Genomic DNA, 71,753 nt, shown 5'->3' on the forward strand with positions numbered 1-71,753 from the left:
CAGAGTATTCAACTAGTAGTATGAGACTGAAAAATAATAACCTAGGACAACGTGCTCACTTTGGGTGGCATTTTACTGTGGGCATTCCTACAGGAGCTGCAAAATCTAATATACAATGAAAAGCTTTTGGCAGCTTTCACATCATCTGAACTCCCAGTAAACATAAACTAATGGAACTGAGCCTTACTTAAGTCTCTCTTGCAATACAAGGAGAGCTACAGAATTTTCCTGGTTAACAAATGTTTGAATTTACACATACTTCAGTACTTTACTGTGTTGGACACATGCATGAAAAGCTGCACAGTAAGCTGCAGAATTTTATCTGCTTTACCACAGTTCTGTTTTAATCCTTCCCATATTATTTTCCATTGTATAAATGGAAAATAAATGAAGTTAATGTTCTGATTTTATTTTGAAGACTAAGACCTACATGCTATAGTTTTGAATTATGATTTACTGCCCTTTTTTCCCTCTACAGCAGAGGTTTAATTTTGTTTCATTTACCTCATGTGCTTTGAAATATCCCAGAGATGTGAAGCTTCAGTTGCAATAAAAATATTTCTGCTGCATAATGTAATAAAAAAGGCGACATAAAAAATTAAATAGGTACCTTTCATTTTTGGATCTGTAGATATAGGGCTTTCTTGCTTGCACCTTCCAGGAGAATAACCCTTCTTACTTTTATTCTGGAGAACACTTTGGCACTGAGCAGTTTAAGCTGATTTCATAGAATCATAGAATGTTTTGGATTGGAAGGGACCAAGAAGACCCTCTTGTTCCAACCTCCTCTCCCATCGGGCAGGGACACCTTCCACTAGATCAGGTTTCTCAGGGCCCCATCCAACCTGGCCTTTAACACTTCCAGATGATGGGGTACCCACAGTCCTCTGGGCAGCCCTCTCCAGTGCCTCACCATCTCACAGTGAAGAATTTCCTCTGAATATCTGATCTAAACCTGCCTCTTTCAGTTTAATGCCATTACTGTGTCCTGTCACTCCGTGCCCTCTGTAAACAGTCCCTCTCCTGCTCTCTTATACCCTTTGGCTGGAAGGCACCAGAGCCTTCTCTCCTCCAGGCTGAACAACCACAGCTTCCTCAGCCTGTTACCATAACAGGGATGCTCCAGCGCTCTGATCATCTTCATCTCTGGGCCCGCTTCAAAAGGTCCACTTGCTTCTTGTCTTGGTAGGCCCAGAGCTGGATGCAGCACTCCAAGTGGGGTCTCATGAGAGCAGAGTAGAGGGGGAAAATCCCCTCTCTCAACCTGGTAAGTATGAATGCTGGTCACCATTCCCTGGTACTTACTGGCTATACTAAGACAGGTGGCCAACTGTTTTGCAAGACAAATTTTCCCTCTTGCCAAAATCTGTGCTGTGATACTATGCATAATTCAGGGAAATGCATTTTATTGGACTGTGGAAGCTGAGAAGCACGTAACAACATGCTTTGTGCTTACTTATGTTAAAGTTCAGCTTTGGAACCACCCAGATGACCACTTTTACATCCCAAGTACCTGCAGTGCACAGACCAGTGTTGGAACAGCTAAGTCCTGGCACACAGAGAAGAGTCAAAGTTTTACCTTCACTACTGAGTTGGCATCACCCAAGATTTCCTGCCATAACCATACTGCAATCTGCAGCTATCAGCACACTTCTCTTACTGTTGATGTATTCAACAGATCGTAGTTGATGGTTTAATAGTATTTAATTAAGCTCAGCCCAGTTAAAGCCCAGCTGAGCTTTGGCAGCCTCTCCCGTCATTGAAAATCAAATTTTTTATTGTGAGCAGGGGAATCAGGGAAAAATTATCCCTCTTGCTCCACCCTCTGGTACTTGGCAACAGGGGACTTCCCAAAACTGCTGCCCAATCTGAACTGTCTGTATTAGAAAAATGCTTTTCACATTACAGACACGGCATATTTTTTAAACATCTCTGATGAATCACAGCCATCTGTGTATGTAGGTGCATATTCACAGAGATGCTCTAACACACACAGACATGTGTGTGCATGTTTATATATAAATATACACACATATTTAGCTGTTAACACAATGGAACAGAAGTGTCTCTCTGAAAGTGATTATTTATTCCCAGACAAAGAGCTTCCTGCAAGAAGATGAGACGTATTAGCCTTCAATACTTTTGAACTTCTCCCACTGGAACAGGCTTAAATCCCTTTTACATATTGGGTAGAATAAGAAATTTGTTGTCACTGTTTTGAACAATAAAAAGTGGTTGCAAGAAGCTATGTGTGTTCCTGGTGGATCTGTAAGCTCTTTGAAAAGAATTTACACATCTTTTCCAGCAAAGTTCCAGATCCTAATACTACCCTGGGGGGATTAAGATGTTCAGAGTTTGCATCAATTTCTGCAGAGATCCCAGGGAAAACAGATTTGCTCATCCTGGCTGTAAATTTTTAAGTGAGAGGTTGAGCTGCTGCTCTGCGCTGTGCATGGGTCAACAGAACCCCTCAGATTTGCAACCTGTAAAATAATCTGTAAACTTTTAAATTGAGATTAGACAGAGGGCTTGAGCACATGTCAATTTAAAGTACATAAACATTTCCTCTAGCTTACATCTGTAAAGATGAGGGAGAATAAGAACAGTGTCAATTTAGGAATACATGTGAGGAAAGATCACTCTCTGGAAATGCATATTTACTAAATATGGTGAACTCATCATAAATACTTCAGCTCAACAAATATTTGCTGAATCTTCTAATACAGAGGCCAAAGAAAGCATTCTCAAATGTAAATCTGACTCTACTTAGATATAAAATCAGATGATTTGAAAACTGATGGCAAAGCTATAAAACACTATAAAACTCATCAGATGTCAGTGGAAAAGAGATAATTTTTGCCAGCTGACCTCTTCACCAGTTTCTCACACCTGGGAATTGTTTTAACCTTTTACATATTCACTTGTTCCTATATACATTTATATATTTTGGGACCTGTGGAGTAATCTGTTTCTTTAATCTTGAGAACCCAAGCCTGCAGATATCACATCTGGAAGCTGTATGTGATCCTGGATGTTGAGGGTTCCTGTGTTTTGACAGGTTCTGGCACCTGCCAGAAGTGAGGGTGTTCTGCCCAGTTAGTAAGAACTGATCAAAAGCAGAAACTGAGTTGGGCTCTTACAACCCTTCCACATGAAAAGTGAAGAGTAAGGCAGTGGCAAAGGTCCCCTCAGCATCACCAAATCCTCCCAAGGCAGTCACAGCACTTATCCTTCCTTCCCACTAGTGGCATTTCCAACACCACCGCTCCTGCACCCAGTGTGGTTCCGCTCACTATCAACACCTTCCCATGCATTCACAAGGAGTGGGTGGGTGGGTGAGGTGGAGTAACAGGGTTCTCTCTCACAGTGTAGACCAGGAAATAGCTGGCAATTTAGCACAGATGAGTAACTCAGTAGTTTATTTAAACAGAACACACTGGAGCTGAGATAAATAATTTTTTTCTGTATTTTTAGTTCTATAACAGATAACACAAAACGATGTAAACATTTAAAAAATGCAAAAATTGTGCAAAATTACTTCTGTGATAATACAAGACAAATGCTGGCAACCAGCAGCATTTTAAAAACAACAACAGGAAACAGATCAGGCAAAGCACTAATTTATATAGCATGGTAGAAATGCAACTACTCTACAGGCTTTTCCATGCAAGACAGGAGAAAGATCAGTTCCATACAGTTAAACCTATGAAAGGTAACTAAACCACAGCATTTGAAAAGGAGCCTTTATACCAGCTTCCAGACAAAATGAAAATATAATTTGATTTCATGCTGAGCATATAGCACTTTTAGTATTTGTCTTGGCTTGCTGTTTGGGTTTTTTTTCTTTGTTTGTTTGTTTGTTTTTGTATTATGTATTAAAACTATGTTGACAGTCACCATTCAAGAAAAAACAAAACAAAACAAAAGTTGTCATAGTAGTAGGACAAATTCCAGTTTAGAAAAATGAAGAGAAATACAGCTATTGCAATATGAACCTAAAAAAAAAAAAGTTTAGTGAAAGGCACAAAGTCCCATTGTATCAATCCCTTCAGAAAAAAATATTTGCAGATGTATGTCCAAAATAAGCGTTAAACTACAGTTCTGTAACATTTGAGTTTAGGAGCTAGTGCGACATTTGATTCTTATTTTCCAGGGAACACAATAATAGTCACCCCAAAGCAGTGATTATGAGGCAACAATCTTACATATGTGTATATATTTGTATCTGCACATTGCAGTAGGTCACTGAAGTCACACGGCAACAAAACTCCTCAAAGGGCAACTACAGGTTTTCTAAGAACTCCTGAAGAATGGGGAACTAAACTTAAAAAAATATTTTACACAGCAGTTTCATATGTGAAAAGTCATCAAAAATTACAATGAGAACTAATGAAGCTTGACTCAAATCCAGCCTTTAAATTATTTCTGTAGGAATAAAATTGTTTATTCTCCAGTCATTTGACTTGATAAAGAAAACTAATTTGGGATTTTTTTACTGATGAATCAAACTGGCCCAGGCACTGTAACAAAGAATTAAATAGTTTATCTTTAAAAACCTGACTAGAAACAACAAAATAATTTGGAAGAATGATTAACTGTGTAAGCAAGTAGCAGGACATTTATTATGTAATTCAAAAACTAAACAATTTAGTTTAATTTCCATATGCATTAGAGGCTTATTAACCTGAACTGTCTGAAGAAGTTGATGATACATGGATTCATTTGACTGTATTTAACCCTCAAATTTTCATCCAAAACCAGCTACCAATGGCAAACAGCAAAATACACAAAGTTCAGAGATTCTGAAGTATGTTACTGCCCTCTTGGGAACCTGAATGGGGGAAAACACAGAAAAAGTTCAGAGCATAGAAGAAAACAAAAGACAACTGAGAACTCTATGGCTAATATGAAGGAAAAAATATTGCTGTATTCCCACATCTGCATCTGCATTCCGTTTACAAAGCTGGGGTTCAGGGCATTCCGATTAAATGTCTGAATTTTTATACAGAAGAAGAAAGAATTCTCTCCATCATAAATATGTGGTATTTTGCACAGATTTATCCTTTTAGATCTGGGCATTTTAGGATTAAAGTCCTCAAAATACCACTGTCAGTTGTGGTGTTGGAAGTAGGAACTTCTGTTGCAGAAGTCTATTCACACCTTCTTAACCTTTGGCTGAGGTCAGGCAGCCAAACCACATTCTTAGCTCTACAAGAAAGTAAGAGATGGAATCTTAAAATACCATTCTTTAGCATTTGTAAATGGTCAACCATGCAATAAATTAAGTCCCAACTTGAAACAATCCCATAGCAATGGAAAATGGATAGGATAACAGAAAAAAATATTACAATAGCAACTCTTTTTGGGGGTATGTCTTAAGTACTTAGACACCAACAACCTACTGATGCACGCAGTTCAAAGGTTATTTCTGCTACTAGATTTGATAAGGGTATTTTCCACCATCATAAAAGAAATTGCTTTTACATTTAAAGATTGAATATTCTCAGAATAATTTTTTTAATGAAACACATATTTTCACTACATAGGAAAGATAATATTTTAGCCTGCCATTTCACATGATGAAAACATTTGAAAGACAGCTTTGTTGAAATTTCTGTAGAATAGCCTTCAAATTATAACATAAATTCCTAAATGTTGGCTTAAAGGATGCACTATTTAGAAGAAACAGTCTGACAGATCTCAGCCCAAAACTGCTGAGAATTTTTTATATAATTCCAGTTGTGTGGACCTCCTACCTTACTCTTATATTCACACAACATCCTTACAGTAATAGCAGGTTTCACTTTCAGGTGAAATTCTGCTACTGTTACTGTCTGTGATGAATTTATAGCTTCTCATTTGCTAAATGAGATTTGGTAACTGAAATCAAAGGTCAGTATCTCACTATAATACAGGAACAGAACAGGAAGAGTTTTGCAGATCAGTGGCAAAAGCTTGGAAGCTTCAGTGCTGCCATTTTTAATGTCTGTTCTTCCACCAACATTTGCAATACTTCAAATACTTGTTTTAAAACATCTTTCTGTAGTAGTATACACCATCCTTTGGAAGCTCTGATCTTCTGATTTACCTTAGGAAAAAAATTTGCTTTTCACAGTAGTTTTTGACCTTGAAAATTATAGGGTGACTTCCATTAATAAAGAACTAAACATGAAGACTCTTAGTATTAGAATCAAATATTCAGCTTCTTAAAATGTTAAATACTTCTCTCACGTTGCTTTATTAACACACTCCAAGAAAACAAAGAAAAAAATTAGGATTTTGCTGTGATTTCCTGGACAAGTCAAGAGGCTGACTTGTCAAAGTGGAACTTGGCACATAAGTCATGAAAACTAAACATTATTGCAAGATAATTGTAAAAAAATGTTTTTTTTTGTCATGAATTATAAAACAAAGTCCTTCCTGCTGACTACATCACTGAATTCCAATGTAAGAACTTCTCACACATAAATCTTGCTACACAGTAAATTTGAAAACTCACAAGTAATTCTCAAGTGTTCAAATGAAAACATGCACTCTGAATGCATGTGTAGTAATACATAATGAAGGAATTTAGAGCCCAGCTTTTCAGAATCAAAACTGTAGGCAAGAATCCAACAGCAGAAGTTGTTTTAGCTCCAGTTTTGTTTACAAATCATCAACACCAATGAAGAACCCTTACCAGTGGGATTCTGGGAAATCTTATTTTAAACATTGGATGGAAGACATTGTTTTCTCTGCAGGGTTTAAAGCGTTATCTACCATGATCAACTTGATGCTGTGGCATTTAACTCATAAATAAGAAAAAAAATCAGAGTTAAAAAAAGTAAAAGTTCTGACCATTTGCAGAGACACCACTTCTGCTCATTAGTCCTCAGTCAAAGCACAGACTTTGGACCTATGGATATATATGCTGATTACTAGAACAGAACAGCTCTGAAGAAGGACCATGCCTGAACTGCCTGGCTCAAAGCAGGAGAGATGAAACGCTAAACCCAGGGACAGAATATGCTGAATACCAAAGTGTGAAGGCTAGAGATGAAAACTTCTATCCATACCAGACTTTCTTTAGGAAAAGCAGACACCTGATATACTTGTTCACTGGAGGAAATATATCCCAGTAAGGAAAGGAAGAACATAAAGTGAATCTCTCAGACAAAATGCACACTTGGCTACTTGTTTTCACTTCCATTGAAGCTAAAAGCCAGGTTAAAAGACGTACAGTTTATATTTTGATTCTTTATTGCTCTCTTTTTCTACTTGCTTTGTATCATATACTTCTTTTTTGGTGCTGTTCTGTCTGTGTGACCATCTTGCTTACATCAATATTTTCACCTGAATAAATAAACTCCTATTTATCTCTGAAACAGTTAACTGTACAGGCTACTCTTTCCTGCACGTTTTACTGCTGATCACCTGTGATAGACATTCAGTCCTTAAACCTGGTGAGCTTCTTATACTGTATCCTAATGCTGCATTCTTGATATTCAAAGGAATGCTCAAAGGACAAGCTTGTTTTATCCTGCAAGACTATTATTGACAACCACCCACAATGTGGGTTGAAATACGTTGTCACAAAACTAAATTTACTCCATTTTCATGACAGACAATTTTGTCCTGTGGTTAGATCTCAGCAACAGATCTCTTGTAATGATATCAAATCATATACGCAGCTCCACGTTAATGGTTTTTGGTTTTACCTTTAGCTCAGATTCAAGTGAAACTTTGAAGCCCAAACAACAGGCTTATTTTAGTCTGATAGAAAAATGAGACAATCAAAGTACAAATTTATGTCAAAATCTAAGTTCTAGTACATACAAAATGCCTTTTTTTAACATCATGTGTCACAAAGAAAAGCACAATGTTTTATTTTCTAGTGTCCTTTGCATCAGTTACCTCATCAATTTTCTCTAGAAGCCATTTATTTTTAGTAAAGTGATTACTTTGTAGGCAGCTGATATCATCATCATCATCCAAAAGAGCAGGAACTATTACAGATGTGATATTATTTAAATAAAAGAAAATATTTTAAATTTGGAATAAACATACCCAGATGTAGTGTTTTCTTTCAATACTCCAGAACATCTTAAGTAGAAGTTTTACTTCTTTTGGCTCTCTTTAACTTTGAATAACCTCCTTCTTTCTGCTTACAAAAACAAGACAAACAGAAAAGGGCAAAAACCAATAAAACAAATGAAGTGGGAACAGTAAGCTACAAATTCAACTAAAAAAAGTTGCTTCTCAGTGAAATGCCTACTTGAATAAGAAGTAATTAATAAAAATTTCTGTTTTGCAATATAAATAATTTTAAGTATGTTTATAAGTACAGTGGATATATAATTAGGACCACAGCTACTTTGAAAATACCCTTTACATGCTGATAACCATGACTTTCAAAACCAGCTATCATTTCTGATGATCAGTAATGACAAAGGCTTACTCTTCAGAGATGTGTTTAGCAGTGTCCCCTGTTAGCACCATTATATTTTAATCCGGGGACAGGAGGAATCAGCCCAATAAGCATCAGAGAGTCCATCCCTACCCCGATTAACAGACAAGTCTCTTTCCTATTCCTGACACACCAATGAAACTTCCTGAGAGCTGTACATCCAACTCTCGAGTCCAGCAGTGGCAGCACTGCAGTGGCAATGTGGCAGTGAGAACTTGCTGTGTCCTGGCACTTCCCAAAAGCAGCTTGCAGGGCTCAGGAAGGCACCTGTGCTACTCGGAGCTTGCCTGGAGAGTGAGGAATGCATGGGGCACTTGTGACTCCTGGCAGTGCCCCTTCCCCATTCCAGCAGTGCTGCCAGACCAGCTACAAGCTCTCCATGCTCACAAGCCCTGGTGTGGCTGAATCATTCCCAGTGGCAGGTAAAGGAATTCATTAATTCATATTGTGGTGGAAGTCCCCCCTCAATATCCAGACCCCTAGGCCTGTTATTCTTATAAACAGCTATTTTCAATTTCTGGTTTCCTTCTCTTTGTGAGAGTGACTCTACTGCTGTAGCACTGCAGTGCTGGGCCTGGAACTAGTGACTCAGTTGTGGCCCTGTGGAAGGGCCTTTCCCAGCTGCAGTTGGATGGGGCCAGCTCAGAGCAGCTGGGCTGGCGCTTCCCACACAAACTCCTCTCTTCCCTGCTGCAGCTCGAGCTCTGGGGTATGAGCATGTTCCTGCAGCAGGCCCCTGGGGCTGCTGCACTGGCCTTTTCTGATCTGCACAGAGAGCACAGACTGTGTTCTTTTAATTACAGTTAAACATCCAGAATTGTCTTGTATTTGGCTTTAAAAGCATAACAACAACAAAAAAGTAATTTCTACAGAATGTTGTTAAATTCAAGTCCTTGAGGTGAAAAACTCACAGAGCCACTGAAAATACCTAGAGTTATGCTGGGCAGGACAGAACTTTTCTGCAGAATCAGAAAATCTGCTTCAAAAACAGTAACATCATTAAATATTTCAGTAGCATCTTTTGCTGCAGAGAAACATTCAACATGAACTCTTCAAGTGACAGTATCATACCTGATGGTTACTATTAATTTTATCCTGGTTAAGGTTAATTTTATCCAGGGGGGTCAGTAAGGTTTCTTAGCCTGCCCATTTTAATTGGAACATACTAAAAATTTTTAAGTATCTTTTTTATCTCTTAATTCAGGTCCTTCTGGACTGGATTAAGGAGTGCATGTGTGTGTGGGGGGAGTGAGGGGGTTTACTTGTCTTCTTCTGGCACAACCTTTCTTTACAGATGCTTCCATGTTGCTCTCCATGTCTGGCAAAGTTGGTTTTGAGGTCAGTGTTTCACATGTCAGATACTTGTTCCCTGCAATCATCTTAAAGTATAGAAGTTTATACCTTCATTAGAAAAACACCCCACAACATTTTGAACAAGACCTGAACTTTTAAAATTACCTGCTTTTTTGGAAGGTGCCATCATCACACAAGGCTGAGATAACCCACCAAGTTACATTGTATGGATGAAAAGCATGATAAGACCAAGACATTTCATCCATGTACCTAATATATGGAATATCATCCTCATAAAAATTGCACTGAAATCAGCTCAACTATTAATTTAATTGCAATGCAGGGAGAAATACAGAAAAATTAGGTGGTAAAGTACTTCTAGCTGTCACATAATCATAACTTTTACTCAAAACAGAGCTAACTTCAAAGATAGATCACCTTGCTTTGGGCCCCATTCAGTCAAGTTCTGAAAATCTTGAAGGCTAACAAACCCAAAAACCTCTCTCTGCAAATTGTTCTAGTAGCTGACTAGCTGTTCTAACACTGAAGATTTTTTTCCTCATGGCCAGTGGGATTTTGTTCCTGTTGCAACTTGTGCTTTTTGTGAAATTGTAATTAAACATGTTTTTGCAAAACTTCCATGCTTGTCTAACTGCACAATGCCTTACACACAACTGTTGTCAGTGCTACACAATTGATGAGGTTTGAGATTTCCTTCCAGGAGGAAGGAATTATTCCATTAATATGGATTTATATGGAGACTGAACACCAAAAAAAATGTCACCATGTTAACCTCACACAGACCTGGATAAAATGTCTAAAACAAAGGAAGACTAATTGCCACACCACAGAAGTCCCAGATTAAAGAAGTGTTAATTTCACAAAACACAGTAAATCATCTTCCCTTTCAGAAAAAAAAAAAAAAAAACCAAAAAAAAACCCAAAAAAACAGCAGTGGCTGAAAACATTAAGTTATATGGTAGAATTTTAGAAAACTATCTTGAGAATGATGGTAGAACATGATGAAAGTCATGCTCCTTATTGCTTAACGTTGTTTTTGAATTTGTGAGAAGCAGTGAGAATGAGACCTGTTCTTTACTGTACCTGTTCAAAGTTAGGTTTGGAATGATGACTGGTTGTCTCAGCAGTACAGTCCTTAGAGTGGCATGCTGCTTTGTTTGCTTCACTTTTGGCCATGCACACTGTATCTTTGAAGACAGATTCATGAATATTTAACCCAGCTCCTTTATTTGATCTCTTTGTTTGTTGCAGTGGCAAACTGGAATTTGTCATTTCATTGTCTAATTTACAAATTTGCAAATGCACTTCCTTTGACTGGTGTTGTTTGTCAAAAAATTGAGTAGTATTTTGACTTGCAAACTTTTCCCCCCTTCTTGCACTGGAAGCAGGAGATTCATGTGTATTCAGACATGGACTGGTGCTGGACTTCTGAAGCACTGGCCCAACATGCTTAAGAAAGAGCAGAGAATTTGCCTTTTTGTGATTGACTTCACTTGGATTCCCACCTGAAGCAGAGTTTTCAGAAAAATCAGAGTTAGTAATTTGTCCACTAGACTGGGTTTTCCATCGGAATATGGGTGTACCATGTTTTGGGTGTGTCTTTGTGTTCTTTACCTGAAGGGCGCTGCTGTCAGCAGGAGTTTTGACTGGCACGTCTTGAATGTGTTTGAAAACCTGAGTTATGCTGGATTTGTGCACAGAGAGCATAGAAGATGAAACACCCACACTTTTTATTGGTGAATGCCATTCAGCATTTTCCCTTTTCTTCCTATCTGTTTGACTTGTGATCTTTCCATTCATTTGCATCAACTTTCCTTTGAAAATTGGTATAATTTTGCTGACTTTTGGGGGCGTGGATTCAAAGGCTGAGTTTACAGGTGGTGCTAAAGACTTTGCCGTTGGTAACTTTGGCACGCCAGGTATTTGCTTATTGCTCATTGACTTCTCTGTTGCTTCAATGCTAACGCCTCCTGTAGTCTTGCTCGAAAAACTGTGTGTTCCTGGCTCTTGGATCAAACACTCCATCCAGTGGCTATTTTCCGTACTGCACGGTGAAGGAATTCCAGGCAAAGTCGGTTTTCTTGGAGGAGCCTGCGTTAGAGATACTACACACACCATCTCACCGTCCAATTTTGTATGCTTAGGTTTTATTTCCTGCAACACACCAAGAGCTGCTAAATTGAATAAACTGGATTTAACGGTCTAATAGTGCCACCTAATGCATCGCTATATGATATCATCTTAATACACATCACAATACATAAGCATACAATTTTGTGTTTTGGATTAGAATGACTGTATTTTAAAACAATATTTAGTTGTCACTATAAATTAAGGGGTTTATTTAATCCTCTGAATTCTTTGTTTACAAAATACGCTAGAATATTGTATTTCTCAGAAGGAAAGACTTAATTATCTTGGTTTAGTGCCTTCCAGCTGGATAATGTCTATCCCTTTTGAAGGGTTCTGCAGAGGGTTTGACTGACAGGGTTCCTCATCCCTTAAGACTTCTAAGAACTTCTGTATTCTGAGCAAAAGACAGTTTGGATGTCTATAAAAACTGCAGATGACACAGAGGACCCATTCTAGCTTTGATCACTGGAGAGACATAAACAAGAACTGCTTTCTGAAAGAGGATTATAGTATTTTAGAAACTCTCCAACTTCTGTCACTATTCTTTGTTCAGAATTAATTACTTCATTTCTTCTTTCACACATTACTACCAAAAAAATTTGAGCCTCAGCCTTTGTCACAACCTCAAATTATAGGAGTTTTGATTACTTGCCTCCTTTCTATCACCAGACATGGAGTAAATCTTTACATCTTGAGTGTTTTAAAATGCTTATGTCCACATAGTCCTCTTTTTAAATAAATTGTACTACTATTACTACTGCTAGTAATAACAATAACAGAATCATGAATGGTTTGGGTTGGAAGGGAACTAACAGATCATCTAGTCCCAGCCACACTGCCATGGGCATGGACAACTTTCACCAGACCAGGTTGCTCAAAGCCCCAGCCAGCCTGGCCTCGAACATTTCCGGGGATGGGGAATCCACATCTTTGGGCAGCCTGTTCCAGTGCCTGACCATGCTCACAGCAAAAATCTCTTCCTAATATCTAATCTAAATCTACTCTTTGTCAGTTTAAAGCCATTCCTCCTTGTCCTGTCATTACATGTCCTTGAAATACTAACAATAGTAATAATGTTACTGTTGTTATTGTTGTTGTTATTACTGTTTTTATTATTATGGAGGAGATTTGAGAAAGTCCTGGATCTCAAACTGTAAAAAAAATCTATAGAACTGCAAATACTAATAGCAAATAATTAACATCAAGTCCATTTTTAATGTATTTATAATGTTAATAACTTCACAATGGCAAATACTATAGCTTGCACATTAATTTAAAGTTCTAGGATTGATAGTTGGTTGTGAAAAGCATAGTTTTGTGCTCTTACTATGCTCTGAATATGATGAAGATCACTTCATACAATGAAAAAGTATGTGCCATTAATATGTTTATAAAAAAAGTCTTACATGCACTGAAGGCCTGGAGAGTTCTTTTGTAGCATAAAGTGCTTTACTTGTCATCTTTACTGGAAATCCACACAGCTGTGAAAAATTGCTCTTCATGTCAGAAAGAAAAGAGTTCACTACACTTTCTGCATCTGTTCTGGGGAAATACTGCACTGGCTGACTTCGGATGCAACTTAAAGGGTACCTGAGTAAGTGTTCAGGGATACATAACAAGTTTCTTTACATTTCTATAATTACTAATCATCCTTGTTGAGAAGAAAACATGAGTTTGTCTAAATGTTTTTTTAAAAGGTGAACAAAAGCACTGAATTCCTTATGGGCCTGAACTTCATAAAATTAAAGGACTTCAGCACATCTATACCACACTAACCTACTAGAGCAAAGATTACTCAATATAAGTAACCTTTAGTCTAGTCTTTCCTGGCAGGAAAATTCTCTTTAAAAGGAATCTTTGTTGGCCACATTTTTATACAATTTTACTTTCTTCTACACCACTTTCTTTTACATCACATTTAAAGTGGCATTATCACATTTATGGAAGCTGTGAAGGAAATTGTTCTATTTGTCTTCCTATTATTCAATACTGGGACAGAGACTTGACTGAATATTTTGTTTCAGTTTGTCTAGTAAAACACTTCTCTACTGACTACTATGAAATTATGAAAGGAATGTGGCATACTCAAAAATGAAAAGCAGAGCTTTGCTAGAAGTTTAGGAGAGGAAATGTAATAAATATATTCTAAAAGGATACGTAAAGAACCTTTCCCCTATTGGTTTGAAGTAAACACTCAAGTATATTTTTGTCTCTTCGAGATCCTCAGGAAGAATATATCCATACTTGGATAAACCAAATACAAACAGGTATTACAAGGACAAACTCAACAGGCACAAAAAAGGGAGGGAGAAATGAAAGCAGTATATGTGTTTCTTACCAGACTCTTCCAGTGCATCTGAAAATCCTTATATGAACGGAAAGGAGATTCTGGAGGAATTATGTGGCTGATGTTGATGATCTGACCCATTTTCATGCTGTGCACAGGTAAAGAAGGGATGCTTAGAAAGGGTGTAATAAAATCTAGTTGAAAATATACTGGTCTATTGGGGAAAAAAAAATCCTATTTTTGGCATTTGAAGTATTTAGAGATTATTTTTATGTTTTGAGGACTAATACCTTTAGCTCATAAATTTATAATATAACAATAGCAATATTTCCTGAAGTATGGTAGAGAACATGACAACTACAAGTGCCATTTCTCTTCAACACTCACTATCATCATTATTTCTCTTATATTTAATGATGAAGAATATTAGGTAAAAATGGAGGTATTTCATGGCAAATTTCTTTAAATTAACTTTCTGCTAAAACTGAATTTGAGAAAAACTGATGTTCTTGCACACCATATAAGTAACACAAAGACTACTAAAATCAAAATAGTATTTAAATGTGTAATTTATATTTTGTTGATTATTTTTCTTGTTTTCCTTAACAATGAGATAATAAAAACAACAACAACAACAAATACCTGAATTTAAAACAGACTGTAAAACAGAAGTGGTCTTATCACTAGCATAAAATTCACAATCTGTAGGGAAAACATTCCAAGAAATGTTTATTTCTGCTGAAATGTGAACAGATTCCTACCTTGGCAAAACATAGCACCAGTTACTTAATATGGAATGTTGCTGAATAACTGTATTTTCATTGCTGTCAAACAGCTTTATGGTGTTTGATGAAATATCAAAATCTCCAAGCTTAAAACAGAAAAGAAGGTTTGTTTGCAAATAATTCTATAGCAGTACAAATATAAAATTTTCAAAAAAAAACTGTGTATCACCATACACTGAAACTTGATGTATTATTATTCTTTCATCAGCTCTCACAAATTTGATATTCCCATCATCAAATTGCACACTATCTTCTGTTAGAGCCTACACTTCCACAAATCGTGCCAGTACAAGGTTTAAAGTTTATTGAAATCAGTGAGATTTAAACTTTATTTGAAATGGTTTCATAGGAGTATAGAACTAATTTCTCAAACTGAGAGCTGTCTCACTTCCATGCACATTTTTTAAAAGTTCAAATCAGACACCCATGCTCAGCATTCTAGTAACCGTGTGTGTCACTTTGACTAAGCATGTGCAAATGTCCAAGGAACACAATCAATGGGACATGCAGTTTCATCCTCTGAGAAGTCAAAAAACACCATACTTTTTCATAATGTCAGAATTTGACTGTAGTGGACAATCAAAGACTGAGATTTGTGAAACATCTTGTCTTTCTATAATATCTATGAGGGTTTGCATTTATTCACTGACAAGAAAATCTGGACATTTCTGTTTTAGAAAAGAATTGAAAGGATGAAACTCATAATAAAGCCACATCATGATCTTTTCTATCATTGGTCTGTGTCATTTGGGAACTGGCTTCTTATAGATAGCTTTAATGTTTATGCTGTCCCAAGCAGGTCTCAGAAGAAATCCTCTTTCAGCAAAGAAGAGCTTGGATGAGAAATATTTATTTTAGAAGAAACCAGCAAGCCTGACAAATATGCCCTGCATGTAAGGACATATTCACCACAGGTGGTACGGTTGTCAAAAAGGCTAGTAAGTTGTCAACCTCAGCCATGATTTCTTAAACAATGTATAAATTAAGCTTACAAGCAGCATAGTCCTGGCTGCTCCAGTATTTTGGAAGCTGCATAGAAATTAAGCAGATTCCATAGTAACTATAAAAAGAGATTTTGAACATGGTGCTGATAACTCACTTGTAGTTGCCCTGTTACTAAAAACCGTCTATATACTACAGTGTGACTGAAAGCTTTCTCGAAAACACTGCTAGAAGGAAATCTAGAGCCACAAAGACACATCACTGCTATATTCTGTTAGTATTTTTGAAATCTCTCTTAGCCTTGAATCTCAGCTTTACAATGCTTGCTAGAATGCATCAATATAGATACAATATGCAAGTTATGCTTTCATAACCTGTGCAGATAGTCAAATGAACATGGTTAATGTCTCAGTGCAATCAGAAATAAGCACTCCTATCCCCACCATGCTAACTGGAAGTCACCTAACAGAAAAGAAAATTAGAAGAAAAGAAGATTAATAAAACAGACACAGTCATAGGAAATACAACTGGTTTATACCTTGGGGGGTGGCAGCCGAATTGAGCAAGGCTCCACACTGATGCAAAGCTGTCTCTCTGACACATTGAGGTCTATAACTAAATTAAAAAAAAAAAAGCACAATGTCCTCTTTTGAATTACAGCTCATCTCTTAGGCAGAAAGCTAACCCAAATATTTATTTAAGGTAATTGTTAGTCAAAATGCTGTGCTTGAAAATCAAAAGGCTAGGCTTTCTCAGCAGAGAAATTAGAATTAGGTGCATTTTAACAGTGAAAAATAAGAATGAGTTCCTATCATACAGTAACTCAGAAACTCAAGGCTGTCTGTGCAACTGTGTGCTTGATACTCATGTCCTTGACAAACAAACACCCATTTTCAGAGCAGATGTAGTTAATATAACCATTTGCTGCACTGAATAATTCAGACCAGTATTTTCCATCCAGGAGCTGTCAATAGGAAAGACTAAATGAGCAAGGCGAGCATTTATAGACACATCTCCAGAACTTTCACTCAGCTTTGAGTTCCTCAACGTATATCTCTGCTACAATTTTAGGCTCCAATATCCTAAAATGTAACCTTTAACTTTTATACTGGAATAAAAATATTACTTTGTAATTTTTGCAATAGCTAGCCACCATGCTTTGTGACTTCACTTTTGTGAACAGCAAACAGTACATACTGGACAGTCACTATAGCTCATTTTCCTATCTATTAATATGGAACTTTCACATCACTTGCAAGACTCATAATTTAAGGTAAGTAAATTTAATTGCAATAATTATAACTTTAAAATGGCAAATGTCAATCTAGGGCTCTAGGTAAAAAGTATAAAAATTATTTTGTCACTAATTTTTCACATGTTCAGTTGAGCTGACAACAATTACAGACAGAACACCACCTGCCACCAAGTGTATTTTGACAGAAGTTATTTCAGAATGAAAACCAAAGACCCTGTGCTGGTAATACCAAGATTGTGGCAGTAACTTAACTTTACCTTGCTCTCTCAACTTTAACAGAATATTGTACTTACCAACAGCATTTTGCCTTCCTGAATGACACAAAAAGTCTTTCCCTTAATAAATAGAATAGACAGACATTATATTCTAAACCATATCTCTAAAGTCTTTATGTGAAAAAAAAGGAGAAACCACACAGTTTCGTTTGTGTCTATCACAAATGCTGAAAGGTGTGTTCCTTCTAAGGAGAGAAAATCCTCTCAATCAATTAACTTTTCACTGATTCATTAACATCTTCTACAAGAAAGAGACATAGAAAAAAGTAAATTAGTGGGCAGCAATCTATACATCACTTTTTCCTCCTAATCCTCTACTTCAGCTGCTTCTCCTGAATCGGCTGATTTCATTCTGAGACCCATATGTTTTGAAGATGCTGAGAAGAGAATACTGTTGTTATTGTGGCTGGAATTAAGATAACAACATGCACACTTCTCTCAACAAATATTTGAAATTATGTATACAATTGTTCTAATTATTACAAGCTACACTGTAGTTTTTTATACTTTGGTAATTCACATTTATACCACACAGGAGTTAACAGAGATGTCAGGCAAAGCAACTATGATCCAAAAAAGACAGAGCTTGGTAGAAGGAGAGGGTCTGACAGAAAACCGGTTCTGTTTAGAAAAGCCTACAAATCATGTGCAGAAGTGTCACTGAGAAATCCGAGAAACAGGCCAAATTTTTAGAAGACGTTCTCTGTCCAACAATATTTGATTTCATCTAGTACATTGCATTCAGTTGACATAAATATTTGATGTATTACAAAGATAAGGAAGAAGATGAAAAGGTGATTGGCATGTCCATTCAGAATATTAACTTGAGTCATTGAACTTGGATAACAAAATGAAAGTGCAAATAAAGAAAAAAGTAATAGGATAAAGGAATGAAACAATTTATTATAATGAATGAAATAATTATGGAATTTAAATAATGGAAAATAAATGCTACAATTATGAATTGAAACTAAATGCTTGATCCCTGACCCAGGTGAATCAAATACCTTGCACCAAGAGATGACCAGCCTTGTTCCATCTGGGTGCAAGCCTGGCTGTAAGTGTGTAGGAAAGACAGGTTTGGAGAAGGGCTGGAGTAACTGTTTGCGGTGCTTCCAGCTAACAATAACAGAGACAAAAAGAAGTATACATTTTTAGCAATTTAACAGATTTTTTAAAGGCCTGAGTCAATATTTAAGCAAATATACTGCTACTTCATCTTGGAGAAAAATCCTAGTATGTGCCACACATGTTTAGCTTTCATCTACTTAGCAACAAGAGGAAAGTAGCACAGTATTTGATGCAGACATTTGGATTTCACGCGCCATTAAAGTGAGGTGCACGATAGTTCCTAGAATGCTTTCACAGGGCTGATAATAGACTCAGGGAAAAGATAATTGAACCCTCTGGAGTGCTTTACTAGATATGCAACTTCCTCCAGACAACAGGCACAACATCCAAAGCTGATATTACCTCTGCTGTCAGAGTCAAGACCAGAGACATTTTCTGGCAATCACAGGAAATAAATGTAGTTTTGCTCACCCAATAGCTCTATTTGCCTGCCTGTCCTGCAGAGCTTTCTCTTAACCATCAGCATTAGTCAAGAAACTGACAATAGGTTAAAAAGTTAACTAATACACCTCTAGAAGGATGTTTCTAATGAATCCTGCAAGGAATTGCTTGGTGTTGGAAAACCTAACACTGACAGTTACCAACACATATCAACATAAAGCAATTCTGTAAGGTAAGCATATTTGAACAGTGTATGTCTTTACTGATCTGCATATGCATTTGCACTTCTTGGAACAAATTAAAATACACCCAGCTGGCTGTGCAAATGAATTATGTGCAAAAGTGACTGGCTTTGGTTACAATCAGCCTTCTGACTCAGCAATTTTAGTGCATCCACATATGCATTAATAAACCCCATAGATGTTGCACACTAGACAATAGTAAATCACATGCATATCATACAGTCTAAAAATATATCAGCTCAGATTCCATTTCTTCTCTATGCTTTTGTTTTGTTTCCCTGAGACTGCCCAGTATAGGTTGGGTAAACCCAAAGGTGAATGGGGAGACAGTTCAGCTGCCTGAACATTCCCACTGGATGAAGGGGATGACACCAACAGGAGAGCTGCAGGTCTATGGCCCAAAGGTTGTCTCGAGGTCAGTCCCCAATGCCTCTGAGCAGGAGCAGGATGCCACTTGAGCAGAGAAATATAGAGGTATTTCTCACAAACTTCTTAAAACTCTTGAGTTTGACAAAGTATAATTACCATGCCCCAATTCACAGGACATATTTTGTCTATGGGGCAGACTTATAAACCCTGAAACTCAGCTTCTGTAGTGCAAACTGCAGGGCCTATGAAAAATACTCATCTCTGACAACAGAAATTGCAGACAAGTGTAACATTCTAAAGAACTGTGTCACATTTCAGCACTTACAGTAGCTCTGTGTCTCTCTACATAGGCTTGACATATTCCTGATTCGTAAAATGGTATCTAAAAGTAACAATAAAAAAATAAATCAAGTGCTTGCTATTAAGCATAAATTAAATTCTAGTACAACAGTGACTTTCTCTTTGAAAACCATGCAAGGGAATAGTTAAGCCAACACTTTATCCTGTGTTTTAAAGGAGAAAACTAAAATTAGCTCAGGTGTTTGCCATACTGTAATCTCATGTCTAGCTAAAGATACACTCACAAACAAGCCAAGCAAGCCAAAGACTTCCCAAAACAAAGCTGCAGAACTCTGAATGCTGCTTCTCTCCTTACGAATTGGGTGGCACTTTACCAATTTAATCCATTTCATTCCACAGATTGGTTCACCATCTGAAAAGGCCATTTAATAAAAAAAAAAAAAAAAAGGACTTAAGTTGCCACTACACCACTAATGCAAAAAAAATAAAAGTCTGCTTTAAATGAAATATTTTTACTTAACCTTGATCCTCAAACAAAACACTTCTTAGAGAAACATAACATGTATGTGTGACAAATACAACAGACCCTGTCCATACTCTGGTTCAGACTGACCAAGCAGCAACAGGCCTCACATCCTTGGGATGAACTTGCAAGCTGAAAAGTCCCTGGCTCACCTACAAGGGAGTGAAGGTATCTTGAAAAATATTTCAAAAGGTGTTTTTGAAACCCAAAAGTACAAGATGACCAAAGTACAGAAAGAACTATCAGCACTAAATCAAAGACATCTGTCTTGCCCATACTACTGATTAGAAGCCAACTATTTCACCCTTTAAATATTAAAATCAGGATGAGCCCAATCTGAGCACACCCTGAATGGCCAGACTGTACAACAGCTGGCCTGCATGGCAGGTGATTCTGTTGGAGCAGGGACACCTCTGAAGTTTAGAGATTCTATATTGGAAATTAAGAGAACCTTTCTTACAAGAGGTCAAGAGACCATTTTCCTGTGATCTGCAGTGACTGAAAGCATGCTGAATTCATGCTATGAAGAATTACTAATCCATGCAGCTACTGAGGTACTATAAACATGGTAGGGATAATTCAATTAGACATGAATTGTTGGCAGAATATGAGACGAAGATTGGCTACAGCCACACATAGGCCCCAAAAATGAAATCCAAAAAGGAATCCACTCTGAACCTCATGTCTCAACAGGAGGGCCCTCTGTACTCTTTTGCACCTCTGTCTCCCTCTAGAGTTAGTCATTCTAACTCAGTTTCCCTTTTCATGTTTCTTCCATGTGTAATTATTAAGGTAAACCTTGGCATCAAACCTCCTGAACCTTGTCCTGAACACTGTTAAAACTTTGCTAAATTTCATCAGACCCATCCAACTCTGTCAAATTATTATTTTACCTCAATAAAACATAGTGCTGCTTCTCTCTTTTGAGTGAGGTGCACTCTGCTTATCTACAGCAGTCTGTAATTACAGATACTTATTTATACAGTGATACTGACCGCCATCACAACCGAAATTTGATTCAGTGTCCCCATAACAGGTGCAGAAAGGACTTCTTGATACAGGAATAATAATTGTCTATGAAAAAGGTGAGAAAGAAAATAAAAACGTTTTCTTTTTCCCAGCTTAAATTTATTTTCCTTACTTTTTACAAACACAGTACATTCCACCTTTATCAGTTTCCATTGGTTCAATATAATTGGACTAGTCCAAGTTACTTGCTCTAGGTAACCCACAACAGTCTAAGACAAAGATTACAGGCAAAGATTACAGGCCTTTGGCACACAAATGGAGTTTTCCAAGTGTTCCTTTTAGCAGAATTTCTCATTTCTCCCCTTTTCTTTTAAAGGGAACAACAGAATACTTGGTGAATGCCAAGAAGCCTACATCTGCTTTCCAGATAATCTTTTTGCTTAGTCTCAACCTACACAAAGCATCCCAGCATTGCAGATAAACAGATTAATTTTGCCTGTTTATTTATTTGAAGTATGTGGATTAGTTAGTTTTAGCCTGTAAAATTTAAACCATAATAGAAATTATTTTTTTGTTCCCCAATAGCCAGCGAGTCCCCTGCTCAAGAAAATAAAAACCTATATTAAACATTTTTGTACCGTTTGCCACTGATAAGAATTCTGCTGATTTTATTAGAGTTAATTCTAGTACTGCTAATAAAACATTTGAATAACAACCACTAGCAGCTTCTGGAAATAAGAGCCCTCAAAACTCTTTACCTGCAAGTCTTTATCTGTGTACTCCTTGCCTCACTTTCTGGTATCTGAGAACTCAGTGTTACTGTTGCAGCACAGAGTTTTTGCAGCTCAGGCAGACTGACAAAGAACAGAGACTGGTGCCTGGTGCTATTCATGGTATGCTGTTGATTGCCCCAAAGCAGTACCTGGGTCTTAAAATAAAAAAAAAATAATTCATTTTTTTTAAGGCTGGTATTTGTTTACAGGACTTTATATGTTATTAGGTAAATTAATAATCAATTATATTTTGATTAAGAATATAGAGAAAATATAACATAATTTGGTCAGCTAAACCAGCTGAATATCCTTTTTCTATATGTAATGTATTATATTTGACAAAATAATTATTTGCAAGAGCCAAAATATTCAGAGTAAATACAAGGACAAAAGAATAGAGTACATGTATGATCCTTGCCATATTAACTGAGCGCATGCAATGGAACTCAGTCATTTTGGAACCTCCTAAAAACCACTGAAAAGAACCCAAAGAACCAGAATTTCAGACTAAGATTATAATTCCTTGATGCCGTACTAACAAACATGTCAATGGGAATAACATGCATTTATATTATCCATCTTGCTGGGTCCCTGTTGTGTGCTACTCTGCCCTGCAGCACAGGCCAGGTTCAGTGTAATGAGTTAGATTATTCAGGACAAAAAAAAAGAAATAAATCTAACATTTCATTATTTGAAGAAAAATACACCGTTTAACTGTACCACCTTTTTCAACCAAAGTATTTCAAAGAAATGCAGGTAGGTAGAAAGCCAGGAACAAACACTGCTCACCAGAAAAAGCTGGTTTAATATTTTTCCCCTCTCCAAACCCTAAAATGATTTTGGGAAATGGTCTTACTGGCACAGCGAAGACAGCAATAAATATTTTTTTCCCAAATTTTATGAATTTGCCAGGTATTCACCTGGTATTCAAATTTGTAAATTGTGATAAAACAATTATGAACTGGAAACATATTTTGAGGAACAAAAAGATACCTTTGCTGTTCTGATTTTGCTTTGCTTTTTTTACAGTGTAACACTTTAAACAGATTAACCTCTGTCATATCCAAGAAAAATCACAAGGTTTTATAACTGTCACTTAAAAATTTTTACAACTGTCATTTAAAAGAAAAGAATGTTTTCTTACTTCTTACCTTTAAAGGAAAACACATTTCAATTTTTTTGGCAGTCATGAAAAGTAGGGGTTTTTTTAAATGTCAGCCAAGACTATCACTTCATCAGAGAATTCCAAAAGCTACAGCTCAAGGGAAAGCTCAATTTTAAACAAATGAGAAAAAAAACCCCAACATATTGTCCTTATGCAACCATGGAAAAGAACGCATGAGTCCTCAGCTTTCATAATGTTTATTGGGGATTTTTGTGGCAGAGATGTTGTAAAACACTGGAGCTGCAACGCTCCAGTGCCCTGCTTGCTTTTGGGGGATGACTCCCCTGTGGGAACAAACAACTTGCTGTATTAAGCCTAAGTTAAATCTTCCCAGACATCTTAAAAGCTAATGGGACAGAGTGCTTGCAAAAAGCTTCTCCCTTCAGGGGAGAGGATAAAGAGAAAAGTAGCAGATAACACAGAACTGCCAATTAAGAAAGAGCTACTGGTTATAAATCATTGGAAATAAACAACCGCCCTCTGTACAAGAGGACTTTACGTGCGTGGGAGAAACTCTACATTGAGAATTGCTGTGGAAGAAACCTTTACAAGCCAATAATCCCAGCACGTGAACTTGAAACCATCGCTGAGCTCCTGCTAAACTCAATAGAACATCAGTCAGGGAATGGCTATCGCTGTCTTTTCTGTCGGAACAGGCAACTAAACCCCGGAGCTTTACAGCGGTATTTGCAATTTTCAATAACAACCTGGAAATCGGAATGAAGAACCTCCTCACTGAAGCTGGGCACAACACCAATCCGAGGGAGAGTAGCTACTCTTACTGTCAGGATGACTGAAAAATTGAGGCAGGATCTGAAGATGGTGGTGGCATTCAGTGAAGTACGAAGCTGTCCTGCACTCAAGCTCAGGCTGCAGAAGTTAAGCACCAGCTTTCAGGAAGGGTGACAGGGGAAGTTTTATGCTACAAAAAACCCCACAAATCCAGCCTATAATCATGCCTGAGTGTGTCCATGGGGCTATTGCTGCTGAGGCACCCAAATTGTGTATGGACGTGACATGGGGATATGGGGACCCATACTGGCCTGAAATACAGACAAGACCACCGAAAACATCTGAGACAAGAGCAAAGGAAATAAATTTACCTCAGCCAAAACGGAAGGGAAACAGGATGGTGATTCTCAGAAATCAGAAGCCTCACCGAGAGAAGGGGAAGGCACTGCTCCCTGTGCCCTCAGCCCACCTGGCAACAAGGCACGGCAGTGCCACAGGGAAGTCTCTCTCCAAGCCCCGCGGGAGAGTTCTCCCAGCCGGGAGGTTTTGAGGAGCTGGGAGGAAGCGCCTGTGGCAGGGGTTCTCCCGCCGGGATCACCTCACGGGCTGCGCGGGAAAAACGGCAGCCGCGCGCCCCCCGCCCTTGGGCACCGCCGCCTGCCGGGATCAGGGAACATGTGTGACTTCCCGGGCAGTCCCTGCCTGTCGGGACACCGGCAGGAGAGCGCAGGGTGCTCGGGCCGCCACAGCGCCGGTCAGAGCCCCGGCACAGCCGAATTCTGTCCGGGTGTAACTCAGCCCGCTCTCGGCTCTACCTCTGCCCATGGCAAAGGCGCTTTAGCCGGGCACAGGCAGCTCTTCGCCGAGCCGGGGCGCCAGCCAGCTTTAGCACAGAAGCACCGAGGATAACCCATCTTAGATGTTGGGAAACAAATCTTTACTGCGAGGGTGCTGAGGCACTGAAACAGGCTGACCAGGGAGCCTGGGTCACAGAGTCACAGATTATGAGGGTTGGAAGTGACCTCTGGAGATCATCTAGTCCAACGCTCCTGCCAAAGCAGGGTCACCTGATCAGGCTTCACAGGAACACGTACAGGTCGGTCTGGAATGTCTCCAGAGAGGGAGGCTCCACGACCTCCCTGGACAGCCCCGACCGGCCCATCTCTTGCCACTCTCAATGTAAAGGTCTTCATGTTAAGCTGAAACTTCTTGTTTTTTAGTTTATGGCCACTGTTCCTCGTCCTGTCTCACTGAAAAGAGTCTGACAGCTCCCCGAGTATCTTCCCGTATGAAGCGCTGTATGCTCCTAAGCATCTTTGAGGCCCTGTGCTGTTCACTCTCCAGCACCTCCTTATCTTTCTTGTACTGGAAAGGGTTCAAGGCTAGGCTGGATCAGACTTTGAACTACGTGGGACTCGTGGTCCTCATAGCAGGGGAATTGGAACTAGATGACCTAAAAGGTCACTTCCAACCCAAACCATTCCGATGTGGTTCTACATTGCAAGTCGGCGATTAGCTCGTCACAGCGCACACCGGCAGCCCCGCAGCCCGTCGCTGCCAAAGGTGGCGAACGCTGGGTTGACTACCCCAGGAAGCGAGAGAGAAGCCGCGACTCCAGCGCCCGGACGCGGCCCGACGGCGACCAGCGGGGGCTGTCCCAGCACCGCCCCCGCCCCGCCCCACCCGCCAGCGACCGGTCACGTGGGACGGCGGAGTGGGCGGAGCATGGCGACAAAGTCCCGCCCCCGGTAGCCACGGCCGTCCACAGACTGCCCGTCTGCTTTGAGTGGCATTGCTCTCCGCCAATGAGAGGCCGGCGGGAAGAGAGGGGCGGGGCGGTGGCGGGCGGTGATAGGGCCTGTGGCGGAGCCCTGGCCGTGTGCGGGATATCAGCTTGTGGCGAGTGCGGTGCGGCACAAAACAAGATAAGATAAGACAGAACAGGACAGGACCAAGTCGGACCGGACATGGTGGGCTCCAGCGAGACCGGGAAAGAGCCGTGGCGGGGCCGCTACTACCGCCTGGAGGAGGTGCAGAAGCACAACAACAGTCAGAGCACCTGGATCATCCTCCACCACCGCATCTACGATGTCACCAAGTTCCTGGACGAGGTGGGTGGGTGCCTGCGTTGCCGGGACGCTGAGGAGGACACCGGAGGCCCGCGGGGCGGGCTCGCCGGCGGCTCCTCGGCTCCCCGCACTGTGGCCCTGGTGGCTTCCCGTCCGCCTGCTTCGGCCCGCGGCGGGAGCCGCCCTCGGGGCCGCGATAGCGCCCTGGAGAAAAGCGGCGGGGCGGGCCCGGGCTCCGGGAGCTCTCGGGCAGGAGAAACCCGCGAGTGCCGTGCACGCCGGCCACGCTACCGTGTCGTCCGCTGTGTGCCCGCCTGAAACTTTCGGGGTTTAATTCTAATTTGAATTTCCAGTAAATAAGGACAAGGAGGAAAAAAACTGGAGTCGGTATTGAGGGCTGAGATAGGCGGGCTGGTTGTGTGAATCTTGAGTACCAGGAGTGGGGCTGAATCCATCTGCTTCTTGCTTTGGTGTGGCAGCTGAAAACAGAATTAAAAGTGAAGACTTAGCTGGGAGCCAGAGCCATATTATCTTGTGAACTAAAAGGTCAGCAACTGCTCTCCTCACACTATTGTATGTTGTACGCATGTGTGTTGTATTATGGAACAGGAAAGAAATTATACAAGGTGGAAGGAAAGTACCACAACGTGCAGAATATCACAGGGTTACTCTGCTAGTCACAGAATCACAAAATTGTTTGGATTAGAATAGGCATTAAACCTCATCTCATTCCAGCCCCCTGCCAAGGGCAGAGACACATTTTAGTAGACCAGGTTACTCCCAGCCCCTGTCCTTGAACACGTCCAGGGATGGGGCATTCCCAACGTCTCTGGGCAACCTGTGCCAATGCCTCCTCAGTCCTGTCACCGTAAAAAAATTCTTCCTTATGTCCAGTCCTTGGTAAAGCCTCTTGGTCACAGTGGCTTGTGTTCATAGCTATCAAATAAGTACATCCGGGGTACATTTAAGATCTGGGTGGTCTTTTTTTTGCAGACATGGCAGATGCAGCATTTCATACAGGCAGCCCGGTTCAGAAAATTAGCGCGGCTCTCACTGCTGCCCTAATGTGCTTGGTGCAGGGATGCAGTGTGGTGCTGCAAAGCTGCATCAGTTCTATCTCTAGTGTAGAGCACTAGAGTCAAGTTCGGTTTTTTTGGCTATGTTTTGTTGGGCTTTTTTATTCCCCAGTTAGTTGATGTTCTTGATCTCTGGCAGACAGTGAGTAGTTGATATAATCATGGTTAAAAAAGAAGCATTTTAGTTTGTTGGACTAAAACATTCTTCAGTGGAAATGCAGAAATAAAACTTGCCACTTTTTTTTTTCAGTAATTGAATGGCACTGGGATTTAGATATTTTGAGTTTTCTCCCTTGCTCTGTATTCCTAGTTAGCTAAGGTAGAATCACGGGATCAATTAACTTAGAAAAGACCTCTTGAGATCTCATCCAGTCTTTGACCAAACACCACTGTGTCAATAAGACCACGGCAGTAAGTGCTGCATCCAGCCTTTCCTTAAAACTGTCAGGGGTGTTGACTGCCACATCTCTTGACAGTCTATTTCAATGGCTAATCACCCTTTCTGTGAAGAAATTCTTCCTAAAAGTGACCTATTAAAAAGTGTATAGTAGACTTATATTAATTTCTTAAAGAATACAGTTTAGATGGGTAGACATGTGACAGATTTTAAGCATGAGTAGTTCTGTAGCCCCATCTTGATTTTTGTGCTTGTAAACACTTGCAATTCAGAGGAGAGAGAAACTGAGCATTTTGCAAAGGAGGGTTGACAAGCAATTTTTCTAAGCCAGTGTTGACACAGGTAGTATTTCATTCTTAAGCTGTGTGTCAATGTAAATTGTTCAGCTTTTCAGCAAGGCAGATTGTGAAACTGATCTACTGACTCTTCCTTCATTATTTTTCATCTAGCTGTGCCCCTGGTCATGTTCATCCATTAGTTATGGACATCATTGTATGGTTATGCAGTCAGGGCAAATTTAATTTTAGAAGCTCTGGAGAAGAATGCAGCTTTTCATGTAGTCTGCAAAACTGAATTAGCTTTTGGAAACTTGATCAGTTTTGGTTGATACATAATTGTATTGTTTGTATGTATTGTCCAGATTGAGGGGGCAGAAACAAAAAGACCCACACCTCAGAAAAACCCTAAACCTAACCCCACTCAAGAAAAAAAAAAATCCAGAATCTAATGAGCTTTAGAGATTAAGTAGTTCCACAGCTTCTTCCTTCAGTACATATGGTGAAATTGGTAAATATTAAGAGGCATCACCTTGTGTAAATTTCTCCAAGAAAACCTCATTTTCATCCTTCAGGGATGAAACATTGATAATTTGGCAGCATATCAAAAGAATTCCATTTGTAAGTATTTAAATAGCTGGGTTTTGGACAGTGTCGAGGATGTCTTGAGACGCTCTGGTACACATAAGTCAGACTTCAACTTCACATTAAACAACTTTCAATAGAACATGACTGGTTTTGACCTAAAATTTCGAAGACATTCTGAGATAACGAATGAGATTGTTGGAAATAGTTACCGGAAATATTTTAAGTGAAGCCACGGTTCTAGGGAAAGTTCTATGACATTTTAATATTCATTATGTTGGTGATTTTTGTTATGGAACTCTTTGATTAAGATATTTCATGGGACGCCTTTTTAACTTTTTTTTTTTTTTAATGCTTTTGGTACTTAGTTAACTTAGCAAGTTTATGCTAATTCTTCTGACACTGTCAGACACCCTGAGGCATTTACACATGACAGTTGAGGAGAAATTGAAGCTAGACTCTTGCTGATTAATTCCAGAATACAGTAAACCCTACTCAAAGGGGTTTTTTATGTTAGCTGTTTCAATAGCATTATTGGTTAAACTCAGGTTTATTTCTTACAGTTCCTTTCAGAAGTAGAAAAACTTAACATATTTTAAGACTTAAATGTCGGCCACTGAAATTTAAGTCTAGTTGTATTAAAAAGGGTGCACTGCTAAAGCATCACCTCACTCATGCTCTTCTCAGGTAGTACATAAATATCAGTTTACTGGGGAGTGCAGAAATGGGAGCAGCTAAGATAACCAGTCCTGTTTCTTAAACCAGTAAGCCATCTTTTCAGGTACTATATTAACCTATGGAAATATTTTCTTATTAATAATGAAGTTGAAAACTTTACTGTGCTTCAATCTTGAAGACACCTTGGATGCTCTTGTGATTAAGAAGTGAAAGTGTGATGCTGCTTTTCACTCCATTAGAGTAGTTAAAGGGTATACTCCCTCTGTCCAGCTGTTGTGTCTTCATGGAGCTTGTAAATGTTTAGTGGAACTTTGCTTGGTTTCCTAAAGAACAAGGCTCAGAAAAGGTCATGTGAAATGTAGAAAGAGTGCTGAAGGAGGAAACAATTGTGTGCTTTGACATCTTATCCTTGGGGTTAATGAAGATTTCAGCAACTGCTTTTTTAATCAGGTTGATTTTATTATTATTATTATTTTTTAAGTGGCAGATACTGGGGAAAATTCATAGCTTGAATATTCATCTCTGAATGTTCTTTGATTTTCCAAGTCTGGGAGAAGAAATCAAGAGACCTCAACTTCCAAAATGCATTATTTAAAAGGTCTTGGCAAGAAAGAGTATTCTTGAAACCAGAAACTATTATGTTTTTTGTTATTAAAGGCTGTCAGACCTGCGTTGCAGAAGATTTGAGAAACCTTCTCCTTAGCTTCAGGTCTTGTGGTTTAACCTCAGGGAGTACCCATGTACCACACAGTGGCACACTCTCCCCTCTGCCCAGTGCATGGGGAGAAGAATCAGAAAAAGGTTAGTTTTGTGGGTCAGTATAAGAACAGTTTAATAGTGGAAATAAAGTAAATGTAACAATAATTGTAATGATAGGGAGAGAGAGAATAAAACCCAGGAGAAATAAATGGTGCACCATGCACATGTTGTCCACTCACTTACCGATGCCCAGCCTGTTCCTGAGCAGTGGTTGGTGGCTCACAGTCAACTCCTCACAGTTTATGGCTGGAGTGTGACATTCATATGTATGAATATGGATGATATGGATATCATCCATATCATATGATATGGAATATCCAGTTTGGGTCAGCTGTCCTGGCTGTGCTCCCTCACTGGCAGAGCGTGGGACACTGAAAAGTCCTTGACTTAAGTGAGTACTACTTGGCTGCAACCAAGTTCATTAACGACATTATTCTCATGCTAAATCCAAAGCACTGTACTGTACCAGCTATTAACAAGAAAATTAATTGTATCCCAGCTGAAACCAGTATAAAGTCCTGTGTCATTTAAAGGAAAATAGCTACTAGAAATGCTTGTGTACTCACAGCAGGATGTCATGGCTATATCTGTTATTGTAGATAATTACATATATGAAGAACATTAAATGTCAATGAATGGACAAAGTACGTTGGCAATGCTCTATAGTATTTCCCCATAATTTTAATACAGTCATCACTCTGGTCAGGTTTTAGCATCAATCTAATGAGCTAAACAAGAGTAGCTGGGCCTATAAAAATGAATGATCTGTGTCTTGATTTACATTCTGTTGTGGTGAGGCTCTTGTGGGAACTTGATTGGATTCCTTAAGCTAGGCAAAAAAGCTGACATATATAGGAACATCTCTACCAGAGAGGAGTTTCTTGTTCTGGAAACCAACCATGGCATGCATTTAATATTAATCTAATACAGACTTGGCTTAGGTTAATTCATTTGTTGGTGGTCTAAGAATTTGGCAAAAAGGTTATTGGTAAATATATTTTATTTTCTTATTAGGTATGAACTTCTGCTTCTATAGCACTTTTCCTAAACTCCTAGAATGGACAGCTCCCACTAAATGTGTTTTGTAATGCTGATCAAAGAAAGTGCAAAAAAAAAAAATTGTTCTACTGTGTCAGGATGAAAAATGTTCTCTCTCCTGTGTGGCAATAAGTTACATTCATGCAGTGTGCTGGTGTTGTGGAGGAGTAGCACAGTGCCTTCCATGTTTAAAGTCGTGATCAGCTTGCATTGAAGGATGCCTGTATTGGCACATTTGGAGTCTGCCAGTGAACCATGGGAACTCTTACTGCACAACCTTGCAGTCTGAGGATTAAACCCAGTGTTAACGCTTCCTTAAGCTCTGATGAAGCTTGCAGGAGAATTTGAAAATATTTTAAGAAATAGCACTTCTTAGCACTTTTATGTGAAACTCTAAAAGCTGTAATTGTTTTGTAAATGAGGAAATGGGCACTGTTGTGGTTTAACCTCAGTGCCCTGCAGCTCATTGCTCCCCACAGACCCTTGGTGTGATGGGGAAGGGAATTATGGAAAAAAAGATAAAATGTGTGGGTTGAGATAAGAACAGTTTAATAACTGAAATAAAATATAATAATTACTATAAAAAGGGAGACAAAAAGAGATGCTAACCCATGCCCAGCCCATTGCCAAGCAACAAGCTGTAGCTCCCAGCCAACTCCTCCCAGTTTGTATACTGGGCATGATGTTCTGTGTTATGGAATACCCCTTGGACCAGTTCAGCTCAGCTGTCCTGGCTGTGCTCCTTCCTGGTTTCTTAGGCATGTTCTTGCTGGCAGAGCATGGGACATTGAGAAGTCCCTGAATTAGGGTAAGTGCTACTTAACAACAACTGCAGCATCAGTGTATTGTCAGTCTGAATCCAAAGCACAGCGCTGTATCAGCCTTCAAGAAGAAAATTCAACCCTACCCCAGCTGAAATCAGGGCAGGCACCAAGCTACTGTGTATTCTGTTTGCATCTAACCTTCACCTAAAGGCCTAATGATAGTTTTCAAAAATACACTTTCAGAGAGAGGTCTTTTCTAGGCTCCTGACATTTTACATGAGCTGACAATATCTGTCCTTAAACTTAAATAGGTGATAGAAATAATTTGGAGGGCTCTTTTCAGGCTACATGAAAATGCCTTGAAATAAGTAAACATTTGTCTATCTGTTCTGCATAATACAGCTGAGGTTCTCTGTGTGTTCCTGGCTCTGTCACTCCCCCCTTTCTGCTTTTCATACGTGTAGGGCAGAAAGTGAGATGTGAGTTTAAGAGTCTGCCACTAATGGAGACCTTTGCTGGTCTTGCTGGAAGTTAAACTGGACCCTAGATTTCATCACCTCGGTATAGGAAGGGAGAGGGCACAGGAGTTGCAAATTAAGGTAGCTGTGCCTTAATGGACTAGCCTTGAACTAGAACACAGAGAAATTTGCATGACCATAGCAAATCTGAGAAAAGGGGGCATTCAGGATGAGGTAAGCTGGACTTTTGACCCAGATGAGACCAGCAAGATTAACTGCGCATTTGCCTTATCTAAAACTTTCTAATGTGCTGCTGTTAGGAATTAGTCTGGGCTCTGTGCTAGTGCTGGCTCTGTGTAGGCATTTGTTATGCATGTAACTTGGATTATCTGTTTTATTGGTAATGTCCTAGAAATGAGCTAGGCTGCCTTAATTTATCATCAAAAGCTTTTTCATTTCCCCCAAACCACAGTTTTACCTGCAAGAACTCTTCAATTACTTTTATCAGGAGGATTTTGGTTTAGGAGTCACTATCTGTATAGCCTTGTGAGCTTCTCAGTTCCAGGGTCTATCCAGAGGATCTTCATTAAAGTAACAGTTCTGGTAGCAGGCTTTGTTTACCAGGCAGAATCATCAACAAAGGCCTTGTATAAACAAGTTTTGGGAAACTCATCCAACCATGAAAGATGCTCATCTCTTGATAGAAAAGTCAGCTCTTGCCCTTTGTGTGAGACATTATGGTTGCTCTCTTTCATTAGGGGAGGTGAAATCTTTTCATTAATTTCGTGTATTATGTGCTAGTTATTTACAGAGGTTTGTAAGTTCATATTGTTAAGCAGAGGTGACATCTAATAGCAAAGTGTTATGTTTCAAAGTACTTCCATCAATGTCTAGTAGGGTATTATTAACATCATCTGGTAGATGGTTTAGTTCGGAATTCTGTGTGTGATTCTCTGTACTTAGCCTTGCTCATGTCAAAAAAAATTGTCAGTTTTTCAGCTGTAGTGGCAGAGGTCAGGGTGAATTTGTCCTCTTCAGCTGATCTGTGATAGTCAGTCAGAGGGTTGGTAGAGAGGATTGGTTGCAGTCACTGTCTTGACCCTAATATTATGGTTTGGTAGACAGAGGGATCAGTTGCTAATTAGACAAAAACTAGATCTACAGAGAAAAGCTGGAGCTCCTCTGTGGAGCTGCCCATACTGCTACGTGATTGCTTTGTAGTGGCACAAGGGAGGGATTTGGGAACACAAGTTAGTACATGATCATTCTGTAGCTGGCAAACTGTAAGTAGCTTGTTAAAGTATTCCATGAAGTAATTTCAATGTAGATGCAGTTACATTGGTAGATACCCACTTGTTTGGCTGGATAGTGAATCTGATTTTGTGAGCTAGTGTAAATCATATGATTTTGATGACTTGCTGGTGTAATTGGTATTTTATGTGCTTGTATGAGTGGTGTTTGGTTTGAATTTGGTTTCAGTGTAATGCATGAGTAAGAGTTTACATACTGCTTGTGCTGCTGGTGCTTTATGGCTGGTTTAACTTTGGGGCCTTTTGCTGCTTGTTGATACCTTGTTTGTTAAACATGCTTGTTTGTTAAGCATGTTTTCCAAGGAGTTATGCCACTTTTTCTCCTGAAGTTGATACATATATTTTTTCTATTTTGGAAAATGCAGTTCTTTGGCATGGTTTTAAAAAAAACAAAACCCATACTGCTGAAGAAATTCTATGAAGATTTAGTTGAGGCAGTGTCTGGGAGTGCTAGTTTGACCCAAGTTCAGCTTCTCAGGTGCCATTTCAAGGCATTGAACTTGAGTGCTCCCTCAACTTTTGCCCAGTCTTTTTCCTTAATATGTACCAGCATGGATTCAAGAACAATATTTGGTGAGCGTGCCATATTTGCAGGTTGCTTGCATAATCTTTACTCTGCTTGTACTCTTCTAACCTTTTTTGGCGCACTTGCTGTGTCTAATCTCTCTATCAGTTGCTTAATCTTGTTTTTGCTTAGTCATGGCAGGGATCCTTTAACCTAATAGCTGTGGTATCTCGGCTTTTTAAAACGTGCTGTGGTTTTTCATTTATGGAGGTTTTTTTTAGGTTTTTTTCTCCTCAACTTTCTTAATCTGTTAGAAGAAATGTCTGCATTTAATATGAAGATTCAAGTTGTGGAGTTCTGGTACTGCTGGAAATTCATAGTAGTAGTTTGGTTCATGAACAAATACTGTTTTTGTCAGAAGAGAAGTTTTGATATAAGATTAATAGGAGGATTTGAAGTAAGTGCTAACCTGAAGTGCCTAGGCTAGTAGAAATGTCATTTATTTAACCTATGGGCTTTTTGGTAAGCTGTTCTCCCCACAAGATGATCCTAAATTGTAGAAATTTTGACTATTTTCTGTAATTTTATGTCTTGTACTTAGAAACATTGAAAATTGAATTGAGGTTCCAAAGCCTTTTATCTCCTCTGCTACTGGTAAAGTGCTTTTATCTCTTCCATAGTTGCCTTAATCCAAGACAGTACTAGTAAATTTGTTTACCTAATCATTCCCAATGTTAATGTAGTACTTTCCTGCTTGAAAGTCGAGTGGTGAATTTTTGTGGCACGTTACCTGTTATATGAGTAAGTATCTTGGAGCTGAGGAAATGCACTGAACTAGAAGATGTGATCTTGCAGTATATTCAGGCAGAGATATTTGATAGATAAAAATGTACTTCATAAAAATTTCATAAAATCCCCCAAAGTGCATCCTGGGTAAGAATAAAAGTTAATGGAGAACAGGGGTTTATGTTGAGGGAATGGTGATGGATTGAAGTAGTAGAAGCTCCTGGGAGATTACTTCTCTGTATCTCAGGGGTTTTATCAACAATGTGGTTTCAGGATTCCATAGCCTATGAAAACCAATTGCTACTCAAGGGTCTTGAGTGGGCTTTCAGTTGTGCTTAATCACTTCCAAAGGAGCTGTCTTACTTGGTATTTGTACCATAATTTGTTTGGAAAGGACCCTTAAAGTTATCTGGCCCAGCTCCCTGCAGGATTAACCAGAAGGTCAGGTTCCTTAGCACCTTGCTGTCTTGCCAACGTTTCTTGCCAACAGATTTTATCTTCCTGGAATGTTCTTGCTGCAGCTTAAACCTTTTTGGCTTTTATCCTTCTGCTGTAAAATGTGTTGTTTAGATAAAAATTCACATTTCCTAAAGAAGTGAAAAACACAGAATGTAACTTCAGATCATAGATTAGCTGTTAAAATACAGACTGATTCCCCAAAGCTTTCTAAATGCTTTAGTTGCAGGGGGTAATGCCTCTTATTGCTTCTTTGCCAATGAAATAGAGACTTAGCTTCCTTGGTTTTGGCTTCAGAGCTACATAAAGCTCTCTAGTGATTCAGAAAGACTTGTGTTTGCTCTAGAAAGTTTAGCAGCTGATTTTGCTTTTTTTAATTTTATTTTTTTTTTAGAAATGTAAAAGTGCAGAATTCCCATTTCTAGAAAGTGAAATGTACTTCAGTAACAAATCCAAACTCATTTAAAATTGCAGCACCCAGGAGGTGAAGAGGTCCTTAGGGAGCAAGCTGGAGGAGATGCTACTGAGAACTTTGAAGATGTTGGCCATTCCACAGATGCAAGGACATTGTCAGAATCCTTTATTGTTGGGGAACTTCATCCTGTGAGTATAAGAGTGTCCTTACTTTTGTGTTTACTGTACTGCTTTTGCCTCTAATTACTTGTCTGGTAATTACTTCAAAATCAGGAAGAACTGCTAGTTTGATTGGATGCCAGTCCTGCAGCTGTTTGTGGATGTACTTAGGTTTGAGATTGTTTTCCCAATGTGAAGGGATTTGATCAGTGTAGTGTATGGATGGTCACATCTTTTGGTGATTTAAATTGTCTTACAGCTTAGTTCTTGAATAAACTGAATATGAAACCATGTAATTTCTGGTATACACTGTCAGCTTTGTAAGGAAACTGTAACTCCTGAAGGTGGTTTGTCAGAATGTCTAGACCTTTTCTTTTGCCAGTATGCAGTGACTACTTAACAACTGCTTTCATGCTTCCACCATTGTAATTACATATCTGCCAGGCTTCTATCTGCATTGAAAGGTGCAATCCTGGCTCTTCATATGTATGTTTAGAAAATGGTCATTGTAAGCATTGTACTTCCAGTTTGTTGCTCTGTCTTCCCTTCTCTGGCTCCTGCCATTTTTAGCTGCATCATGGTTCCCTACTTGTGGTTGTCAGTATTATTTATGATCAGTTCCCACTGGATCATATGTTGTCCTCTCTTTTATACTGTCCATCTCATTTCCCATACTTTTAATGAACACCTTTCTGCTGTCTCAAGTTTTGAAGTATTTCTTTCTAGCTACAGAGCTGCTGCCTTGGCTTCCTTCAACTAGGACATAGTTAAACCCTCCTTCATCTTAGTAGTTGAAAACCACTGTTTTGAGGTTTAGGCTGCTAGTGTGCCTGTCTGCTCTACTTTGCTGCCCATTCCTGCCTCTTCTCCTCTTCTTTCATGTATGTTTGTCTTGCATTTGGGTTAAAAATCACTGTCTTGAGTGATTTAGCCTATTTCACAGTAAGATTTCTGATCTTGTTTGTCTCAGGTCATCTCTTGATAAATGTTACTAGTGTAGCTTGTCCTAATAAGAAGTGATTTGTGGCTTTGCAGGCTCGCCATCTATTTCTGATGCCACTAATGTTCTTAACCTGGCTATCAGTCCAGTTCTTCCTTGTTTGGCAAGTGCCTGTTTTCACTTGATATGCAACAAACAGCTTGGTAGTTTAATGTACAAGCACAGAATTGACAGGATTATATACTGTTGGGCTTTTTTGTAATGAATGTGACTGCCAAGCAGAACTTTGAGTTTTTGAAGGATCCCTAGAATTTGGGACCTTTGGACCAGTGGACCCTTAGACCACAACCAGTTAGTTGACTTTACCTGATAGTACAAGTACACTAAGCAGAATTAATATGGTTGCAGTCAATGTACAAGCTAAAGGTTATATGCTTTCTAGAGACAAAGGTAAGGTAAAAACATGGTCACAAAGAATAGTGAAATTTGTTGGAGGCTCAGGTTTCACTTCTTCATTGCATACTGGGAAGTATTATTTAAGGAAGCGATCTTGTTTATGTTAACTCAAAATCAATCGCTGACATCTGCTTTCTTGCAAGTTTGTTTTTATCTAGGGAAAAATACTTACAAGTTAACAGAATGAATTGGAGACTGAATTAACTGATAAATGAGTGAGTTTGGTTTTATTTTTAATGCTTCCAGATTTTGACTAAATGTTTCTTGCTTTTTTTTCTTGCAGGATGATAGATCCAAGCTTCAGAAACCAACAGTAAGTGTGCTTCTTGAAATGCCTCATTGTTTCTCTTGGACATTACAGGCAGTGTCTTAGTATTTGTGTACGAATGGTATACCCCCAGAAAAAGAAATAATTCCGTTTAAGCTTTGTTTCAGGTTTTGAATCTCTTTGACCTCTTGATACTACTTCAGATTATTCCTTCCCTTAACATGTTATGTTCTTGAATTTGTGTGGATTCATACCAAGGGGTTACTAAGTCTGATGACATTTTACTATAGCAAAATGGTGACTGGAATCAGTCAATGGTCTTCTAGTGTTCAGTTTAAGAAAAACAGTTTATTGGCAGAACAGTTTAAACTAATTAGTGTTTGTGGGAGGAAAAATGTGATGCTTAATGTATTGGTCACACTAGTAGATAGAGAATGCATTCAATGTATTATAAATCAGTTAAATTGCAATTGTGAACCCTTTTCAAGGTGAAATTACTGTTTGCTTCCTGACTATTTCAGTAGATTCTACTGAGTGTCCTGTCGATGCAGTATTGCACTTATTTTTCTAGTGGGTTTTTTCATCCTTATTAGCATTAAGCTGTGTTGGCACTCAGCTATAAAACTCAAAAAATTCCTATGTCCCTTAAGGGAGAAGGTGCTTCAGGGATTAATTTGTACAGTTTCTGCTACTGTAGAGCATCCATAGAGGATGTTTGCACTGGGTTTACCAGTACAGCAGCATGCTTAGGAAATAATTGGAAATTATTTTTAAATGAAGTTTGGTAACATCTTAATCTTCCTGTATTCTTAGAAGTAATTGATTTTGTAAGATCTTCCAATGATATGAATCAGTTAAAGGAAAGAAAATTATTTTAAAATATATATATATATATGCATTGAAATGCTCACTATAGCAATTATTATTTTTTTTTATTAGGACCTGGAACTAGTATACTAATAAAAGTAAGAAATGGAATAGTGATTGAAATTCTGAGCTTCTTCCCACCAAGAACAGTATTTGCTATTCAAATTTTTTTTTTACATTCAGGGCAGTTTACACCTAAGCTTTAAGAGCAGTAATGATAAATGCAACTGAGAACAGACTGCTCAGTGCAAGTTGTAGCAGATAATCCTTTCACTAATCTCAGAGGAATTTACCAAACGGAAGTACTTAGAATATTAGTTTGGCCAGTGCATAGTCAGGTGGGAGTTAAGATGTATCCACATAGCTACCTCCACTACACTTGTTCTCCATCATTCCAGAAGGAAGTTTGGGTGCTTTTCTGCAGCAGGATGTGTGGCTGTAGAAAGTTTCAATTTGCATTATACTTTGGGTGGGTATATGACAGGTTAGGGAGGTTCTGTGCCCTGGCTCTCTAAGAGCTGTCAGAAGGCCTTGGGCTTTCTAATGGCATTCTTGTCCTCACACTGTTTTTTAAGGTACCTTCACTGCATCTGTCCAGTGTCTTAGAGTTTAAAATTAAGTTTTTATGAGCTAGGCTATATTTCTGTTACTATCTTGATGTGAGGGGAGCCATCCCCCTGGGCCTGGATGTGGTAAGTCTGTTATAAACGGTGCTAGCCTTGATAACGTGGGCACCAGTTCTTCCATTCTGTTTGGCTTTGGGCTTAGTTTTACATTGAGGTGTTCACAAAAGCAACATAGATGTAGTCTATGAGTCATACTCTTTTACACACAGTATTTGCATGAGTCAATCTAAGATGATTTGGGTGCTTGAAAAAGTAGTATGCTTGAACCTCTGAGAGGGTGTTGAAAATCTTTCTTTAAATTAATTGCTGATGTTCTGATACCAAAGCAAGTAATTTTGCTGTGATGGATCTTGTACCACTAAATTATGGTAGGGCTTTAATGGTTGGATTTTAAAAATAGACTTAGAGTCATACACAATTAGAGTTATTCAGATTAATAAGTTTTCATGTAAGTTGTGCACCTGTACCCAGCTGGGGTTTGACCTTGTAGTGCTGCTTTTTTTTTTGTGGAAATTGAACAAGAAGTGCAAATCAGTATCAGGAACAGCTGATAACAATAACAATTTGACTGATTCTTACACAGTCTGAAACATGACACTAAAACCCCTGAGTTTAATAAGCCTTGTAGTTGTAAATTAGTAGCTTTCTTTATGTTGTTTTGATATGAAAAATATTTGTGAATTAATTCCAAATTTTTTCAATTTGATTTTAGTCAAGGAAAGGGTTTTTATCTTACAGATGACTGAAATGTTTCAAATGTAACCTGAGGTTGAAGTTAGCGTCATAGAAAACGTGCAGCAAAATTCTTGTTGATAGTATTTTAAGAACTTGATGCAATATTGGCTGTAGAAACTGCTACTAACTAGCTTTATAGTGCAACAGAACTGCTGTAGGAATTAGGAGAAGTTGCTTCCCAAATGCATTCATTGAGTTGTTTTTGGATTAGTCTCACATTATGAGTTTTGAGAAACAGTGGAACTAGTTAAGATGGAGAGGGTTGTCTTCCTGAAGTAAATATCTTCTTATTTTTTTTGCTTTCCAGGAAACTCTTATTACCACTGTTCAGTCTTCTTCCAGGTACAGTATGACATCTGATGTCCAACTTGATGTTTGAAATTCCTTATGATTTTCTGAAACTTAAAAAGCTGAACAGATTTTATCTACTGGAGGCTGAGATATCAGGGGGTGGTACATGAAAATTTCTGTTCTGTTTAAAGTCCAAGTTGGCACCTATGTACCTCTTTACCAATACGTCAGCTTACCAAGTAGATACTTCTCATATTGTCAGGTGTCAGTATTTACCAAATGGTTTGTTTTGCACAGTCCTTTATTTCTGGAGTCTGCCATGTGAAGGGAAGACTCTTAGTGCCATTGCCAATTATTTTACTGATTTGAATGCCTTGCTTTTAAGATTTGCTACTGCTGTTGCATCTAAGGGAAATAAGAGAAGTCTGTGTATAAGAAGGAAGATTGGTCAGAATTGGGAGGGGGTTGAAAAACACTTTGGAATACTACTGAATCAAACTTTGTCAAGTTATATCCTGCTGACAATTGCCTACTGCTGAAACCTCAGAGGACTCTTCTGTGACCCTTGGGGTGGGGAGTTTGGGTGCTTAGAAGTGTCATGTGATGCTGCTACTTAAATGGCTTTTGAATGAATGACATTCTGGGCAGCACAGCATGATTTTAAATGTGCCTAGGGTTTTACTATTCTCTAGTAAGCAAGCTTCCTATAAGCTCTAGTACAAAGCCTTACTGTACAAGCTTCTTCCCTTGTCTGGAATATTACTGGCCAATCCAGGTGTTCTGTTGCCCTGAAGTATTTGTTGGAGTGAGGAGGGACTTCTCTTAAGCAATGACTTTTTTTTTCTTTTTATAACTTGCTGGTTATCACTTCCTAAACTTCTTTTTCAAAAACTTCCCTTTAGTTCATGGTCCAGCTGGGTGATCCCAGCAATAGCAGCGATTATCGTGGCCCTGATGTATCGTTCCTACATGTCAGAATAAGCGCCTTACTGAGAATTAATGCAAGAAGAGAATACATTCTCTGGGAGAAAATATAAGCAATCCTAGCCCAATACTTTCCTGGACAAAAGCCTGATGTCTGAAGAAAAATTCAAGTTTTTCAGAAAACGGAACAATTCCTCTTCTGCTGTGCACTTTTCTTGACGTTGCCTTCTTATATGCTGCTGTGAAGTGATAAAAAGGCATCATTTCTCTTTTTGTATAACACTTGTATTCTCTAATGAATTATTTGATAACTGTATTGGTTTCTGTGGTAGGATATTATTTTCTATGTAACACTGATTCTGGTTATTTCTTTTAATCTGTAATAGGGTCATTAGGACTCTCCTGATGTATGCATTTTACAGCTTTAAAAGACTACCAAAACTGTGTACACGTACACAACTTAACTTAAAAAAATCATGTTGTCTTTTTAAATGTAGTATGAATGAAATGCAAGTTAAATGTAATGAATAAAACTGAGTGGAGTTATGGGTACCTGGATGTGGGTTGGGCCCTACCAATCAGCTATAATGAGCTGGGTTTTTCTCCATTTTTTTGACAACTGCTCTTTTAGTTGTTTTAGGTACTCCTACTAGCAAACTGTTCTGTTTGTCTCCCATAGAAAAATTCAGGTGAAGTATGAAACTCACTGTTTGGCCCAATTATGTCTGTCTCATTTTTGTGAAAAATAGCTCTTTTTTTGAAAAAAGGCAGAAAAAAGTAACTGCTTTTAATAAATAGTACTGTTACTGCCAAACACTCAGGTGATTAGAGAATTGGTTCTGGAACTTTTAGCCTTCCATAAAATCTTCAACTTTGTGAAGTACATTGTGAGGGGGAATACTGATAAATGAAATCTGTTTCTGACTCTTCTGTGATGTGCTTTGGTGCTTTACTATGAAGAGGAAACTGTTTTCACTGCTGAATACAAGATAACTACAAGTTTGCATTTTGTGGTGAACATTTTTAGTCATATGTAAATGATTATAAATAAAAGTTTAATTGCTTACACCTGCTGGCTCAAACACCTTCATTTCCAAATTCTTTGAAGGCTTTGAGAGGGATGTCCTATTGGGGCACTTCACAGAAGTCCCATCAACTTTATGTCAAGCACTAACTTTTGTCCTGTTTTTGCCATGGCTTTCCCACTGAATGTGGTGGAATAGTTTTAAAACTTCAAGCTTTATTGGTACTTTTATAGATAACCTTTAAAAAGGCTATAATAACTCAGAGTTGGTTTTATTTTTAAAACAACACTATTAGTAGGAGTCCATATATCTAGGCAAGGCAAAAAAAAAAGGGGACAACTTTAGAAAGCTTAGCTTCCCCCCCACCACAAGAATTTCAGACAGATAAGATGTCCACATCAGCAGATAGAGCAGTGCAATTAAAGTGGATCTGTAATGTGAAACACTTGCTGTCAAATGCTTTTTTCCCATGCTGTGCATGTTGGAGCTTTAATATGATGTAGCTCTGTTTTGGTCCTGTATACTGGATATTTATACAATTCCCTGGAGTTATTATGGAAGCTCAGTCTCATCTAAAACTATTCAGTCTGGCAGGGAATGTACAGGGAATTTCCACAATGTGAACCAGAAGCGTGGTGAGTGTAGAGAAGTAGGCACTGCTTCAATAACTTATACAAGTAAACATGCTAATGTAGATGTGCAGTCCTCTCCACTGGTGTGGCTACAAGTTATTCCTCATAAATATACATTCCTTTTGTGTTTTTAAATGTAAACTGATTTTGTAAATGGAGGTAGATCTAAACTAGAAAAAATGATCAGGCTTACTTTCTTTTCTAATGCTCTTAAGGTTAGAACTGCTTTCCTTAGTGGTGTCATATATAGAACTTTTTATGTGACTTTATCTTTTGAGTATGAATAGGAGAAGAGAAAAAAATGTATGGGTGTGGTGGGGAATGAATGTGCTATTATAAAAGTTAGTGAATTAAGGCTAGTCAATGTTTTTACAGTCTGACAGCAAAAAGGAAAGAAGTGACAGTCTCCTTTTTTTCTCAGAACAAAATCCTTTGTCTACAGACCCAATCTAAAAGTATTTGCTGTAATCATCTGATAATAAATACTAGTCTTTGTTTAAAGAGGCTGGCTTTAGTGATGATGCTTTAAATCAGTTGTCATCTTTTATTATCTACTTGTACAACCTTGTAATGTTTACACTGCCTTTAGTTATTTGGGCATGGCATTTTTGGCCTTTATTTGTCTGTTCTCTGCACAGTGATGGATGGGGAGCTCCCCCTTAAATGGAGATGGCCTTGGCTGCTTCTTGATGTCTGTGGAGTAAAGCCAGCACAGCTTGTTCACTTGCTCCCTCTGAGATGACAAGGAAGAAATAGTCTGCTGTTCCTTTCTCCAGCTTCCTTGCTCTGTCATGCTGGTCTGATTCCTTTCCCTAGCCATCATGCTGCAGTCAGGATTTTGCAGAGTGCTAGAGAGAAGCTGGCACTGGGGTGAAAGCTAGGCAGATGGAAGCTGATAAGAAAATTTTCTTAAGAGATGAAAAAAATGCAAAGGTACTATTTTTTTCTGTATGTTTGACTACTGAAGATAAAACAGTGTTTATAAATTCATGGGTATTAGAAGCAAAACTGTTCCTGTATTTTCTGCAAGGCTGGCAGTAACTTAACTGAAACTCAGTGGGAATGAATGAGCTGTATCAGTGTGCACAAAACATATAGAACATTAATAATATTACAGCTTTTTGTCCTGAATATAGACAATGCTTTCAGAATTGGCATAGAAAGAACAAGAAGCAGGAGGGAACTCATGGTCTTCTATGCTTAACTCTAATGCCTGTCCACATCTATGGTGAAGCTAGTAATTGATGGATGACATACTTGAATTCCACTTTACTTTCATACTTCATTACATTTCTTCCTGTGATTTATTAAATATGTGTTGAAATATTTTGTGTTTTTAAGTAGATGGGCAGACAAGCACATGAATTAATGAGAAAATGTTGGATTTTGGTAGATGATTAATGCTGGATTTTCTGTTCTTTCTAAAAACTAGTTAGACTTGTTCTTAATCTTACATGTAGGAGTGTGCATAAAGCAATCCTTGACATTTTCTTTGCAAGTCTTTTAAAAGTGGGGACATAAAATGTGACTTTCTAAAAGTGGGAGCATGCAATGGTCCATGTTGATGCTGCTAAAACAAAGCTCAGAATAGACGTAATTTCACTGAAGTCTCATGTGTAAGGAAATATATTTTTAGTTTTCTCCTGTGTAGTATAATTGCTGTGCCTGTGCTTAAACAGTTTGCTGCAGTCAGGCAGACACAGTCCAAGTGCTGCCCTTGGCTATCAGTCCTGCTCACTGAAAGTAGCACTGTCAGGCAACAAGAGTTATGCACAGGAAAGCCTCAGGGAAAGTTTTTTTGGTGTTTCTGGGCAGAATCCCAGAGAACTCTTGCAGACCTCCGGAGTCCAGGAACTATACCTAGTAGCAGAACTACCACAGAAATTTTAGCTTTTTCTGCATACCCTGACCTGTGGATAAACCTGATTGATCCTATTGCAGGGTGAGAGCACTCCACTGTGTCTCTGGAGTCCCACCTATTTTGGTCTTGGATAAATACAGCCATGTATTGTTTGAAATTTATAGGTGTTTTACCTGTCAGCAGCGGGAAATGTGTTCTGGAATCTGCTTCAAGGTTTAGGAGAGCATGAATAGAGAGAAAAAGGTAAGCCAAGCAAGGGGTGTGCTTTCCTAAATTTTTCAAAAAGGAAACATCATTCTCCTGTCACAGATTTCTGAAGGCTGTTGATGCTTTTAGTGTCACTTGTCTTAACATGGCTTGCAGAGGTATCCATAAAAGGTCTTTTTTTCTGCACAGGTGCTTGAGGGTAGCCATTAAAGAAAAGTGCAACCTGCTGCTTTAGAAGCCTTAGAGGTAGGGTGGTTGGCTGGTCCCTAGAAACAAAAAAATACAAAATTTGTAAACTGAGTGGATTCACAGCTTGTATTTGGATCTGTCTTCAAAGTAGTGTTGCAGTTGGTAACATTTTCTTTATCAATCTGAGGAGGACAAACAATTTAAAAACAATCAAGGGAAGTTTGTATTTGAGCAGTCATGACTTCCAGGGTCAGAATGGGAAAACCTTGTTTTATTTTTAGGTGATTCTGTAGAATGACTTTTTTACCCTATGGTAGTCACAAAGACACTTGAGAATGCAGGTTATTAAATATTTTGTTGTGATGGTGAGACCTTCAGGCATGAGGATATGGATGAACAAATCAGTAGAATACAAGCTGGGGTGTGCAGATTCAGAGCTAACTAGCTGCTCTCAGGCAGCTCCTGGTCATGGGCTGCTCTTAGCCTTGGTTGCATGCAAGATAATTTATTGTACCTTTGCTGAAAGCAAGACAATCACAGGCTTGAGAAGCTCAGCTTCTATTGGATGTGCCAGCCTGAGCAGACACATTATCCTGCCTCAAGGTCCCAGGAGAGTCTTGAGCTGGGATTGTATCTCAGATCGTATATAGCACACATCTACAGGATCAGACTCTTCAAAACAAGTTATGCTTTTTCATATAATAAATTGGTGTCTTCAAATAAATGCTAGTGGGTGAGGAAGAGCAGGAATGGTGGGTGAAGAAAAAGCAGCCTGTGAAACAAGGACTTTTGTACACGATTTTCTTTCTGAGCTCTGTGCCCTAACTGCTAAGTGCAGAGATTTTTACTCTCTCCTCTCTGTGATGAATCCAGCACTGTTGTTTCTACTGGAACGGATGAACTGATTGAATATTTATCCTGGTTCTTGGATAAAGTTTTGCAGCCTGGGCAGACTCTTGGCCTAGTTTAGAGTGAATTTGGATATGTCTTCATCATTCCTGTAGGCGTAACCTCACTGCTTTCTGCTGGGCCTTGCTTCTGATTTGCATGAAGCATGAGAATGCAGCTCCAGACTTGTCACACACTTTCATGTGAGAACCTTTCAGATTGTTCTTGAAGTCATCACAAGCTCATTATGAATCCCTTAAGATGGGCCTTCCTACTTCCAACTGCTGTTATGCAGTTAAAATAACAAAGCAGCATAGGGTTAAAAAAACACATCACCAAACGATGTTCTTTATGTACTTTGAAAATCCATGTCTTTTAAATCCATTGTTGCACGGACTTCACTCCTGTGTGTAAAAGAAAACCCTGGGCAAACAGATCCTGATTTTGTTTTGGAGTGCTCAGGAGTTCTAGTAAACGCTGTTGAAAAGGGTGTCAGTAATGCAGCTTGCAAGCAAAGAGATGAATGTAAATTCCCCCATAAATAGAAATTTGTACGTGTCAGATTTTCTTTTGTTTACTAAGTAAATTAAAAATCAGAAGTATGGAATGAATTAAGACAGCAAACTTTGTCTTGAAACTAAGCAGGGACTGAGCCCCAGGGTGTGAGCGCAGTGAGGCACTGCAGCTGTGTTCTGTGCAGTGTTATTGAAAAGCAAGCCAAGGGACTATGTGTCAGCATCCTATTTCTTCTGGCACACAGCACTCTGGTAATTCTGTCTTCTGGGAAAACTTCCCTTAATACTCGCATTTTGAATCCACTAGTGCAATGCTATTAGAAGGTGGCTAAATTTACTTTAATACTTTTTTTATTAACAATGGAAAAGGACTTAGAGATTTTGAAAATGTCATACAAATATCATGATTTCTGTTATTCACTGGTCGTATCCTGGCTCACATGTTAACTCTGGAGATCAGTGAGCAGGAATATCATGAAGGGAACAGATTTCCACAAAAGTTATATTCTGTATCATAAATATAGTTTATTTTTAATCTAAAACTTCAAAGAAACTTTAAATTCAGGCAACAGTATTCATTTTGGAGGGATCAATCCATCTGTGCAACAAAATGCCATCAAAATGCCCTGAAAAAGAACAGTCTTCTTCCAGAAACACATTTGCTTAGATATATGTATTTTTAGCATCTTTTTGCATAAATCAGTTGTGTAGGCCACAGACCCTTGTAGGATGTGTAGGCCACAAGCAGATGCTCAGCATATGATAATTTTTTTTCTTTGTCTCCTATGTGTACAACAAAATTAGCATATCTTTGTCAATGTGTTACACTATAAACAGCATAAACAGAAAGTAGTATCAAACCAAGTTTTGGTTGCTCAGACCTCAGTGGAAGGTACACCATATACCCTGGTTATCTTCATTGTCCCATTCTCCCTTCCACTGTTTCATGACATAGTGTGAGCCTTCTTATTACAATTTAATGTGCCCAAGTGAGAGTACAGGCATTTTATATCTCTACCCTAGTAATAAAAATTTCATAGGGTACATTCTATGACTTTGCAAGGTGACAACATGATTTGATTTCCACTCTAAAAGACAAAAGCAAGGTTTGCCAACACACCAGATACTGAGGATTGTGTCCAAAAGGTCCTCTAGGTTTTAATTATGAGTTAACATGTCACCAGGCAGTTCAGCAATTAGAAGTATCATAGCAAAATAGAAAAGTGCATGGGATCAACAGGGCTCTTTAAATTGCTGGCAATAGAAAAAAAAAATAAAAAAATAAGGCAGTTAAGTGCAATTTTAACAGTTTTTAATTGCTAAAATGAAAGTAAGTTTTGCTCCAGGCAATGGGCATCAAAGACAAAGCACATAGATTTGAAAACTCTTATAAAACTCCTCTTAATAAATAGGAATTGCTTTTCTTATGGCACTTTCTGAGTGTCCTGCAACATTTCACTGGTCCTATTTCAAATGGAGAGGATTTCTGAAGTTATCTTTGTGTAGTAGCAGTCATCCTCTCTGACTCTTTCCATGTTACTCCTGTACTGTGCTAAGCTGCCACACTCTGGCTGCTGCAGCCTCCTCAGACATCAGAGTATATCCCCATGCTGAGCATTTTGGCAGTGCTTTGTTGCATTGACCAGGCTGGTCCCTCTGAAATGGGCACCATTGGCTCAGTTTAAAGATATTTTGTACCAGTGAAGCTGCACTCATGAGATGCCTTGTGCTGGTAAAACACGGTCACCTTCACCCCCTTCTTCCATTTATACTCCAACCTTCTTGAAACCTAATGCCAAAGTAGCTGCACTTCTTGGAGGCACAGACATGAAAGAGAGACAGTATTTATTAGAAACACTTGAGCAAAGTAAACTTTGTAAAGATTCACTTATCTAAAGTCAATCCTAAGGTTGCTTAATGCCAAAGCCTAGCTGGATTATTGTTCTGTGCTGCTGAAATCCTGCCAATTGTTTATCTAGCTGCATATATGGAGATACATGCTAACAACTGAAGAAGGAAAAGCTCTTAATATAAATGAAATTCTCAGACTTAGCTGCTCATCTGTGACTACTGAGCACTGAACATTTCTTTTCTTTTTGAAAACTTCCGTTCTCACTTTTACTTAAGAATGTTTAGCTCTCTCCCACATTCTTTCAAGTCCTTAATGCCTTCTCCTGTGTCTGGGTTTTGTAGCTGTGCCAAAATATAGCCAAGACAAAGAACTCAGCTCAAACGTAGAGCTTTTCTGTTGCCAGACAATGTGAGCAGTAAGGAACAAAAGGTTTTCTAAGAGGTTCTGCTGATTCATTATTTTTTTTTCCTTCACATCTATACCATATGGGATTACATGGCTTTTGTGAGCTCTGCTGCAGTGTTTTCTTCTTTCAAAGCTTTTCCATCCCAAGCAGAACATGCCATGGGCAGGGTCAGCTGGGGGTTCTGTGTAAGCACCCCACTCAGTCCCATTCCCCCAGTTTTGCTATGCCTTTAACTGAAGGTTACGCAGAAGCAGAAGGAAACTCTGCCATTAACAAATGTGGGGCCAAATGCTTCTTGACCGTATGTTCAGGCTAACTCACTCTGACCTTGCTGAAATAACAGGGCCCTGAGCCATGGAGGGCTTGGCTTGTGTCCAGGGGGAGTTTTTGGAAGATTCCTACATTCCTAGTGGATTTTATTGTCTCTTGGTACAGAGGAGGAAAAAGTCCTGCACACCCACCACAGAAGATTCATATTGTGTATTGTGTGTTTTCGCAATGCTTGCCAGTGCTGGTGTGTTGGCTGAAGGCATTTGTCACTCCTCTGTGGCCAAGGGTTTAAAAGCTACAGCTGAAGGCTTTTAAACATGCCTGGCTGTAGCAGACTGGGTCATAAGGGTGATGGTACAGGGCTGTCTCTTGTGTTTTTATAATTCTTCCCTTTCTGCTAGTGTGGCTTTATTTGCAAGTCCCCTTTCAGAGGCGCCTCTGAAGGCTGCTAAGCTCTCAGAGCAAGCACTTCCCTGAGGGTTTTGAGGGGTTCTTTTGAAGATGTGCCAGGATCAGCTGTGTCACGCAAGCAGATGTTAATGAGGAGAAATTCAGTGACCTTAGAAGCAAGGCATCACGGAGTTGTGCTAAGGGACCATATGCTGGGTTCCTTGCAGGAGTCTTGTTAAGTTGATTAACTGTCAAAAAGGTTTTCTGTGAGGATGAGGAATATAGTTATGTCAGGCTGTGGGCTTAACTGCAGAGACATAATAAAGCTAACATTTTGAATTAGTGTTGTATTTTCTTTAAAAAAATACTATTTACTAAAACATTTAATGATAAAAAAATGTGGAAAAACCCCTTAAGATCTATTTTTTTCAGTGTAATGATAGGTCAAAAATACTTTTTAATCTTAGAAAATTCTATTTAGACCTGACAGGTATAAACAGAAAATAATATAAAGTGATTGATCTTTTTTTAATTAAGCATGGTCTTTACATTTGGTTTTGATTTCTTTTTAAAAAGGGAAGATATTATAAGAAACTTTTCCATCCTACATGTTCAGTAAATTTTTTAACTCAGTGTCTATGCGTTAAATAATTTTCATATAAATGCAAGAGGAAAAGGCTTTGTTCTTGTTGTCTTTTCTATCTTTTGTCACCACAAAACTTGGATAAACCTCTTATCCTTTCTCTATCCCTGCCCTGCACTAGTGGCAACAATCAATCTTTTTATGGTTATCCAGGGAGTTTATCTTTGCTGTCCTTCCCAGTTGCCTAAGCAGACCAATAATCCTTTGTTTACTTGAACTTTGTGTCCTTCTGGACTATGTGAAGGCAACAGTCTCGGGACAGAGTCCAAGGCAAAAGAGTTAAATTGACCCTGTTGCACGGCAACTCCATTCAGTGGTTCACTGCCTAATTAACTATTTCTGTTGCCTAAGAGCCATTGTCATGGTCCAGTATCCAAATTGGAAGGAAAAATGTTCAGAGTTATGTATTACCTCAGACCTAAGCCAAGTTCGGAGACATCAGAAAGCAGGAAGCCCAAGGGAAAACTGAGACTGCTTTGGGGACAGTGAACAGTTTTGGGGTCTCCACGGGAAGGCTCTTTCCATTTCTCTGCCTGTTGGCCCAGCATCAGCCTTTACTAGGCTCCAAGCCTCCAGATTCAGACAGAAGCAGTGGAGCAGCTGGGAAGCTGTGGGAGTGCTGGTGGGACCAGTTAGACTCAGCTCTAGCCTACTGCTACTCACAGGTGTGTGCAAGCCTGAGCCTTACCCACAACCTGGCCATAGCTGGAATTTGGGATATACCAAGGCAATTGATAAGTTTAAAAATGTGGTGATAGGTTAAGTTGTCAGCTGATGCCTGCAAGGGTCACTGAGCTTTGCCTCTGCACAGGGTCACTGAACAGGGATCAATGCTTTTGTTATAGCTGGGGATACATGCAAAAATGTAGCTACAGATGTGAAGGGATTACAGTGATGGACATGGATTTAACTTGGCCACACCTGATAATCCTTTTGCTGTCCAAGCTCTACTGGAAATCCCTCCAAACCTGAGCTATGAATCCAACCTTAAACAAACTCTGACTCCAGCTTTAGCCAAGAATTTAGCATTAGTGTAACTGAAGTCTTATTAGACTAACAGAAAAGTTGTTATTCTGCAGGTTCATTTGTTAGTTTGTTTGTTTTTCAAAATTATTTATGGAAAGCCTCAGTAATAATAATAATATGGACAAAACTGTTAAGCACACATGGTGTAAGCTCTTCCCCTTTACTCTGGTGTCCCACTCACTCTTCCACTGTTCCTCTGGGCCAATGGCTTCAGCCTGGGGGGAGCGGGTATGGCCAGGCAACAGCATTCAGGATTCTTCAATGGGATAAGTATGGTGATGGTGGTGGTGGTTTCTTCCTCCCCCTCTAGGATCCACTTAAGGTCATACTCATATTTCCCGACACCTTTTGTGGTTAATTTTCTATATATGGCACATTTTAGCTATGTTAGAGACTTGGATTTTTTGTTTGTTTGGTTTTTAAATTTTCATTCCTCCTAAGATGTGTTTTGTTCAGCTTCCAGGTCAGCACTTCTTTTGCTCACCACTGGTGTGCTGGTTGTAGCCCTGCAGTGCTCAGCATCAGCCCATACCCTGTCTCCAACATATCCTGTGCCTGTACTCCTCTACAGCACCTCTTAGGAGCCCACCTTTGCAGCATTTTCTCTCATACCAGGCCTGCATTGCATCATTCTGCTAAGACTGTACAAATTTCACACTCCACATAAGAGCTGCATGTTGCTACTCTCTGTATAAAAGCCATGGTTGTACCTTTGGAAGATAAGCAGTGCAAGTTCAGGGTAGCTATTTGGTCATTAGAAAAATGGCTGTAAAAGCAACAAATCTAATCAAGTAAAAGGAAAGCCTTGTACAGGCAAACTCAGGCAAAGCAAACCTTCCATTCTGAAGCTCTACAGAACCAAAGCAAAGCCTTGTGTCCTGTTACCTGCAGGAGCTGTGCTGCCTTTAGGGGGCTGCAGCCTGCAGGGTGTGCTGGATAACCCTTTTTTTTAAACCTGGGTACCCACACTGTCCTGAAAAATTATCCAGAACCTAATCCAGGTCTAGGCATCCTGTGTAGCCTTAAGCACTGAAATGTTGTGATGCTAATTACATCACAACATTACAGAGAGTAGCCCACAGCTCAGCCCAGCACCCCCTGGCCAGCTCAGTCACCTTCCTGCACTGGGCATTGCAGTGTCTGACACCCAGCTTAAGCCCATGGCTCCACATGCACATGCACATGTTCAGGTTCTTCCTGAACCTCCACCACACTCCCAGGATGAGCCCCTGACCCAGCAAACCATCCCCCATTGGATGGTTGGTGTGGGAGCCCTCACAAGAAAGTGAGTCCAGGCGTGTCCAGAGACTGCTGTAGGTGCCAGCCTGCTGGTCAGCCCCAGGTGCCTTCTCAACACCCTTGAGTTATGGCTCTGTAACCTCATCCCTTGTCCTGTCCTTGGCACTGGGACCTTCACGGTAGCCTCAGGTCCATACTTAAAACCCCAAGCCTTTTGGCTCTCTGATGTCAGGAGCCACCAAATCATGGTGTCCTCCAAGAGAGGCAGGGAGGGCTGGAACTCTTTTGAAAAATGCTGGCCTCTGTCAGAGACAGCAAGTTGAATTTGGTCTGGCAATACCAGATAATGGTCTTTTCTCTCTGTTTTGGCCTAAGTTCAACTTGGGTCACATGCCAGGATCCTCTTGTCACGTCAACCTTGTAAAGAAGCATGGGATCCTTTCTGGGTTTGCTGACCAAGTTTTTCCAGACAGTATATTTTAATATGGTTGGGCAAGACAGAAAAAATCATTCATTTCATTACAATCTTGCCTATTGTTTCAGTAACTTATATTCTTAGCTTTATCCCATTTCATTTCTTGATCAACCCAATTTCTAAGTGGGGGATATTTTGGTAAGACTATGACTGATGCTGCATTTGTGGGTTTAGCTTTAGGAAGCTGGAGACTGAGCATAGGACAAATGCAAAAGATCCTAAAAACCATGCCTAGGTGTTGCCTCTATATATCCACAAGAAACCTTTCCCATCTGACTTGAGTTTTCTGAATGACTGCAGTAGTATTTATATGTGCATCCAGAGAATCCCCAGGAATTAACCAGGCTGAGCAGAGTGACATCTTGATTATAGGAACCATGAAATAGATGTTCTTCTGTGTCAAGTCCCTGAGGGCATGATCTGGGAGGAATGGCCTTGGTATCTTCTGAGAGCACAGGCAGGCTGAGGCTCAGTGTGCTACACAGGTGGGACTAAACTTCTAAGAGATGAGAGGCAAGTAAAGGGAGAAGGAATCTGGAGTTTTCCTCATTTGGGGAAGAATATGCATAAAAAAAAGCATATCTAAAGCATATGGCTGATCCTAATAGTTCTGAAAGACAGGGACTGGTGGATATAGCCCCATTCTGTTGGAGGTGTCAGCTTTGTGCCAGCTTGGTATATAACCAAGTTTACAAATCAGCACATTAGTACAAGCCCATCTTCATAGGTGAGAGTTTTGCAGTGGCCATGACTGTGATGGATGAAGAATAGAGACAGAGCAATGTCTCCACAGGCTCAGCAATCTTTGCTGGTGAGCAGAGAGACCTTTAGGAGGATAAAGATCATGTAAAATTTTAAAAACTTTGACTTAAGTTATAGAAGCCTTTGTTTTCCAGTCTCATCCTATACTTCACTTGAGTCTTACCTATCTGAAAAAATTAACATAGCTGTTCAATATTTTGTGTGTTTAAAATGTTGTCTGTGCTAGGTTTTTTTCTCAAAACAATTATTTTTTAAAGTAATTATATTTTATAATGTAAAATTTGACATTTTGCATAGCTTTCCAAAACAAATATGGAACTGATCAAATGCCACATTTTGAAGCTTACTTTGAAACAAATCTGTTTTCACCAATTGATTTTATTATATTGCTTACTGACATCTCTGAGGTGGTGAAAAAGATTTTTTCCCCCTAGGTAATTTATTAAAAAGCCTAACTAATTACTTTTATAGCTCTCTGAAAAGGTTCATCATTGATAAAGTGCAAAAGAGTTCAGTCCTGCCTATAAAACTTTGGACTGTCTGATTGCTAGAATCTATTAATCAGTAAAAGTGTTTTAGTGTCTGTGGGTGAGAGAGAACCTAAAAGGAAACATCTTGATACAATTTTAATTTTAACCCTTAAATTGCATACCTGTATATAAAGTAATTATTCTTTTCTCCTAAGGGGAAAAATACCTACAATTTTTGTGATACTAGGGTGAGAGTAAAACACTGGAATGAAATAGCAAAATCAATCCTCAGAGCAGTAGATTATAATCGAAGCCCAGGTCTGGGTCTAATGAATGTGATGAAGTGTCTATGCTTTTACATGATCCCTTCCACTAGTGTCCTTAATTTATTTTGCAGATAAACCCCAAAAGGTTAAGTCCTTGAGCTGTTTGTGCTCTAGATTTAAGCCACTTGTTTATTATGGCAAGAGCATATATCTCCATCCTTGGAGATAATCAGAACTTGACTAGACATGACCCTGAGCGATCCGATCTAATTTTAACATTGACTCTAACTTCAATGTTGGCCCTGCTTTGAGTAGGGATCAGACTCAATGAGATCAGGAGGATCCTTCTGACTGAGTTTTTCCTATGAGTTTGTGTATGTGTATATACATGTGCATGCAAACAATTACTGAAAGAGGTTACTCCTTGGCTCCAGGCTAAGGATATAAATTTCATACTGAAAGAATGACTATGAAATTTGTCATATGGCACTTTGGCAAAATTACTGAGTAGAGAAAATTATTTATCTTGCGATTCTAAAGCATTTAAATTCTAAATTCTGAATTAAATTCTAAAGTATCAAAAACAATTAAGTCAGCTGCAGAGCAGCTGACCCACGTGAGAAAGGGGACACTATTTGAAGAATTCTTCAAGTTAAATTTCTTTTTCCCAAGGTACCTATTTCTTGGAGAAAAAAAAAACCTAGAAACAGTCCTGAATTCTTGTGGTTTTGGTATTTTTCACTCCAAAACAGGTAAATTTAGAAGTCCTGCCTGCCTGCACAGCAAAAAGTGACCTGCAGCAACAAGACAGAGGTGGTGGCCTAAGACAGTGTGGAGGCAGGTTGTTGGTGTCTCCGCCAGTGTGACTTGATCAACCATTGCTGGCAACTCCCTAGTATTTTTGTTTTCCTCCCTCAATTCATGTTCTACTTCATCTTGTTCTTCTCTCTGCCAGTTGCTGTTATCTAGGAAGAGAACCTATCTAAATCCTTTTTAAATGTCTGTAATATGTCTGCTGAAGTATTTGTTCACAGGAGATGAAACACCACCAGGAGAAAAAGCCTCCTAGGACACATGGTGTATTACTGTGTGTTGGTTTTTCAATATGCAAACACAGAGCTGCTCCAGTTTTTGGAGCAGAATAAGAAACTTTGAAAGTTGGATGGATTTTGATAGCTGTTTGACACTAGAATTACAGCAAGTATTTCTTCAGTCTGATCTCTGGGGGTTTAATGAGGCTTAGGTTCAGGCAGTCATCTGTGAAGCCTGAAGATTTTGTAATCTAATGCTCAACTGCATTCAAAGAAAGTTGTGTAAGAAGATGAAAATCACTTTGCAGTGAGTTAAAGGAACAATATAATTGAGAAATTATATAGAAGCATGACCAGAGCTTAGGGTGATCCCAGTATAAATCAATGTAACTCTGTGTCAGTCGAAAGATTTATTCCATCTTTCAGTAGCTGTGAGTAGGATGCCAGAGCAGTAAAGCTGTTAGTGGTATGTAGTACTACAAGGGAGAGGAAAGCAAAGCAAAACAAAAACTCTGAAAGCATATATGGGAAAGTAAGGATTTGTCTATCAAGAAATCACTCAGAAATCTCTTTATTATTTCTTTCATTCATAGCATCAAGTTCAGTGTTTGAAATATCTTGGCATTTAGATTAAATATTTGAAAGGTTAGGAATTCAGAACTATTTAAGAAGGGGAAAAAAAAGTAAGAATTGAATTGTGGCAACTCTTCCATTAAAAATGAATATTTGACTAAATACCTAATTAATGCCAAATACATATGCAATACCTATTTCTGTAGTGCTTCACCTCAGAAGGTCACTGTAAAAACAGTGTAAATGTTGTTTCTGGAGACAGAAATTAAAAATTATCTTGAAATTAAACATTTACATTAGAAATTCTCTCATTGACTCACTTTGACTTCTACCAAATGAAGTCAAAGTTAAAATGTACTATAAAATCCCAGAGACAGCACTGAAAATCAGGTTTGCTCCCTTGTTAGCATTTCTCCTTCATTTCTGTCTTTCTCATAGGAATGTAGCTCACCCTCAGGGATGTGAGGGCCAGAGCAGGGCCTGGGACAGATGCTGTCTTTTGCATCCCAGCTGAAACTTGTTCATTTTGCAGCTCCAGAGAACAGTGTGCCTACCAGCATTACTGAGAAGAGCACTGTAATGATTTCCCTCTAGTGATGAAATATGTCAACTACAGATTGTTCTACATATCTAATGTGCTGGCACAGTACAAGTAGTTGTTTCTTCCTTCTTTTGAACACTTTGGGTGGGGAAGAAAAGAGAATTAGAAGCTTATTGTTATCTGGAACATTATGAAGTCAAAGTGAAAATAACAGCACTCTCTACCATGAAAAAAAAAAAATCTCAGCAATCAACCAAAGCAAACCAACCAATCAAGCAAAAAAACCCCGAAACCACCCAGAGAGAAAAGCCCAAAACACACCCACACAACAACCATCAAAAAAAACTACCCTTAAAGTAACTCTTTAAAATTAGAAACAAAGTTTTACACTAAATACACCTCTACATTTAGTTTGGTATTCTGGATAGAAAACAGCTATCTCTTGAATTGAGTATCATAACATATTTTTGGATGGAACAAGTAATTTTTTGATCAGTTGTTTTCTTAGTACTTGGAAAATACCTCATCTTTTCCAAGCTTGAGACACTACCTTTAAGAGTTATCATTCTATGAAAGAGTTTGAAAATTATAGCAGAAATATGAGTGGATTCATCTAATTTTCTAAGCCAATGAAGAAATTCTTTAACAAATGTGGACACAAAATACCTTAACCAACCTTTTATTATTTTCTAAAGAACTGCCACTTTTGTCATCAGAAGTCTGTATTATTCCCCCTGAATAATTATGAAATTATTGGCTACTGTCAGTTGAATTTGGCAGTGGGAAAAAGGTTCTGGAGATACTAAGTTTGACCCTATTTTTAAAAATAACTAGATAGCTACAAAGGAAAATTCATTAAAGAATGCTCTGAAGGGCATCAGAGCACCAGTAGAGTCTGTGTGGATGCACAGAATGCCTGTGGGAGGTTGACATGGAGAGAACCCAGCCACACCTTCACTGGTGTCTCACATCAGATTAGAGAGCAGGTAATCTACACCTAGCTTGAGGTGTCTCTTACATGGATTTTCTTGGCCACAAGGTGTGAGCAGAGGAGAACAAGTTTAGAATAAAAAGGTTGAGAAATTTGAGATAGGGATGACTTATATCAAAGTGATAAAACAAAGGTGGTACAGTTGGGCAGGAGTCACTGAGTATGGTCACTGCACAGGGAAGGATCAGAGGACATTAGGGGACTGCAGGTCCAAAAATGCTGCAGTAGCAGTAGTGGTGGAAGAGCCTGCATGGGTGTTCATGGAGCTAAAACAGCCAAAGGTCTTCAGGTTAGGCAGTTTATTTCTATGTGTAATTTTCCCTAGCTTTGATGCAGGACGTAGACTCACTGACCTCTTTAGGTCTTTTACTGCTTTGTGGCTGCACAAATTATATTTCCTGTGGTTAAATCACAAAGTTTGCTGCCTGAGGATGAGGTGGTGGCATTGGGATCACAGAGGTTTTTTTATGTAAACAGTCAATCAAAAATGAAACAAAAGGAAATGGGGCCTCTCTAGTCCTGGTTAATCTGACAAATACAGAGAACTGAGTGATTACATGATTAGGTACCAAAATTTTTAATGAGTTAAGTCAGCAATTGGTCACAATTTATAGAAGTTGAAATGATGGATAGGCATAAGCCTGGCTTGCATAAATGGCTTGTATCCTGGTTAAAACTACTTTCTTATACGTTATCCTTAGTTTTGCAGGAAAGGCTTGATGCAAAGTGAGGTGAACAGTGACAAATTTTTGATCCTGACTTGTACAGTCACTCACCTCTGGCAAACCCTGCCCTGTGTCTGTGTCCATCAGATGGCCTAAGATATGGGGACAAGGTGGGGCAGAAAGGATAAGATGCTTTCAAATATTCATTGGGGACATGCCAAACACAGTTTTGGAAAGTTGCATTGCCATAACTCATAGCTTTGGTAAGGGAGATCCATGCCCACTGTGTCCAGCTTCTTGGAGGGAGGAAGCACCACACTGCCTCCAGTCATCTGGGCTGTGTTTTGGTGTCATTTGGTGTCTGTGAGACAGCCAATAATAGTTTAGGCATCCTGGTATTGATGATCCCCAGTTTTTCAAGATTCAATGGGACAAAGGCAGCAGCAACTAAATGTGACCTCGGGGCTGTGAGCAGGAGGTTGGGCTGAGACCTCCTGGCTAGTGCTGTGAGCCTGTGGCCAAACCCTGGGCTGCTCTGCAACTACCTCCAGATAACATTGTTCCTATACCTTATCTTCCTCTCTCTTATCCTTCCCTTTTTGCTTTCTTGATCACCTTTATAACTTCCCTCTTACATCCCTTTCCTCTCCCCATCTCCACTCAGATAAACAGCCTACCCCAAATCACTTTTTCCTCACTTCTCCCAGTTTTGCTGCATCCTACCTCAGCTTTGCTATTGGTGACATCCTCAGCCTTGGAGGGTCCACCAAAGTGGATCCCTAGATCCTGGGAGGTACAATGTGCCCAAAAGTCCACAGGACAACCTTCAGCTGTCATCTCTGCCCCCTGCTCACACACCTTGCCCTCAGTCCCCTGAGAAACCCAGTTTCTCACACTGTCATCTGTCACCACCAGCAATTTCTCCATGTCCTGCTGAGAGAGATGGCATCAGCTCATGCCAGGGACCAGCTGTCTACCTGCAGTCATTAGACATCATCTCATTTCTTCCCTCCAGCTTGCTCCTTTAGTAATCTGCCTCTCCCTCTGCACCCACACATCATACTCTTATTACTTAATGTGGTTTTCTTCACAGAATATTCAGCATGTGCAGAAAGACAGTGTTAACAAATATTTAAAGAGGTGGAGGCAGGAAGGACATGACAGCTGCCAGATATTCCGCATATCCTGTCTACTGTGGTCATCACAATTGGAAAAAAACCCCACCATCCTGTTAATTTTAAATTTCAATCTCAGTGGTCATGAGATATCTATGTGATATCATGAGGTACCTATGAACATGTAACATTCACAGAAAAAATATCTCCCAAAGCTGGAAGGCTGCAGAATCTGAAAAATAATCAGCATCACTTTAGCAAGACCTGAAAATCACAAAATATTTGAACAAGTTTCTCTGAGGATTTTAATTATATTTAAAGAGCAATTATTCTTTTGCACATGACAATAAGAATGGTGTCTTCTGTGTCAGTAAGTTTGTATCTAGGCTATATTTGAAATCAATTATGCATATTTTAGCAATTAAAATAAATGATTCCTGTTTTAGAGTTGTTAGCATCACAATACTGATGTAAAAAAACCCACCTATAATTAGATCTTTTACCTTCCCTCTAGTGAGATCACATCTTCAAATGTTAATTTTGGATATATTGCCAAAACAAAACTTAAAGGCACCTCACTTTTTTTTCAACAGCATATTGACTTTGTATCTTCTCAGTTTTACTTGCAACGACTGGGGAATTTTGTCTTAAAAATCCCTACTGTAGGCAAGACCCATAAACTAAGGTGCTTAAAACAAATTATTTTTCTGCTGCAAGCGCACTTGGGATGAGAATCAATGTTATTTGTAATCAGGAAGCCAGTTAAAAACCCTCAAGCCACTTCACAGTTTTCAGTATAGTTTAAATGGATTAATAAAGAGTAGGATACAATTGCTGGTGCTGAAAAACGGAAACCTTTTCTCCTGTGGGAACTTTATTAATTAAGATTAAAAAACAAAACAAAATAAAACAACAAAACCCCCTTAATTTGACAGCTCTCTGGCAGGCTTTGCAGGGCTGGCTGTGTAGGAACTGTTTGACCTTGTAAACTCAGCAGATTCAAAATGCATCTGATGGACGGAGTAGGTACCAAGCTTCATTCTCATACTTGCTTGAAACATATCTGTTCAACCTTATATCTTCAAGTACATATAAACTTTCATTTACAATTATTTACATTTTGGGCAAATCAGTTTTTTATACTGAATGGTACCCAAAATACCTATCTTGTGCCAGTACCTTTCTGAAACTACATCTATGCAGTTGTAGTATGCTGTAGTGGGCATGATTTCAGACCCTTTAAGGCAAGAATTGTTCTCCTATAGACATTTTGACTTAAGGCATGCAGTAGCCTTCCTTAAACCAGGAAAGTCGGATCAACTCCTAAGTACTTTACAGCTTTACAGTGTCAAAGCAGCTTTGCTTGGCACATTGATTAACTCCTGTGTCAGGGAACGACAAGAACATGCCACAAAAGCTTTAGATAAACAAGAAGAAAGCTGTTAAATGTGTTCAGTGGATATTTATTTACCAGTGTCAGAGTACTACAAGGCAAGGCATACACAACTGTAAAAATCAGCAGCTCAAATAAATGAGTAGCATGTCACTGCATGTCACAGAATCAGAGATGTTTTGGAGAAGGATGAACATATCTCATATGTTTTGGAGGAGAGTCTAAAACACCACCATGCTGAAATGTCCCAAAAGCATTAATCATCAGCTACGGTTTAAGATACAAAGTGCTTCTCATCTAAACTATTCCTGCTAATTAAGCTGAGAAAGGGGGCAGAATCCATGAGGCAATCACCTAACACTCTCATGGCAAAAGAAAGGGGCTATTAATTTTCTGCTAGTAATACACAATGGAATGTGTTTCTATGCTCCAAACTATCAAATTAATCATGTACAAAAAGAGGCCAGCAAATCTTTTTCTTTAGGATTTATTCTCTTCTGAGACTGTCATCCCAGGCAGGCCTTGGCAGGAGCTCAGAATGAACGCATCACCTCCCAGGGACATGGATGAGAAAAATGCCATCAAACTTTCTTTCCAATATGGAAGCAGATACTCGGGCAGTTCAGTCACACAAATGGCCCATTTATAAGCTGCTGACCAATATGAGTTAATGGTGATTTTGGGAGAGTGTTTCCTCTAAAACCCAAGGGGAAAACAGTCTGTGCCTGCAGATGAAAAATACTTAAAGTAACAGCAATAAAAATACACGGTTTTTGTAGTTAGAATGAGTTGTCCTTAATACTGGTACCTAATTTTCATACACATAAAGCATTTTTGTAAACATTTTTTACCATATCAGAAGTCGATATCCCACAAGCAAGCAGTGAGCTTGCTGATATTTGCACAAGACAGATTCTGATGCCTGTTCCACATTGTGTATGTCCTAGAGAAGGTACAGAACAGCACTGTTGTTGTGCAGTTCCCTTCAGGTTTCTGCAGGAAATCTCTCTTGCAGCCTTGGAAAATACTTATTTTACAACATTGCTGTTGCCTTTGCTATTGCAGCTGATGATCTACTGATTAATTTCAAATTAGTAGAATTTTAAAGCAATCATTTCTTTCCCTGTTAAACATGGCAGTTAATAATATGGTATGTGATGACAAATTTTGTAAGGGTAATTTTGAGTGAAAGATAATTCACCTACATTCAGAGGTTGTTTTAAAACTTGCCCCTCTGATGATAAAGGTTATGTTTTCTTTACATTCTAATTAAATAATTTCCAGTGACTTTCTACTGTATCTTGTGCATAAGAATACTCCAGCATTTCTCTGCCTTTGCTTATTAGTTTCTTCAGGAAAAAGATGATTCTGTTTTACATCTCTGGAAAGTCCCTAGCTGTTGTTTATAAACAATCTGCAAATATTTCACTTACAACACACTTCCCTTTCATTTATTGCCATTTAGCATTTGTTTGGTATTGGCAGTGCTGGCTGTGGGTGTGGGAAGTGTTAGCTTCAGATTACTTTCATAAGATTAGTCTGTCTCTCCCATGACTTCTCAGGTCCAAAAGCAGTTTGCAATATCAGGATACAGTGGAAGCTGAAAGGGTGGGTGTGCACGCACTGGCTTCCTGTAACAAACATTCTGTAGTGCAAGTATAGCAAAAGGTCTCTGGATTTAAAATTCTTGGCAACCTGTGCAGCTAAATACACACTGAGAACAGCTGCTCAGCAGAGACTGAGTAATTGCTGTGGCTGGTGCCTGCAAAGCAAAGGAGAAGTAGGATATGGAGATGAGTGTGATAACCTGATGTACGTGTGGGGAAGTCTCAAGCATTTCCAGATTTTGTTGTGGGGCTATCCCAGTGAGTGCAAAGATGTGTTGGGTAGTTCTGCATATGTTTCTCTGAGACATTTCTGTTGCACTGACCTTGTGCTGTCCTGTGGGTACTTTACCTATAAATACGAGTTTAGCAAATAGAGGTCTAGGCACTAAGGTCAAAAGCAGTATGAACAGGAGAGCTAAAGTCAGCAATGAAACTATGACTGGTTGTAGCAGTGGCGATTTGAATCACAGATGTCAAGATGAAAATAATGAGGGATGGGACCCCTGTGCTATTTAAAATGATTTATTGCTCAAATAAGCCAGATAAGATATCAGTCTCGAAGGCCTGAGATTTGGAGAGAAGCAACAAGTCAGCCATAACTCAAGGTAGTCATGGGTTTCTTCTTCACACAGCAATATATCACATTTTGATCCAATAGACAGTTAGCACAAAACCTGTTTCTACTTAATAACCAATCACCTTTGCTTAATTCTGCTGCAGTGCATATGTCTTTCAGCCAATAAGCTGATAGGTCATGTACCCACACACACCTCTGTTGTGCCTTCTAGATCCCTAGCCTACCCTGTAAGTCACATTTATTACAGCTCAAACCTCTCACTGTTTTACCTAATATAATTCCTTACTCACTCAAAGAATATTCTAACTTACAATTACAGGAACATAAGTTTATAATCTTTCTACTTAATGTTTGTGTACTTTTATCGTTACATTAACTCAAGCTCTTTCCAAGCCTGTATATTGAACCCTTCAGCATCTGTGGAAATTTCTATTTTTCCATTTCCCACAACAGACATTCAGGTTGTCTGGCCCATGAATTTAGGAAACATTGTAGAGTGTCCTCCCTACACTGTGCAAAAGTGACAGGTCCCACACAGGGTCAGCATAGGCTTTTGGGCAAAGCTGGAGCGAAGCTGTTGAGCACAGTTTGTGTGGGAGCTGATGACTTCTTAAACTGAAGTCAATTATTTTTTAAACAGAGCTTTTGCCTATACAGTTCAAAGCATTTGTGGTCTGAGGGAGCATGATATCTGGCCTGAGCCACAGTGTGGATCAACATGATCCTAACATGCTGCTTTATGTCTCAATTATTGCAGATACCTCCCCAGTACCATGCTGTACATTAAAGTTATATCCTTAGTTTTTCATGGTGCCACAATAATCCTGGAGGTACATGCTTTCAGCACATATGTGTCTTGTGTTCTTTCTAACACCCATTTGAGTGTACAGAAGTGGGGCTGACTAGTTTCAGCACCTGTTTGCTGCAACTTTCTGCACACTGTTTCAGTGAAACACCAATTTACATTTGCCAAACACTCTGTTCCTGTGCTCTAGCAGCAAAGCTAAGCAATTCTTACAGTTGTTTCATTGTAAAGGGGTAGGGTACTCCTAGGTACTACTTTGGAAAATAGATGTAACAGATCAGCCACTATTGTAAATAAAATATTGAAATGTATGGTATAAAACTAAGCAGATGCCTGTTCAGTAATTAGTAGTGTAGAGTTTTCATTTATTATAGTTGCCAGGCAGAAGTTAAGGTGAAAAAATTAATCTGAGTGAGCCCCTTAGTAATGAACCCCATTACAATATTCTTTTTATAATGCTGTCACCTAATAAGCTTTGATCTCTGTGTATTTATACAAGGCCTATCTAGATACTCAGAGGGTGAGAGGAGATTGAATTTAATGTTTTTCCTTTGCTCTTCTTTGTGAAAGAAGCAAGAGTATGGAGCTGTACACCCAGATTGGGGGCCCCCAAGGATCCTGGATCCAGGGGCAGTGTGAACAGCAGCAGGAGATCAAACACTTCACTTTTCTGCACACTCCCTTTTCCCTCTGCCCCACAGAGGTACACAGCATCACAGATAAGGGCAAGTGACTTCTGGCTGGGTAGCTTCATTGTGGAAACCAATAGCAGTAAAAGTTGTGCGTGAAAAAAAGAATTGAGTTAGTGAAAATATTCCAACTTCAGTAAAGTATTTACTAATTGAAAAGATGGATGACTGTATTTCAGGAAATTAGCAGGGGACTGTATGAGAGCTAAAAGCTACTGTGATTTCCTTTAACAGTCTTAACATTTTTCTCCTTACTGGCTAAGAATTGCATTAAAACTATTGCATAGCTTGTCTATTCAGTATTTGGGCATTTAAACAAGTATACACTTTCTCTTGAATTTTGTGATGATGCACTAAAATATTTTGTAACTACACTAGGAAAAAGGTGTGTGTTTTGAACTAATAGGCTATTTCTGCTTTACTGGCACAATGGAGGAAGAATAAAAGTTGTTAACTCTCAATAGTTACTATGGTTTCATGTGTATGTTCTTTATGGTTATTGTGAAATGTAACACAATTTTATTATTATGCTTGCAGTACACAACATGTACTGCACAGCCAATGTAGCTATATGTGGACCTGATTTTCTCTGAGCCTGAGGGAATTTCAGGCTGTCAGTGGCAGATCTGTTCCCAAGGGAAAGTTTCTTGGGAGATCTTGCACTCAAGGACAACATTTGTAAACCATCCTGCTTTCTCAAAACAGTCCTGCATAACTGTAGATAGCATGTTTTTCTCTTGTCCCACCAATGGGACAAGAGGTGATGTTCCCTTACCCAGTCATGTTAACCCTGTAGCGTAAGACCCTATAAAAGCTGAAAAGTTCAGAGAATAAAGGCCTCTTTTCATAGCAACTCGTGGTGTGTTTGCTGTGAGCCCACATTGATACCTCATGTCCAACAGCGACAGCTATAGCAAATTCTTCTGTGTTATTCACCATCAGTGCCTGCAGGCTGACCTGCCAGGATGAATTCCAGGCAAGTCAGCAGTTAAATATCAGGGTATATCCATCCAGTCAGCAGTAGTTTAGTTAAGTCAGTAGGACTTTTGCCATGACCTACTGCTTCTGTGGTAATACCCATAGGCTCTGAAAGACATTTTGTCAGTTTTCAGAAACCACGAGGCATATCCAACCCAACAGCTCATTCCTCTGCCTGCTGTAGCCCCTTCACTGCTATGTTAATCTAACAAAAAATTGTGTTGAATCTGTTTCCTGCTCACACACAAAGACTTTGAGTTATTTGGCTTCAGACAGAGTTAATATTATCCTCTTAGGGGCTTTGTGAATTTGATATGAGTCATAGTTTGCTGACATATGTTATTGGAAAGAAAATCACTAAATATCTAGCCAAATTTGCTGACTATCAGGGAAAATCTGTAAACTTGTGAGCACTGTTTGTAAGTTGTCTTCCCATTTTATAGTGTGTCACTGTAGCTATGTAAAAAGTGTTGCATGATGTACACAAAAGCACTATGAAATCTTATACCTGGTCTTTGTAAAGATCAGCTGAACAAGGTAGGTTATGAATAGAGAAAAAAATTTTGTATTGTTCAGGAAAAAACCCAAGAAACTGCATTTCCAGTTACCTTTCATCTATTTTTCATTCAGGGTAAAATGCCTGTCATTGCAACATTGCAGTGTAGTGGGAAGCATTAGATAACCACAAAACAGTTTTGAAACAAAGACATAATTCACAGGACTGATTTTTACGTGGTGATCAATCCCCCTCAAAATAGAGCATCAGCAGATCTGAGGCAGCAGACATCGCTTTGTAGGGTTGATATGATCCCTTCTGCTGTCATTAAACTCAAGCCTTCTTCTGAATGCCATAAATCCTAAAGAAACAGCCAAAGGGAAGAGGTTTTACCATTTCCAGAGAAGTGAGCTTAGTCTTTCTGTCCTACTATATGAAGTAAGAAGCCTTGCTGTACTTTTTTAGGAGTTGCTGTACAATTTCCATTGTCCTATGTGTCCTCCAAGACACCCATGTTCCATGGCCAACACATGTGACTAGGAACTCTCAGTGGAACCACAACAGTGAAGATTAAACAATTAAATTATACTTTAAATTATAAATAATCCTTATCTTGTCTACCAAGAATTCTTACAGATAAAAGAAGGATTTAAAGTATCTAATCTAGATTTCCTACTTTATTTTCTTGTCTACGCCTTGAATTTGATTAGAAATAGGTAATAAACTTCTTTCCCTTTAGTTTATAGGCTTTTACTTGCAGCACTACTTTTTTTAAACAGATGTACATAAATCTTCCATTTCTAGAGTTAAGTGATTTATCCAAGACTCACAGTTTAGGAGTTTGTAGGCTTTGTGACTGTGATGCAAATCACATTCAAAGCCAAAAGGGATAAATAAGGAAAATAAAAGGATTAGAAATGTTTTTTTCAAGAGCTTAATCCATGATTAGTGAATAGGCAGTGTTTGGTTGTGATACAACAAAGCAAACACTTCATAAAAGCTGTGGTTGACAAAGCTCCATTTTCCTAAAAGTGTAATGTTTTTTCAAAATCTTAAATTCTGTGGTTGTAAAATATAGAAATGCCCTTTGAAATGTAGCATTTATTCCTTATGAAGAATCTTCATTTTTGGAGTTTTCATTGAAACAGCTGACAAGAAGAAAAGTTTCATGTATGCATCATGTTTCAAAGAGTCATCAGGGACCCAAGGATGACAGAAAGACATATAGGAGCACAAGGATTTTTGGAATAGGTAAGGTTGGACCTAAGAATTCTACTAGCACTTTCAAAGTCTCAGGAGAGCAGATAATGACAGATCCATTTACATCTATTAAAAAGGTTACTGCATTACTGGTCTTCTAGAGTAGATAGACAATAGAAACATTTAGAATTTCACTTACATATAAATTAATTTAATTTATATTTCACAGTTCTTCACAAAGTTCTGAAGTGCTAATCAGAGGCAATAACTTTCAAAATTATAATGTAAATATTAATAATTTTAATAGCTACTAAGAATATTATTTACAGAAGCCTGAAAATAAGTTGTCATAGGCCATGGAAGTTCAGGTAGCAGCAGAAAGACAAATAGTTTATCACTGAAATAATTTATAAACATCAAATTTTATGTATGAGTGAGCACATCAGGTGCCAAATATTGCCATTGGTTACCCAGGTAGGAAACGCTGGCTCTTACCAGCTCTGCATGGAAGTATTAACAGGGCAAGTCAGAGCAGAACAAAGAGAAAAGTAGGAAAACCAGTTACTCAGGGTGTGTGTTAGTCTATTTCAAATTTACACTGAGAATGTTCACAGCCTTCAGCACTAGTGGATGAAGAATTCATTAACACATTCAGCATACAACTGCTGCTGCTCATGAAGGATAAATGCTGAATATGGCAGGACCTGTTTCCAGTAAAGCAATTAGTTGTATTTTTTGCTGACCACTCCATTACAGACTGGCTCCAGGAGGACCAAAAAGACAGAACCTGGCAGAATATAATAAATTTTTTTTGAGATAAGAACTGTAATTCTTTACTCTCAAATAAATTCTCTCTAATGTATTTGTGCGTCTTGACCTAGCTTGAGTGGGGACCTTGGACATGGTGACCTCTAGAGGTCCCTTCCAACCTAAATTGTCATCTCAGAGCCTTTCCCTTCAGTGACAAGGCTCAGGAACTTCTACCCCCAGTGAAGCCTTTGGGAGAGCTGAGTTGGGGTGCTCCCTGCATTGGCACTCAGGACCTCACCAGGGCTCCCCAATGTAGTGTGGGGCTGCCCATTTTCCAGGTCTACATCTTTAGTACACTGGCCCCATATCACACATTGACACCGAGGTTCAAACCCACTTCCAGCATTTCTTGCTCCTCTACTCAGCTGTGCAGGGCTGTGTAGAATCCCTAGTGCCTGCCCTGGGACCAGACATACCCAAGAGCATCAGGGATTTCTGCGGCGCCGAACAATTTGTGCCAGAATTTCTGACCACCTCCTGAAGGCACGTGCCCTGTGCTAATCCAGCTGGTGCCTGGTGAAGAGCACGGTGTTTTGGGGGCTTGGAGGCTCCAGTTTTCCTCACAGATTCCCCCCAACAGCTCACCACAGTTTGCCCCAGGCATCTCACCCCTGGCAGCTTGAAAACTGGGGAGTTGTTGAGGAGATCCATGTGGGCTTCCCCCACAGCTCTCTGGGCTTTTCTCTGCTCCTCTTTTCTTAGCCCCAGAAAAGCTCCAGCACTGTGCACGCCTCTCTTGGCAGGACACGGCACTGGGCACCATTGAGCCAGACATGCAGGAGCAAGGAACAGCAGCATGAGCCAGCTGCCACAGGCAGGCCTGGAGGAGCCCAGAATGCCCCCTCTCCCTGAAAGATGTCTGTCAGGCTGTGTGCCCTTCTGCCTTCATGGATTCTGCTCTGGCTGTATCCAGTGCTGGGCCGGACTGAGGGCGATGTGCCCGCTCTGCAGGCAGCCCTTTCAGCTGCTGCTGTGCTCCGTGCCAGCCCCTACAGAGAGAACACGGGCCCCTCACACCACCACTGCCCCAGCACCAGGCCCAGAGGGAAGGCCAGGCCAGCTGGAAGCTCCATTGGCAAAGCGCGGCGACAATGCGCTGTGGCCAGCTTGCTGTTTTGCCGGCTCTTGCCCTCAATAAACATTCAGGTGCTTTCCAAGAGTGGTGTTTTTTGTTTTTGACACCAGAGACACACCCACTCTAGGTAATGCTTTCCAAAACTGTGTGGCAACGAGCTGCTCCAGGCTGTGTATTTTGAAAGTGGAGAATGAGCATTAGGAGCAGGGAGGTTCCTCTTCTGCCCATCACCAGTAGGCACATACTGGGGGAGAGAACAGTGTATAGGTCTGGCTGAACTTATCCGACTCCTTGAATTCCTTAAAGGTGTCATTCCCATAACTGTGGGTGCTCTGGGGCCCTCTGCTTCCAAAAATATATAGCATTCCATTGCGTTCTTCACTTCTTTGCTTAGCTCCACTTCAGGGAATGGACTATTTTGTATCTTGCAATATTTTTATATTGTATCTAACTGTGGACACAGAATGCCATGGAGCTAAAACTGACACTAAGACAAGAATCAGGTTTACTCATATATCACAGAAATACTATGGCATGTTAATTCTAATTTAATTCTATCCCTAGAATCGCTCTGAAATGAATGTGTAGTCCAAAGCAGTCACAGTGTAACACCTCTTTTCTGCCACAAGTCCACCAGAAGCCAGGAAGTGACTATAATGCTTTTTACAGTTTGAAGGAATGACTCAAAGCCACGTTTAGATTTTGTTGTGACAGACCAAAAGAGACAAAGCATGTCTCCAGCATCCTACTGCAACTGGTTCTTCTCTGATGTCATTTTCTGACACTTGTTTTATAGCTGTTCAGCACTTTTATTGCCCTGCCCTCCAGTTGAAAGAGAAGCTGTGAAATCCCCTGTTGCTTGCTATAAATGCTTTAGGGAATGGTGAGATGCCAAAGCAAGGCTGTTTAGAAAACTCCAGGGAATCTCCTGCTACCCAGCAGGATGTCTACATGGATGTGACCCAGCAGCATGGGGTGGGTCATGGTCCCCCCGAGGTGCTTAAGCTTGAGCACCCCAAGGCATTTGGTGGATACTCTGTCCCAGATGCTGGGGAATAACTACAGGCAGGGGGCTTTGGCCTTGGTCAGAGCAGACAAGTGCAATCATAATTTTTTTATTTATTGGAAAAGTTTGCTTGGATTTTCATGGGGATAAAAGTGAAGATTTCTGCTGCACAAACTGTCTGCAGGCAAATCCGAATCCTTACTTCAAATCTGAGGTTGCTGGAGCTGGTAGAAGGTCTTGGTACTTTACATCAGGCACAGCAAAAGCTGTGACATATTTTTTCCTCAGCTTTGGCCCCAGAAATGGGCAAACTATCTTGACTGAAGCTTTTGGAGTGTGAGGGAAAATCAGCTGATAACAGATGCTCATTGTGTAAAATTTAATTCCAACTTGTTAAAGAACTGTAAGCACAACTTTTTCAGCTTTTATAGCTGGTGCTATCACTTTGTATTCATCAAACAATAATTGCTAATTCTGTGTGCCTTCTGTTCTCTCTGTATGCTTTTTGTTCTGTTCAAATTTCTAACAACACACAATGCCATCAAATTTGAAGTGCAGCAGCTGGAGACAAAGAGAGCGTCATTAATGGAATGATTTTCATGCAAATACCATGCTCAAGAGCTAATTGGGAAGTTCACTTACCTGAAAGATGGAAAACTGCCTGGCAAACAAATGTCATCACCAGGCCAGTACGTTTGAGGTAGATATATCTCACTGCTCACAATAGTTTGACTTCCTCATCTGTCATTCATGAGAAGACACAGACTACACTAAGAAAAGCATTAAATCAAAGTGACCGAAGTTCATAACTCCTGCTCATGGACAGCCCACAGATCCTTCTGCAGGCTCCTCTTTCACAATACCCCAGAGTCCCCAGGTGCTGCTGTTGTGTGGTTTCTGGCACTGCCAGCAATGCTCTGTGTGAAGGAAGATGGGGAGAAAGAGGTACTACCAGCCCAGGGCAGCTGCCTACTTGGCTGGCTGTGCTTGCCAGGACAGTGACTTCTGATGGATCACAGCTGTAAAGGGCTTTTTATCCAGTGCTAACACCTCTGAGATACCTGCTGGCTCACTTAGTAATGTTTTACAAAGAGTAGCCAAATCCTACCAAAATCAACTTAATGAACTGGGGATATAAATATTATGACTGGAAAATGCCATGATGCTTGAGTCCTTCCCATGGCTTTTCCAACAACTACCTGTCCTACACTGTGGCTGGTATGGATCTGATACTGGAGAATCTCAGAGAGGTTTTAGAAATAATGATTGGTGTCTAACAAGGTCTGGACAGCCAGGGAATTACAGACAACTAAAAAGTTTCCCTGCTGAATAGGAGCTAATCTGTTTACACTGGGAAAATTTGCATAAAAATGAGTAGTTCCTGCAAAGGTAAATATCATATACAGTTGAAAGAATATTCTTATATAACACATTTTCTATTCAAACTCCAGGTGCAGTTATAGTAAAATTCAAATCTTAACAGAAGTATCAAAAATATGTGCCATATGAGCACGCAGTTGCATGTGCTCATGCAATTGCCTCTATTGAGTAGCAATGTCTGCGGAAATATTTGTATAATCCATTTGCTGGGACAAAAATTATTATATATTTGTTTAGCATTGCCCACTATCATGACATTCTTCTAAGTAATGCATTTGGTGTTTGGCCTCTCAGGGCTGTACTAGAAATGCAGCCCCAAAAAATTAAAGATGTGACTTGAAAAGTCAAGAATTAAACTGCATTAAAAAGTATTACATGGGCACTTCTAGCCAGAATTTCAGTTTCCTTAATTCAATCTGCTTTAGCTCTCCTTGGAAATAAAATAAATTAAATTAAGGCCACTTTAAGATTTTTTTTTTTTTAAATTCTGAATTAGAACATCTAGATAAAAGTGTAAAGAAATTAAACTAATAAACCTTAAAAGACTCATTCACATGCATTTTCTTGAGCTTGCCTCCAGAAACCTTACGTGATTCACATGTGAAGTTCAGGGAAGACTTTAAAGGCTGACACCTGCAGCTCCTTTCTTATCATTTACTTTTCTCTCTGTGTTTTTGCCTACAGTCAGCAGATGTTAAATGAGTGTCCATTTCTCAACTCACTGCCTTAATTAAAACTGCCATCATTTGCCACTGAGGTACCAATTTTGGGAAAGTGTGTGATAGAAGGGTGGATACCTAGCAGGGAAAATATTGCTTAATATGCAATACCATGGATTTTTTTATTT

At 39.3% G+C, this 71,753-nt stretch overlaps 2 protein-coding genes across 12 annotated transcripts; one reads left to right on the forward strand and one right to left on the reverse strand.

Annotated features, from left to right (window-relative positions):
* Positions 1 to 3,376: 3,376 nt before the first annotated feature.
* Positions 3,377 to 25,659, reverse strand: C2H18orf63 (chromosome 2 C18orf63 homolog). Of its 10 annotated transcripts, XR_001519681.3 has the most exons (16): positions 24,394 to 25,659; positions 22,111 to 22,280; positions 21,379 to 21,457; positions 19,886 to 19,942; positions 18,445 to 18,556; positions 17,456 to 17,497; positions 16,446 to 16,522; positions 14,942 to 15,051; positions 14,232 to 14,328; positions 14,051 to 14,136; positions 13,300 to 13,483; positions 10,844 to 11,914; positions 9,709 to 9,825; positions 8,047 to 8,143; positions 5,161 to 5,208; positions 3,378 to 4,831 (listed from the first exon to the last, which is right to left on the reverse strand). XR_001519681.3 is itself a non-coding variant. In XM_015619289.3 (15 exons), the coding sequence occupies exons 2-14, from the start codon at positions 22,242 to 22,244 to the stop codon at positions 8,084 to 8,086; spliced, it is 2,223 nt and encodes a 740-aa protein (XP_015474775.1). In that variant the 5' UTR covers positions 22,245 to 22,280; positions 24,394 to 25,659; the 3' UTR covers positions 3,378 to 4,831; positions 8,047 to 8,083. The 10 variants fall into 10 exon arrangements, 9 of the variants coding, with proteins under 9 accessions (XP_015474781.1, XP_015474775.1, XP_015474773.1 ...); XM_015619289.3 differs by lacking the exon at positions 5,161 to 5,208 and having other exon boundaries at positions 8,047 to 8,140; XM_015619287.3 differs by having other exon boundaries at positions 3,378 to 5,208; positions 8,047 to 8,140.
* A 185-nt stretch (positions 25,660 to 25,844) lies between these two features.
* Positions 25,845 to 41,926, forward strand: LOC107200676 (cytochrome b5). Of its 2 annotated transcripts, none has more exons than XM_015619481.1 (5): positions 25,845 to 26,133; positions 35,653 to 35,781; positions 37,431 to 37,460; positions 39,951 to 39,985; positions 40,837 to 41,926. In XM_015619481.1, the coding sequence occupies exons 1-5, from the start codon at positions 25,990 to 25,992 to the stop codon at positions 40,913 to 40,915; spliced, it is 417 nt and encodes a 138-aa protein (XP_015474967.1). In that variant the 5' UTR covers positions 25,845 to 25,989; the 3' UTR covers positions 40,916 to 41,926. The 2 variants fall into 2 exon arrangements, with proteins under 2 accessions (XP_015474967.1, XP_018861335.1); XM_019005790.2 differs by lacking the exon at positions 25,845 to 26,133 and adding an exon at positions 34,218 to 34,393.
* The last annotated feature ends 29,827 nt before the right edge of the window (positions 41,927 to 71,753 follow it).

This window comes from Parus major, chromosome 2, assembly GCF_001522545.3.
Source record: "Parus major isolate Abel chromosome 2, Parus_major1.1, whole genome shotgun sequence".
In the NCBI taxonomy this organism is placed as follows: domain Eukaryota; kingdom Metazoa; phylum Chordata; class Aves; order Passeriformes; family Paridae; genus Parus; species Parus major.

What these genes read in the sequence shown, in the direction of transcription:
- C2H18orf63 (XM_015619285.3), bottom strand. Translation starts at nt 22,244, where the DNA reads ATGAATAGCACCAGGCACCAGTCTCTGTTCTTTGTCAGTCTGCCTGAG. An exon ending in AGGAAGGCAAAATGCTGTTG is followed by an intron (nt 16,523 to 17,455) that starts GTAAGTACAATA and finishes TTTTTAATTTAG; the next exon opens with TTATAGACCTCAATGTGTCA. An exon ending in AGATGCACTGGAAGAGTCTG is followed by an intron (nt 14,137 to 14,231) that starts GTAAGAAACACA and finishes GGTTTATCCAAG; the next exon opens with TATGGATATATTCTTCCTGA.
- LOC107200676 (XM_015619481.1), top strand. Translation starts at nt 25,990, where the DNA reads ATGGTGGGCTCCAGCGAGACCGGGAAAGAGCCGTGGCGGGGCCGCTAC. An exon ending in TTGTTGGGGAACTTCATCCT is followed by an intron (nt 35,782 to 37,430) that starts GTGAGTATAAGA and finishes TTTTTCTTGCAG; the next exon opens with GATGATAGATCCAAGCTTCA. An exon ending in ACTGTTCAGTCTTCTTCCAG is followed by an intron (nt 39,986 to 40,836) that starts GTACAGTATGAC and finishes ACTTCCCTTTAG; the next exon opens with TTCATGGTCCAGCTGGGTGA.